Source organism: Cibotium barometz, chromosome 56 (assembly GCF_041138505.1).
Source record: "Cibotium barometz isolate CiBa-2024 chromosome 56, ASM4113850v1, whole genome shotgun sequence".
NCBI classification, from domain to species: domain Eukaryota; kingdom Viridiplantae; phylum Streptophyta; class Polypodiopsida; order Cyatheales; family Cibotiaceae; genus Cibotium; species Cibotium barometz.
This window is the reverse complement of record NC_141101.1, coordinates 28,067,256-28,139,344: the sequence shown is the minus strand read 5'-3', so window position 1 is coordinate 28,139,344 and position 72,089 is coordinate 28,067,256.

Below are 72,089 nucleotides of genomic sequence, written 5' to 3'. Positions count from 1 at the left end.
AATAAGTAATGTGGATTAATGAGGGATAATGTGGAAAAATGAGAGTTAATATAGAAATTGTATTTGTAAACTGTTTGTAAATGCTATTTATAAATGGCTGTTTTATGTCAAGAATGCTGGGGAAGCATTTTGACCGTCTTGTGATTAAGGTCGTGGAGACCTAACTGATAAAGTTGCAACTGCTGACGGAGAGTCAATGGAGGACGTCTCGCGTAGCAAGGTCGACCGAGGTCTTGACCAGCCTCGGTTCGATTAAAATGGTGAGCTTCCGGTACGGTGGATGAGGGACCAAGGAAGCGGCCTATGAGTGAAGCGCTAGGTCACCTGCGAAGGATCCTAGAGGGTGTTGACCATACGGTGCTCGGGCTCTGGGTCGCCTAGGATACCCACGCGTGCGTCGAGGAAGATATTGGAACAAGGAGTAAGAGTTGTTTTCTGAAACCGGGCATGGATCTGGTTGATTGACCTTGCTGGTCTTCAATGGATGAGTCCATGGCTCTTTTTATGGATCTGTTGGTTGATCTTGCTGATCTTCAACGAGAGTCCATCTTGATTTTTATAAGTGATTATATTGCCGAGTATTATGGGCTAGGAACTATTGAAAAGGCCCCTGAGTGGACAGGTGGTGAGCGTTCTAGTTGCCAATGATGCCATAGATACTCTGATGAAGGAATGATGGGAAATTATGAATCAACCGGATAAATTGGAAGATTGTGATCAGTGGTACTATGGTTTCATTAAAGGATTGTTTTAAAGTTAGCTGATGCTAAGAAAAAGGCAATTTCATATTGAGTGTGTAAGTAGTGTGGCTAGTTTTATGTTTGCATGAACTTCCAGCTAGGGGGCCTTGGAACTCTTTTCCTTGGTACCCGGGACAAAACCTAACCAAATTCCAAATTGGATCCCATCACTACAGTGGTTGGGCGGTTGGCTACTAACCCATGGGATTGGATGGGGTTAGGCTGGACTGATGGATCCGTAAATCGAGACTCAACTTTTGTTATTACGATAGATAAAGTAAATCCCGGACAGTAATTGTTCTATGGATAGGAATCAACGGCTGTGCCTCTTGAATGGGGAAAAAAGCGTTGATCCCAATGATCCAAGTGCAAGTTTCTTCCTTGATCCGACCAAATATCTTATAGATGCAATTGGATCAGTTTGATCAGAAATGATCTTGACTATGTTAGAGTAAAAAGTTATCCTGGTGGAATCGCCCGTGCTTTTCGGTAAAGGAAGTTTTTCCGGGTTCGGTTTTGGAACAACCGACGGATTAGTCTCTTATTCGGATATCCGTGGGTGAGGCCCCGAGTGGGACCCCTGTCTCGCGCGAGAAGTGCTACTTCCGCTGCTAGTACCCGAATTCGTTGCTCGATGGGAACATGGATCTCACAGTTGTTGGCTTAGGTGGAGTAGAGTAACGATGCATAAACACTATATATTTTTCAACAAGGAGTAGGCTTCTATTTATAGGAAAAATTGATCTCCTAACCAAACAAACTGATTCTAGAATTTTCCAAATCAGTTTGGTCAATTTTTGACCATTTTTAGGTCAGTTAAGCTAACTTTTTGGAACTAGACTTGAATGAGGAGAGAGGAGAGATGAAATATCTCAATTTTTATGAGTTTAAAACTCATTCAAGCATGTGAAATATGCACCTCCTTTAAAGAACTCCCCTTCCTTACATATGTGTCAAAATGGAATCATTATACCCAAATATCTCATATTTTTAATATTGCTCATAGTTTTTTACTAATAAACCTTGTACATTTTCAACTCTTCATCTTATGTGAAATATGCACCTCCTTTAAAGAACTCCTCTTCCTTACATATGTGTCATAGTTTTTTTTACTAATAAACCTTGTACATTTTCAACTCTTCATCTTATGTGAGCATTTACTCATTTTTGGATACCCAAAATATCTCATATTTTTAATATTGCTCATATTTTTTTACTAATAAACCTTGTACATTTTCAACTCTTCATCTTATGTGAGCATTTACTCATTTTTGGGTATCTTCTTTTACAAATTGGATTTATCTCCTCTCTACACATGGATTGATGCTATTGGCCCATAGGAACCTTAATTGGACCATAATCCAAAAATTTATGAAAATCTAGACCCTTAGGCTAAGGTCCTTTATACACATTTCCAATTAATTCCAATTGCACATTGGAAAATTCTTTTTGAATTTCTGTTTCAGGGAAATTCATCTTAATTATAAGAGATATTTTTCTATCGAAAAATATTCAAAATCTGAATATTCTCTCTCTAGAATATTTTCTCTCTCTAGGTTAAAATAGTTAGAAACAAGGTCTTTATATTTCTGAAGAGGGATTGATTACAGGGAAAGATACTAGACATCAAAAAGGGGGTGGGGGAGGAATCTTACATTCTACCCCACTTAAAAAACGCGAGATGTCCTCATCTCGCAAACTAGGGTAATTTCGCAAGATGCACGAATATGAGACTTAGAGAAAAATTTTAATCAAGATTAACCACCAAGAAAAGTCTCAAAGAGAGCAAGATAAGAACAAGATTTAAACTTTATTCATTCTCGGAACTTATACAGTAAAGATAGAAGAACTCTTTACACTTCCATAAGCCCGTCCATCATATGGTCACAAAAGCAGCACTCACAAGCTGCACAAGTATAAGGTAACTCATCTATGGGAATAATTCTGTTGGTTATTGTCGCACCTATCTCAGTGGTATGAGTTGATCTAACAAAAGGACCTCTGAGAGGCAAGCCAAAAACGGGGTAAAGGCATATCTTCTCATGAGGAAGAAAACACGCCAGTAAGAAGACCCGCTCAGAAAACCCAAGATGCCTTGATCTCATGACGTAGTAGTATCGGGGACCCAAACCCAAAGCTTCAATAACCATGGCTAATCGGACATTGTTACGAAAGTACTGCTGACCTCAGGGTGTTACCCTAGTTATGTCTTGATAGGTCCGCCATTTGGTCTGAGCTACAGAAGTTCCCAAGTGAGGGAAAAGTGAGCGCTCATACTGTTCTATCAAATCCTTCTTCACGGACTCACTTGCGTCTTGAAGGTGAGGAATCATTATGGATAAATATTCTTGTTGCCAAGCCATGAAGGAGATTAAGAAAGAAAGGAGATCGATGGGAGTAAGATTACTGTGAACGACAAGTAAATGTTACGACTTCTATAAAGGAAGGAGCTAGCGTAACTTAGAAGCCAACGGTAACTTGCCACTGAAGTTTTACCGTCTTTCCATGATTTGGGTTTGGCACATTTTTCTATAGAAGGCATTCAGAACTTTGAGATGAGGAGATAAAAGAAGTTCGTAAGCTAAATCACCTACTTTCTTTGGTCCACAATATCTGGGAGATAACTTCTTATACTTCCCAAGAGATAAAGAACTTCTTTTGGGCCGTACTTGAATGAAGACCAAAACCTTGATATCCAAAACATCGATTCTCACTTCTGAACTCATTGTTCTGAATCCTTAAAACAGGTGGGACTCTTGAGAAGTATTCAGGGAAAAGGTTCTTCCTTTTTTAAACAGAATCTTTCTTTTATTTTAGAGAGAGAATAATTATAAGATCAGAAAGGGAGATTCTTACTCCTGTATACCTCGAAGGCTGGGGGAGAATCTTACAATGAGCCACTGAACATGAGTAGAGATGTACCTAGATACATTGTAGTCTATGCTATTAGATCGTTGCGTGTTGGTGAGGAGTTGCTAGTGAATTATGGTTGGTGTAGGCGACCACCAGCTCCACATAGATAATAGATATATTTATAGAATTTTTACTGCACATGTCTTTTGTAATGGGCTTCAATCCATGACATTCTACTAGTATATTTATATTTTTCACTTATTATATCTTGTGGCACCAAAGGTCACTCTCGATTTGTTAGCAGAGTGTATGCAGATTCTTAGAGCACAGTATCCTAGTACTTTTCAAAGGTTGAGAGAGCAATACGTATGTCAAATAGAGCAACTTGACGATGTAGAGCATGATGCTGATGACATGACTAGATTTCATGATGATTGGTTTTAGAGTAATCGAGATTATAGTGATACTCATGAAAATATCTTCGAGAAGAAGCACTCACTAAGATATATGAGGGTTTTTCTATGACGAGATTATCTATGACCTTCCTTATCTTGAATCTCCAAGCTCGCTACTCCTGGAGCAATGTATCAATTTCAGCATTACTAACGTAACTGGATTATATACAATAATACATGGATGCTACGTGATAGGGTATATTTATTTTCCTAATAAACTATTGTTGTTGTCAAATTATTTTCTAGTAAGATTCTACCGCCCAATAACACCATCCCAAAAATAAGGAACAAGGCACGAAAGATGATGACGAGTCTTAGACTTGACTATGAAACGTATCCATGCATGCATCAATGATTTCATTTTATATCGAGGAGAGCATCAAAACTCCGTTATCTATCCCAAATGCGGTGCTTCATGTTTTACGAAGGGAGCAACATTTATCCCTCATAAGGTTCTAAGACGTTTTTCATCATCCCCATCAATAGAGTACCTATTTAGGATCCCAGAGTTGTCAAAGCTTATGGATTGGATGGCAAAGAATGTGAGCACAGATGGGATCCTATGCATTCCGTCTGACTGTGAAGCTTTCAAGAACATTGATAGAACATGGCCAAATTTAGTCAAGAACGCCGTCACTTAAACTTGGTGTTGGTCTTGATGAAATCAATCCATTTTTGCATAGATCAAGTAAGTGGTCAACTCGATCTGTGGTGCTGATAAATTACAACCTACCACCATTCATGTCCATAAAGAAGGAGAATCTAATATTGAGTTTACGAATTCCAAGTACATGCACAAGCAACATGGTCTGAAATTGTATGCACTTGATATGTTTATACTTCTTGAAAACTCTGACTTGATACAACACTTGAATGTAGGAAAACGATAAGTCAAAGACATTAGTGTGTACCTAGCACCACTTGTCAAAGATCTACAAATTTGGAAAGGGATAAAAGTGCTTGACATGTCCAAGCCTATAGGCGAATGATGCTTTGAGGTTCAAGGCATTCTAACATGGACTATTTATGACTATCCTACCTACGATTATTCTTCAGGTACATGATTGAAGTTACTTTAATTGGATTTGAAGTGATGTGGAATAACAATTACACTAAGACTTTGATTGTTCGTAGGTCTATGAACAAAGGGTTAAAAGGCATGTCCACCATGTAGAGATTGGCTTCAATCAAAATATAGCAAGAATCTCAACAAGAATATATATCTCTGAAGATTTTTATCTTGGAAGGACATATATTGCGATCAAAAGAACTGGCAAGACATTTCAATAGAAGTATCGAGAGTGGAACATGCCCTATATGAGTGACTCCTATGGACTGGCACAAAAAATGGACAATTGGACCTATTATAGATCCAGATGTAGAGCTCACAAGCGACGAGGAAGATGACGATTGTCAAAGAGACAAAGGGAAAAATTTGATGACACCTCAGATTTAAATATGGTATAGTTTGGAATATTGGAAAGAGTTGAAAATCACTCATATTCTTGACCCCATGCATATTTTTAAAAATGTTGGACACTCGCTTTGGAAACATCTTGTGGGTATCAAAGATACGGAGGCTGCGAGGGCGGATTTAAAGTAACAAAACTATAAACCATCTTTATGGCCTATAGTAAGTTTTAAAACAGGAAAAACAACTTATCGTCCGTGCGCACCATAGGTACCGACAAAGAACGAGATGAGCATGATCAATGATAGGATTAGATTGCTCTGTACACCTATAGGCTATGGTGCATCATTGCGAAACATGTTTACTATAATGGATGACAACAGTCTTTATGGATTAAAGACACATGATGGGCATAACTTTCTAAAGGTAGGCTATGGTTTTATCTTATTCTTAACATTTGTTAATTTGTATGGATACTCACATTAAAGGTGAACTATTTGCAATATATCTTTGCCACTTGTAAATTGATGTTTAAAACATATGTTCACCCCCCCTTGATGGTGACTTGACCTATCTTTGAGGCCTAGCGGCCATCTCTAAGAGTGAGGTCCCCCCTTGATAAAGGCTTAACCTATCTTTGAGGTCTAGAGGTCTCTTCTAAGAGTAGGGTTACAACAATCATTACCCCCCCTAGGTTCTCAACTGGCTGCTCTCAAGTGGACGAGTAGATACATATAACAAATGATTTTTGGCCTACTCATTTGGTGGTCTTTACAATGTTGTCTTGGGTAGTGAGTTGCTGGAGTTTTCCTCTTTGTTAACTTCATGCTTTTCTACATCTCTTTCTCCTTGAATTCTTTTCTTCTTTCTCATTTGGACATTTCTCCTCTATTGTGCCTTTGGTTCTTTTTCTTACGCACTCATGCGACATTGTGTCATGCAGCGGGTGGCCTTACCATGAGATTCTTGAGTCTCTATGGCAGTATATAAGACCCAATAAATGCGAACACAAATGCAATATTTTACGGGAAGGTCTTAGCTTGTATGGCCAATGTCTAATCCTAATGCAAAACATGGAAATAAAATATGTATCACTAGGACATGCAATATGCATGCGGATCGCACTTATTTTTTATGCAAAAGAATGCGTGATTACAAATTAAGTGCACAGGCACCAAAGCATGCCATCGTCTTCCTTCCTCTCTTCCATCCTTGGAGCATCATTATGAATGATGACGACCACCATTACTAAATCCTTGTAGCACATGTTGTATAATGCATTGGTGTGCTAGCCTTACAATTTTTTAACACCCATAAGATTTTGATTTCCTCCATAGGAACAGCCGCTTAGAAGAGAAAATGTATTTTTTAAAAAAATTCACCATATGGTTTTCCACCCTTGCCTATGCGCAATTTTATTGGAACCACAAGATGTTATCTGCACGCTGACTAATTTTTGGTGATGGAAGATGTTAGAAATGTGGATCTAGGGAGGCTCATAGCAAGTGATTAAGCCCATTATGAAAGACTAAGAAAAAGCTGATAATACGAGATTAAGATAAAGTTAATCAATGATACAATGATTAAGGCACAAACTCCATAATCCCATTATAATATTCAAGTTCTATACACCCATATTTATAGTCTTGGGAAGGACTCCAATCCATGCTTTTTGTGCACCCTAGTGCCAACCATGTGTTCATATTAGCTCACACTATATGTGCAACCTTGTGCTTTCCATGTGTTGTCATCTTTTGACCACCATTGACTTCACTTTTTACAAGTGAACATACAAATCAACCTTTGATATTAGACCCTTAGTCTCTTCTTTGTGCATGCTTCTTCTCTTGTTCATGTGACTCACTCCCTACCTCTTCCTTGAGCTCTTCGGCACCACGTATCTCAACAGAAGACCTTTTGTGGGTGGGAGACCTTTTCTTCGCTCGTCGACTGTAGATACTCTACTACAGACTGGAAATGGTGGAAATGTTGCTCACAGGATGGTCCCACGCTATTTTTCTTTGTTGATGATGGGCCACCAATTTGCAGCCTACTTTGTAGGGATATACTGGCCGTCGCCGGCTATTCCTACAGTGATAGCGATGATGCAAAAGATAAAGGCGTACTGCAAAGAATGCCCGGAGCCTGCTGCACTCACTCACTATCCCGCTACGCCTCTCTTCTCACCCTGGTTGTAGTCAGACGCCAGCTGCTTGACTGCTAGTGTGACTATCTTGTTTGTTGATGTTGCCTAGACGTTGCAGCCGCTTGACTGTTGCTAGTGGATTGTCTTGCTCGTTAGTGTTGCACCGGCCAGCCTTATGGCCTTGTAAGTTTTTACAGTGAGCCGCCTCAGCCTGCCGTGTAACGCTTTGATCCCTTATGCGTAGCACTTTGTGCAATGATTTACTTACTGCAAGCGTTGTTGCTCAACTATGATACACACCTTGACTGCCAAAAAGAAAAAATCTCTGCACACGCTAGATGATCAGCGATTAGTGTTCGCTGCTGAAGGCTATGGATATGTGTAGACGAGAGTGGATAAGAGAGGGTTCATGAGGCTAATGAAATGTGCTTATGCAAGAGAAAGGTGCATGAAAAAGGAAAACTAGTGCAACCCTAATCTCCCTCCACCTTAAACACCAACACTTCTATTTGGTGGCACCACTTTCCAAGAGTGGAAGAGAGAGAAGGCTAAGCTATGGTGATTCAAACACAATGCTAAGTTAAACCATGATTACTTATTCAAAAGGCAAGACGAAAAAAGATAGACAAATATGAACCAAATAGACTTACTTGATATTGATGCTTGAGTTGAGTTGATATGTTTACATTACTTGAAGGTGCCCCTTTTATATGAGGTGGCTACTAAGTTTCTTGAGAGATCATGTGGGATAAATTATCTTTGATGATGTAGCAACTTGCTAGATGACCTTGTACCTTACTCACTCTCAAACTTTACCTTTTGTTCTTTGGCACCACATTTCTCAATGCCAGAGCCCATGCACAGAGGCCACCATGATGACCAAGATGTGTACCTTCATCAACAAATATGATTAGGTCAACCCAGAAATCGTAGCCACAATTCGCTTCTTCAGCTTGATTATGACGCTTTGATAAAGAAACAACAATTACTAGAAAATTCACTGCATTAAGAATGAGGGCATCTGAGCAATTGTTAGAAATGACCAATAGATGCAAATGGCTCACCCCCACAAGATAGCCCCATCACAATTAGATGAGAGCTAAAAATATGACATAACAAAAATCAACACATAGAGACTAGCAGGTAATAATTATGACTATAAAGGAGACCTACCTTCCAGATTAACAATAATATAATATGTAAACCAATTGTGCCATACCTTGCTTGAGCAGATGTGCTTTTTGCCTTTGTATAACACTCGTTGTGCATTTCTTTTTTTAGAAATGGAAGTCCCTTGTGCTCAAGACATGCCCTCCACAACGTCAATGTCAGTTGGACCTGAGTCACAATTAAAATGTATTATGTAAACCAGCATGCCAATTAAAATGCATTATGTAAACCAACATGCCAATTAAACCTATATTATCTAAATCACATGCCAAATTATGTAAATAAGCATGCCAATTAAAATGTATTATCTAAAGTGCCTGCCTTCACAATCTACTACCCCTTCTGGAAGAGGAGCTCCATCACTTGAATCCTCGTTTAGGCAGCCTTGAGTATTTTGCTCAGAGCTTAGAAGCTCTTTTTGGTGGAGGGCTTTCCTTTTGCATTCATCTTCATTGTACGAGTCTCCCGCATCCTCCGTGGATTCCAAGCACAGGTTGCTTTGACCTCATTTCTCCTCCTCCCCACCATCTAGGTGGATGGCATCAAAGGTAGGTGGCACCATATGAATTGGATTCTCCCTCATGATGGCTTCAATATGGCAGATGGGCTTTGTGCAGCTTGCTAGATGAGCCTTGTGCAGACCCATGCACACCTATACTGGCATCTCCCTCATGTTGATTTGTGTGAATGCTTCTGGGTGTTTTATATTCAGCACGTTAGTACTATAGAACAATGACATATAGCACAGTTGGAAAGTGTATGCAAAGAGGACTAAATGCAAAGAGTACTAAAAGTATATGAAACTCTACTAATAAGAGAGTTACTACAATATTAGTAAATTAGTATTTTAAATAGTACTAAAGAGTACTAAAATTGTAATGAAATACTAGTATATTAAATTGGACCTCTGAGTTTTAACAGAGTAATATATCTAAAATGGTACCTAAGGAGTACTAAATAGTTCTTGAAAGTAGTTCGTAGTACTAATAGTTAGTAGTACTAATAGAAACAACAAAGTATTAAATAGTAAGCAGTACTAATCACTTATGAAACTGTACCAAAAGAGTTACTAAATAGTACTACACAATACTAAACTATACTGAGATAGTAGTATATTAAATTGGACCTCTGAGTTTTAAGAAATCACATACCTATAGAGGGTCTAAAACCCATTGCAGCCATCCAGTCATTGGAAATGCTTTCGTTGCATAACTGAACCACGCACTGTGTGGAATTGGAGAAGTGATGTGATGTGCACAACATATTGTATATGGGCATGCAAGGGGAAACAAAACGTCCAATGCCTCCAAGTTGAAGCCTAGGCCACAAAACCCACACCTAAATAGACAATGTACAAGAAGATCAATATAAGCTTCTTGGTACATAAGCACAAACAACATAAAACCCTAAACCTAATGCATATTACCATGAAATGTTAACAAGCAGGCTGGCCGGGGCTGAAGGATGCACAATTGGAGCAATATGAATTGCACTAAACCCCTAAGCATAAAGAGCATCAGGCATGCACATTATGTTCTGCACAAATTCATCCGTTCTTCAATACCAATACGAGTGCGCTTTGCAGACTCAAGCTCACTTCTAGCAGTATCTAGCTCTCCTTGCATCGTCTCTGCCTCTTTTTGTAACTCGGTTTTGAGCACCTCGCTCTGTGAATTTTGGATTTTGCTTAAAATCCAATCAGAAGTGGCTAGAACGGAGTTGCTTTTCTTCTCTGCTTCACTCTCCAAGATGGAGGCTTCCTAAAATTTGGCTTACAATGAATAGTTCATAAGTTTTATACGAGACTTGCATATGAACAATGCACTCAGGTGCCCATGAGTCAATATGTCTATTCCTAAACCACCACCTGACTCACTCTCAGCCTTGCATGGCGTTTCCTGTTTGATCTTAACAAATTTCAAAGGGTCTGGGTCCTCTAATTTGACGCATGTGTTGCTAGAAGTACCTCCCCTTTGAAAAGTACACCTGTGCTGAGCAAAATTATTATAATCAACATCAACGCCTCCTTGTTGATGAGGCAAAGGCATGAGCAAGGACAGTGCCAACTTCATTGTTGATGATGCTGTCAGCTTGGTAAATCCTCTTGTACAGCTTATGAAACTCGTCTTGCGAATCCTTGTTGAGGCCACTAATGTGGAAGCCTCTACATGTGCCAGAATGCGAGGAGCCCCATGTAGTTGACAACCACTTGTTCAACTCTGTGTAAGTTTCCGGCCTGGCTTGTACGAAGAAGTTCCACCCGAGCTTAACTCCTCTAGGAATCTCGAGTGAACTCGTATTCACCTTAGGCTCCTTGCTCTTTGCCTTTGTCTGAGTTCCCTTTCTGGTGTACTCTGCACCTTAGTCTCTTTGTTCTTCAAGGAAGACTTCTTCACACAAGCGATTTCTTCAAAGTATCCACATACAATTTCTTCATAGGGCTTCTTTTGGCAGTGGAGTTCTTCACCGCCTTCTTCATCGTTGATCGATGATGAGGACGAGAAGAAAATGACAGAGAGAGAGAGAGAGAGAGACGAGAGCGATAGAGCTCTAAGAGAGATGCAACAGGAGGGCTCTGAGAGAGATGATGGAAGCTTCAAGGGACGACATGAACGATAACGGGAATCCAAAATAAAAAATGTGTGTGTGTGTGTGTGTGTGTGAGAGAGAGAGAGAGAGAGAGAGAGAGAGAGAGAGTATCGTACGCATACCAAATCTTCAAAATGCACTAAACGTCTCTAATATTTTTCTTATGAAAAAGGCACTATATTACATATGCATAGTACTAAAGCATTTTGCCAATAGTATATACACCGTACCATGCAGTAGAACTATAGAACTGTTGAATTTGAGCCACATGTAACGACAAATAATTGTACTCGAGGCCAAATATTTAGCAATGCAAGCTGATGCTGATCTTTTGAAGAAGATATGGAAGACCTCGGATTCTGCGGAAGAACCTCACGAAGTTGTGGAGTGTAGGTCTGCATATAATTGTATTGCTCTGTGAGGAAAATTTAACGTGGACGATGATTTGATTTGACGTAGAGGCCGGATTTTGGAATAAAGCCGGACACAGTAAGAAGCGTCGCTGACCAAATGAGCCGGTTGGTGGGCGGGGCAGGAATAGTGGGCGTGGGCTTGCAGGCCGCCATGTTCATCACATCAGCAGTATTGCGGCCGCCTCCAACAACCAGGAGAAACGGAAGATTGTGCAGAAAGAGGCCAACAGGATAACAGATCAAGTACAGAAGCTGGCGGACAAATTGTCATCGTCAACTTCATCGTCAACCGAGTAGTTCGAGCACTTGAATGAGGCCGTGTGGTTAGCCTGTGCTGAGAAGCTTGCATTCTACAGAGCAGAATGACGACCGGTACGAGCATTCAGTTTTTATCTATCTTTCATGGGAATTTTGCAATTTTTGGTGGAGTTTTTTTATAGCATTTTTCTTTAAATTTTTTTGTAAAAGTCGTTCCAACTTTTACAAATGTAAACTCTTCTCTTTTTTCTTTTGTAATTTTGCTACAACAATTCTCTTATATTGTGTAGCCCTACAGTTGAGAAAATGACACAAAACCAAGGAAGGCATGCCACCTCCTCTAGAAACCTCCTTTGTTGAGCGTGCAAACCCCCTCTGTGTTCTATCTCTAAGAACATCCCTAACCTTTGTCAAGAGCAATGGTCTGCAAGAATTTGGAGAGAGAGAGAGAGAGAGAGAGAGAGAGAGAGAGAGAGAGAGATAGAACGAAAGATAGATGAAAAATGCTCCCTTTATGATGAGGCTTGAGCAAGGCGAAGCGGCATTTGATATTTACATAACTTATGTCTAGTAGGGCTGCTTTTAAAAAAAGGCTTGCTGAAAAATGTTGTTTATTTTTCCATTAACATCAGTCCGTATCTCTCTTATGTGTGTGTATGTGAGGGCAAAAGGACCAGACATACGAGAGATCAGAGCAAAACAATACAGCATGAAATAGGTGAGTGAGTCTATATATAATGGAGTGAACATATGTACAAGAGTCCTCTGATGTGAGGCGACTATGAGAAGAAAGACCAATGCAGAAGCAGAGATAACATCAGAGATGAAGCACGGTCGATGAGACAAAGGCTTGCGTCTATGTGAGGCAAAGCACTCCGAGAGGTAGTCAGTGTCAAAGGCTCACGTCGGTGGATGCAGAGGCACTCGAAGGTGGTAGTGGTAGCGAAAGATGAGGTGATGCAGCCTCAGGTGACCAAGGGTGCTCTACAGCACCTATGGTAGATGAAGAGTAGAGAGGGCTACCATCCTGAGTGGTGTAGTGGTGCAAGCTGCTCTGGTGACAAGGGTGCAGGCTCTAGTGACAAGGGTGCTGCGTACCTGAAGGGTGAAGAGCACAGAGGGCTACCGTCCCCCAGTTGTGCTGATAGTTAACGGGCGGGGCACCGTTGGTGGGTGTGGGCGTGAAAGCCGCCATGCACATCATCAGCAGTATTGCGACCACCTCCGACAACCGGGTGAAACGAAGCAAGGTGCAGAAAGGGGCCAACAGAATGAAAGATCAAGTACAGAAGCTGGCGGACAAATTGTCATCGCCATCTTCATCGTCAACCGAGTTCGAGCACTTGAATGAGGCCGTGGTTAGCCTGTGCTGCGAAGCTTCCATTCTGTAGAGCAAAATGACGACCGGTATGAGCATTTAGTTTTTATCTATCTTTCATGGGAATTTTACAATTTTTGGTGGAGTTTTTTTATAGCATTTTTCTTTAAGTTTTTTTGTAAAAGTCGTTCCAACTTTTACAAATGTAAACTCCTCTTTTTTCTTTTGTAATTTTACTACAACAATTCTCTTATATTGTGTAGCCCTACAATTGAGCAAATGACACAAAACCAAGGAAGGCATGCCACCTCCTCTAGAAACCTCCTTTGTTGAGCGTGCAAACCCCCTTTGTGTTCGACCTCTAAGAACATCCCTTCCCTTTGTCAAGAGAAATGGTCTGCAGGAATTTGGAGAGAGAGAGAGAGAGAGCATGATAGAACGAAAGACATATGAAAAATGCTCCCTTTATGATGCAGCTTGAGCGAGGCAAAGCGGCATTTGATATTTTCATAACTTATGTCTAGTAAGGCTGCTTTTAATGCTGAATTTTTATTTTATTTTTAAAGGTACCCCTTTTTGGGAGGAGGAGAGAGAGAGGAGACGGAGAAAGGTGTGACGTGTAGCGCATGCATGAAGTAGTGGGTTAGTGGCACATTAAATCGACATGAGAGATCGCATGACCCGTGTACATCGACGGGTGGTCGACTACGCATGCCTTGCATGGTGGAGCCAAGTAGTGGTTCGTGTCAAGGGGTGAGGAAAATGGAGTGAATGGATGGGGGGACTGGGATCTGAAGGCTGAGGAGGAGAGGAAGCGTCGAGGGGGATGACATTGAGGCGGAGTGCTCCAAGAGAAAATGTGTGCTAGATTGGCTGAATGAGAGACTCTGTGCACACGTGAAAATAAGGTATGTTTGAAGCTCAAGCAAGATTTTGTTAGAAGAAGCGAGATAGGTTTGTTTTCGATGTGTGCAGTGTATTCATCTAGTGTATTCATCTTTTGTCCGGATAAGCCTCTGTCTAAGGGTGAATTAGGAAGATGGCTTCATGAGAGTATTGTGCATGATTGTGCTGTTTTTAAGATTTTTTATTTGGGGAAAGACTTCTTCAATGTTCTCTTTATTAAGGGCCAATCAATCTCTGAATTGTTTGCTAAAGGGCCTCTGTTCTTTGGGCAATGTCTGGTGCATGTATTTTCCTTTGATCCGTTATTTGATGTTAATAAAAGCCTGCAGAATGCTTGTCCTCTGTGTGGGTAGAAGTGGTCGGTCTCCCCCCTAGATCAGGCCTGCGTTGCGTGATATAGCTCAAACTTTAGGTTCTGTGTTGTATGTCCCTAGTGATGATGTCGGAGGGAGGCATGGTAACAATGTGTGTATTACTTGGAACTCATCCATTGAAACCCCAAAATCAATTGACGTGGACCTAGGTCAATTGGGCACTCTGTAATTAGGCCTTAAATTTGGAGCTTTCCCTGGTGCACACTTCAGGTGTGGTACATTTGGTCAAATTGCCAAGGATTGTCCTGAATTGGTCGCCAATAGGGAGTAGGTAAAAGAGGATAATGTGGGAGGAATTGATAAAGATAAAACTTTCCAAGAAAACTTGAAGAAAGAGGAGAAAGGAAAAGAAGTAGAGAAGGAGTCTAGGAAAAATATGGTGGAAGGGGGATGGGTTAATGTAAAAGGAAAACCCAGTGTTAGGAAGGCTAAGGTGGCTGAGGCTAGGAAGGCTTAACCTAACATTGAAACTAAGAGTCAAAAGCTTGGGTCTAGTGGAAATCTGAGTTCTATTTATTGTTCGAATCATTTCAGTCCACTAAATGATAGAGATAGCCGTACCTCGTCAGAGCAAAGTTTTGATCTATTAGCGGGAGAAACTAGGAAAGGATTTCAAATTGATCAGAGTGGTTTGAAGAATGATGTGGAAGTAAAGATGGTTTTAGAAACTGTTTTATCATGAAAATTTCTCTAGATTTTACGGGGTGTACGTGGAACGTTAAGGGCATCAAGGACAAAAAGAAGAAAGCCTTATTTTGGGGATTAGTAAAATCTTGGAGCTTGTCAGTTTTTGCTATCCCAGGAGCACAATCTTTTTGGAAAAACTCCTAGATTAGATAGATTTAGCGAATGGGAAATATTTTAGGGTGGAGTTAATTTTGGGTTTAGTGTAGTTATGACTCTAGTAAGGAGAGACCTTAATCCCAACATTATTGCCAATCACCCTAAGGGAAGGATCTTGGTGGTTGAGATCTTAGTAGATGGGGAGAGAATATGGGTTATTAATGTATATGGGACTCACAATTATAAAGTTAGGAGCAATATATGGAATTGGATTGCCAACTTAAATGCACAAGTTCCTTGTATTGTTCTTGGAGATTTTAACATGGTTGTAAAGGTGGTTGATAGATGTGGTGGTAGCACTGTACTTATAGGGAAGGAAAAAGGGAAATGGGAAGAGCTTAGAAGGGGTTTGGGTCTCAAGGATAGTTGGTATCTAGGTGTCTGGAGAGACAAGCCAGGGCATACCTATTTCACTCTCCAATATCTTTCTTCTTCCTCCACAAATGATAGAGTCTTCTTTAGCCAGTAGGCCTCATGGGTGCCCCACACTCTGAGAGTCTTGGTTGATTGTAGTTTCACACTTTCTGATTACCTTCCTTTGAAGTGGACCTAGACTATTAATAATGGGGCTGACATAGACCTTTCTCATTACCCAACAAGGAGACTCAGAGTGGATAATTTTCTCCTGAAGGACCCACTCTTTGTGGAGTATACAGAAGAAGCAATTAGAAAACTTAAAAGGAGAAAGGGGGCTGATGGTTCTTGGAGGCAGTTTGCCAATGAAATGCACGGGATTATCAGAGTTGTGGGCAAATTGAGGGTTGAGGAAAGGAGAGGAGAGAGAAGGAAGTGGCTACCTTGTTAGAGAAACTTCTAGTGAAGAGAAAAACCATAGGTTTGGATGCTGATGATACAGGTTTGTATTTTAAGTGCTATGCTAGTATTAAGGAGGAGGAGGATAAATGTTATAGAGAACATGAGAATTGGGCTAAATGGAATCTATTCAATAACAAAAGAAAACCAGAAAATAGGCTCTTTAAACTCCCAAATAATAAGAGTGACAGTGAGATTGTGGGAAACATTCTGGATGAAGATGGGACCCCTTTGAATGATATGAACACTCTTGCTATGAAATGGGTTAAATTTATGGGGTCTACTATTAGTCTGAAGGAGGATTGTTCTTTGAGGAGGTTTCAAGCTAAATATAGGTTTTTGGGTCTAGTGAGACAAATGGTGGACTCAGATGAAGCTAGATGGTTAGAAAGAGACATTGAGGTGGATGAATGTTGGTGTGCCTTACTTACGTTGGGGAGGGAGAAAGCCCTGAGTTGGGATGGCTTATCCATAAAGTTCTTCATAGCCTTATGGCCTTCCTTAAAAGAGGTTGCGAGTGATATTTGTAAGAAAGCCTTCAACTCAAGGCTTTGGGATAAGATTTTTAAAGAAGGGCTTGTAAAGCTCATCCCAAAACAAACTGCTTGCAGCAGGTTTGGTCATTGGAGGCCCATTACCTTGCTAACAGTTATTTACAAAATTCTGGCTAAAGTGATTGCTCTTAGAATCACTCCAGTGCTGCAAGATGTTGTTTCCAAAAAACAACATGGTTTTATCAAAGGAAGGTCAATATATGATAACATTTTTTTGCTCTGTTGGGAAGAGATGAGGCTATTAAAACTTAGTAGAAACGCATCATGTTGCAATTGGATTTAGAGAAAGCATATGATAGGATTCAATGGTCATTTGTAACTGGGTTTTGAGACAAAAAATGGCAACATGCATTTACAGTCTATCTTGGGGAGGATATTCTAAAGTGTTGCTAAATGGAAGAGTGATAGGCGGTTTGAGATAAACATATCAATCAGACAAGGTTGTCCATTAGCACCCTTGCTGTTTGCTATTGCCTCTCATCCTCTGATAATCTCTCTAGAATCAGCATGCATTGAAGGGAATATTATGGGGCTAAAGCTCAAGTATAGTGAACAACTAGTTATAAAATGCTTTGCTAATGATTCTTTATTGTTCATAAGGGCTGAGAACAATAATGTGAGATTGGCTTGAGAGATAGTGCAAGAGTTTGCCAATGCTTCTCGCTCTAAATGCAACATTCTGAAATCCATAATTATCAGCTTGACTGAGGATAATGGCTGATATGCAAAGGTGGTGCAAAAGGGTCAGATTGTCAGACTGCTTGGTATACCATTTAGTGTTGGGGTTACTAATAAACAATTGGTAGTGTGGGCTATAAATAGGTTTTTGGAGAAATTGAAAAAATGGGAGGGCATCAGAGTCCCCTTCCAAAGCAGGGTTGATATTTGCAATATAGTACTAAATGCCTATTTTATGTTTTTTTTGCCCTATGTTGGATATTGGGAAGTGTCATTGTTGGAAGAAAATTATAGGACCTATTAGAGACTTTCTTTGGAGAAATGGTAATGGGAAAAAAAAGTCTCTGCTTGGCTTGCATGCGACAAACTATCAGCTCCTAAAAGAGAAAGGGACATTGGTATTATTCATATGCCTACTCACTGCATTGCAAGAAATGCTCTGATGATTCCTAGATGTTTATCTCAGAACATCGTTTGGGCACTAATGATGAGGAAACTGGTTGAGCTCTCTGATGTTATGGCTAAAGGTAAATGGGAGAATATGAATTGGAAGGATAAACTCTTTTCATCTACTCCTCTTAAGATTACCAGCTCAACACTTAGTAAAATGCTATGCAAATGTTGGAAGGACAGTTTGGGTATCATGATGTGGGATGAAGGTGGCAAAGTAATAGGCAACTCTATGCTCAGTTTGGGTATCTGGTGGACTCAGAAATTTAATCGCCGTTTGGCCCTACTTGATATCTCTACTCTACAAAGAGTCTCAACAACAAAGGAATTAGGTATTTGGTTGACTGTTAGGATAGGGATATGTTAGGGTGGAAAGATGTGGATCAGTTATCTTTTGAATATCAGTTAGCTAGAAGGGAAAGAGATCTGATGGTCATTACTGATACCTCAGTTTGGATTAAAGATTGGGCTTGGCTTAATGGTGTCAAACTAAAGGATGGAAAAACCAAAGATTTATACTCACTAATGAGAAATGGGGATGCTAATGTGTTGTATTGCAGTAAAATTTGCAATGTAAATTGGAGCCCTTCAAGTTGGAAAAAGAGATGGAATCTTCTTTGGGATTGCGAGATCCCTAAGAAATTTCAAGTTTTTTTGTGGAAGATATGCATGTGGGCATTACCTATTGGTTCCAAACTCCAAAAGAGAAATATATCTAGTGGCATTTGTCCCAGGTGCAGGTCATCACTTGAAGATGGTAAACATGTGTTTTGGGACTGCCCAACAATAAGGGATACTTGGTTCAAAATGTCTAAATGGATAGAGAAGAGCTTGGGTATGCAAACATGCTGGGGGGACTGGATGATATTGGGAAAATGGTCAGTTAATAGTAATGAGGATATTGGTATGGTTTTTAATATCATTAGAGCTTGCATTTTGTTGGAAATTTGGTCTAGCAAGAATGCAACTGTATTTATGAAGGCTGTATATACTGGTTTGCAAGAGTCATACTTCATGCATAAGTGTGTATACATGTGCTGGTCTGTGTGCAATGTGAATAAAATAAGATGTTTTGAGCTGGATATGTTGATTCAAAACCAAAGGAATATGATCTGAATTGTGTGGTCCCAGATCTTGGTGAGCTTCAAACATACTAGGAATAAACCCCTAACATTGGTGTGTATGTTGCAGGTGAGATGTTGGAAAGGGAAGAAAAGACCCCCCAAGTTTGGACCAAAAACTCTAAGATGGTACTGCAAAGAAAAACAAGTTGATCATACATTTGTTACCTTTATAGAAAACCCTGTGGAAACCAGACCCACTGTTAAAATTTGGTCCAATAAAGGAGGAATGTTGGAAAAACAGTCCCCTTGTGGATGCACTACAGAAGCTATAATGGAGGCTAGCATACTTTTGGGATATCAGATATCTTGGGAATAATCCTGCTTTTTGATGGAAGAAGAGAGATGTGAATTTTTGTGTAAAACTTTGAATGAAGTTGAGCAGTAGAAAATATGGATACTGTAGCTCTGACTTGGTTGTATTGCAATTTTTGAATAGTTTCAGTGAATAGTTTCAGTTAATATGTATATAATTATTATTGATCCCCAAAAAAAAGTTTTTTTTTCCATTAACATCAGTCTGTATCTCTCTTATGTGTGTGTATACATATATTTATGTATGTATATACATACATACGTATGTATATATGTATACATATATATATATGTATATGTGTGTGTATAATATGTATAGATATATGTATATGTATATATATATATACACACACATACAGGGCCAATGAGTGGAAGAGCTCCATAGTGTGCCTCAAATGACTCTCATGAGTGAATGATGAATGCAAGACCATGGGGTTCTATTTATAGGGTCTTGGTTGCCAACCCTAGTGCCAACTTGACTAAATTTGGTCCATGCCCATGGTAGCATGCCCACTGGCTAGCCCATGGCCCCCAAAACTAGTTCCACACACATATACAAGCTAGTGCCCATGTGCCCAAGCTAAGCCAATTTGCATAGGACCAAGCCCCACCTACTCAAGCATACAATTGACCATGAACTATCTTCGGACTATCTCCTACGAGAGCTCCTAACATGAAGATATCCATCACATCAAGCACTAAATCTAACGCTTTTATCCCCCATAAAAGTGAGTAACTGCAAAGGTTGTTTAAAGAGAAGAGAAATCCACATAAACCATAAAAGAAGATCCATTTTAAAATGGCTCTACTTCTTTAACACATGTATAACATCATAAAGCTCTTTCTTCTTACATGTTCAAAGTATACAAGTCTTGGCTGCTTCACTTAGACCTTGTGTGATTCCTCCCTGCATGGTACTTATATGATGGTGTACTTGTTAAAACAAAAGGATAAATTTGTATGTCTCTGAGTATACAAATTAGAAGAAAAGTTTAACAATGCTCATGAGGGAAAACTTTTTTTAAAGAAAAAGACTAGTGAGTTTTAAGCCCGACATTAATTACACGAATGACCAAGAACCTGCAGCATTGCACCACGAGCACAAGAGAGGGGATCTTCTTTTGTAAGCTCTAAATGTTAGTTGTTTGTTTTGGAGCCACATGATTACCGTTGTGGTTATGCTTTATACAATATTTTTGAAAATCCCAAAGCAAGACTTGACTAATTTATGATAAAATTTCCACACAGTTGATTGATGAGAGAATATAAAGTGACAAAACTATTTATGCTCTTTTTATTATGTATATCTCATACAAATAACTAATGTGGACTAATTGCTCATGAAATACCTAATTAACTAATGTAAATCTCAATGTAAATAATAATGTGGACTATGCTTAATTTATAATGTAAAACTCATACGAGGGGCCTTCTCAACAACAATTGATGACGTCAACTCAAAAAGAACCCCTCTCCTCCTTTTACAGTAGACCTATCTGTAGACCTAGCCCAAGGGTTTCTAAAGTAATGTGTCTAAAATTTCCTAATAAGGGAACGTTTACATGCCACAATTATATTATGGATATTCCAACTTGGCAAATGCACCAAAATTAAATGCATTAATGCATAAGTATGCACAATAGAGTTCATCGACATGAAGTCCAATATCATCATGTGCATTTGCAACATGCATCCATAATAATTACATCACCGATAGCATTAACATCACCAAAGCATTTGATCACATGTTTAATTTTTTATGCTGGATTCACTATGGCAAGAAAAGTGTGGGTTACCAATGATGTGATGGATGAAGTGAGGTAGATAAACTCATGGGCCAGATGGGTAGTATGCCACTTGTACATGTGACTACGATAGAAAAGCTTTGGAGTAAATGAGGTCAAGCTAGAAGATCAGGTCAAGGGCCTATATATTTTATGTACTTGGAGCTTGATTCAGAATGGATTTATAGTTTTAGATTATGATTATTATTGAGTCTCTCTAATAGTAATTAGTGCATTGCTGTTATCTTGATTAAGTATGGGGTTAATTTTATGCTTTGTCCCTCCTTATATCCAAACTTGTACCTCTCCTAAGAATAAGAGATTTTACGTAAGGTGTTCTACATAAATTCCTATGTATAGGACTTTATGTATAAGCCCTTATGCATAAGGACCTTTATTCATAGGGCTTAATGTGCATAGGGGGTTTTGCATAAGGCTCTTTGTGCATAAGGGCCTACGAATAAAGTAGAAAGCCCTATAGGGCTTTATGTGTAAGCCCTTATGCATAAGGACCTTTATTCATAGGGTTCAATGCATAAGGAATAAGTCCATGCATAAGGACCCTGATACAGTATCTTGTAGCTTTTTCTATCAACTAGTCTCATCAAGGTGCTTAGGAACAATGGCACTTAAATCATTTTTGAAAATAATGATGTTAATGCAGTCTAGTACGATTAATTTCACTTGAATCATAAAAGTTTACACAATCTACTAATATCTCACAAATCTAATCGTGTGTACAGGAAAGGATGGTGGGATACATTATGGGATTGCTTGACGTGCTTGTGCATGATGGCTCAGTCTACATCAGACAAGCTTGATCAGCTGATGAATAGATTGCATCACCTAAACCAGCAGCTAAGCAATGTGTTGCTGTCTGATATGGATGACAGGATTCCAAGGCATTGTATGGAACTCCCTGAGATGCCTGTATTACATAGAAGCTTACACAAGCACAAACAAGAGGTGATCAAATTCTTGACAGAGAAGTCAGGAGTGCGAGATGGTGCTGGGTGTTTGTGGGATGGGGGGCATAGGCAAAACAACATTGTTGCAAGCTGTGAGAGAGGAGATACTCAGTAAGAGGAAGCATGATATTGTATTTGTGGAGATAGGAGAGCACCTGAGCATGGTAATTCAAGTGGTGGCAACTGTATCACTTGAACACAGGGAACAAAGAAGGGTAATCCTGGAAGAAAGGCTCGTTCGAACTAAGACTGCCTTGTTGAACACTTTGTGCAAAGGCTTAGCTAGATGCTACCCATGCTTGAATCTATGCAATATTATGCATCCAGGGACCAAAGTTTCTTCATTATCTACTCATTTCTATTGATCCTCCTCCTCCTGCACCTTAGGGAGTAGGATCAATATATTGTCGTCAGAGTAACGAAACGTGAAACACAATATGTTATGCGTGCATAGACGAACTGGGTGGAAACTTCTGCAAGTCCATATTCACCACCTCGTCGATGAACCAGGTGATAGGGAATGGTCCAAAATTATCGAAGACTACTTAGGAGCCATGCTAGTGTTGCCTCATAGGCCCAATCACCGGCTTTATACTTGACATCCTTTCTATGCTGATGTACTTGGTGCTTGTAACTAGCTTGAGAGTCACTAATCCATTGCTTCAATGACTCTAAAACCTCTGCATAGTTCTCAGTTATCCGTTATATGCAGCATCCACTCTTTTGGAATTACGCGTGGACATAGACTACAACTCCCTACTACAAGCTACCTGTATTGTGGAGTATAGTATGTGTAGCTGACTAGAAGGTGTATCATTTGGACTACTGGGAGATACTTCTCCTCTCCCATAATTTGTTCTACGTCTGGTTGTGCGCATAGCACTTAAGAACAGTAGCATATGCCAACTGATTGAAAGTCCTAGTTTGAGGGTGAAATTCACTTGGAGAACCCTCGTTCAAAATGATCAAACAATGCTCTCCAGAACTGACCCGTGAACTCTCATCGTTGCAGTCTAAAACAATGGCTTTGGTGGGCATATGATCAGTTATAATTGGATACCAATTTTGCAAAAAGGAACGAGTTCTCTTTAGTTGTAAGATGACAAGCTTGCTCAGCATGTCCACAATGGTCAGGCACAGCTTGGTGTGAATCTGGTTACCTAGACTAGAAGGCAAATTTGTTCTGAAGTCCATGCTTAGTTATTTGATCAAAAGCAAGACCTCTCTTGGCTCTCATAAAGCCACAGGATGCCCATCAACTGCACTAATGGGGCATGATGGTTACTGGCATCACAAATTAACCTCAAAAGGTTAATGTGGTGGCCTCTTTCAACTTCCAAAACCTGTTGAGATCAGGAACTTCGACTTTTTTCGAGGCTTCAATCTCTTGAAAATGTTTAAAAGGAGAGCGCCGTGAATCAGAGGCTCACACACCTCCCTCTTAATTAGGGTCGAAGTGTGCCATACCTGTGAAAAAACTGAATGTGCGACATGCAGACGTAGTGGTGCAGTCGATCAATTTATGTCTTGAACTATGGCCAAAGTCTGTAGTGTTCCACCAGGGAATGCTCATGCTCCTACCAAAACTATAGCCTCGGTCTGCGTGGCATGTAATCTAGCTACCTTCACCACTCTGGGTTCAAGACGACTACTCTTGACTTGTGTCAACACTAATCATGTGTTGTATGGAATCAACATTACTGACATGTAGCTAAAACTCTACGGCTTTACTATTGTTCAAAAAAAGTTGAGGAGAGGCTGAGAGAGGTCGAGGGACTCCGAGGTCTATGAGCAGTAGGGTTCGCAGATCTGAGGTCTCATCTTCTTCATTTTCTCTCTTTAATTCGACAAACGTATCACAAGCTCTCTAACAGAGGCTCTTTCCCTTTCCCCCCTTCCCCAAAGGGGGAGGAGGAGTAGGCATGGCTTTGCAAGAGGTGCTGAGGGATGGTATTGTACACAGCATTCGGATCCCAAGTAGGTATGGCTTTGCAAGAGGCACTGAGGGATGGTATTGTACACAGCATTCAGATCCCAAGTTCTCCTCAGGGATTCAGCTCCATTGCCTCTGCTTCTTTTGCCCCCAAACCCCTGTTTCAGACTGTGCCCTTCCGTCAACATGACGCCCTGCTCAATGGTGGCCCTTTGCCAACAGCTATTCAACAAGGTGCTGCCATACAGAGGCCCATGCCTATGTCCTATACAACGATGGCCAGTCTCCCTCCGGCTAGTGTGGTGAGCACAGGGGGTTTCAAGGCGCTTATTGGGCCAAAAAGATGCCTGCCTGACATAATTAAGTCAATGTCCAAATGATGTTATCTCATAATGATGTTATCTCATGAGTTGGGCTTAACACAGTGTCCGGTAGTAGCCATATGAATAAAAGACATAACCTCTTTGCCCGCCGACAGCGAGCAAAGCAAAAGAACAAGTGCGTGATGACGATAAGCGAGATGATGATTTGGAGGCAAGTGCTATTAACCAATTAAAATTATTAATGTTTTTGCTATTGTTTTCTTCTCCTTTATATGTACATACGTATACATATGTATGTAATGATATACATACATATATATACATATATGTGTGTTGGATATTTCGGAGTTAGTCTGGAGTCTAGTCTTGTGTCCTTTGTGGTATGAACACACTAGGTGTGAGAACCCTCTTATTTAAGGTCAAAAGACATAGGCCTTGGTGCCTGTTGTTGAAAAACCAGCCTCTGCTGGTGGTAGAAACTAAAGTGCGGTAGACTAGCAGTCACCCAAACACAGTTGTAATCCAGCAAATAAGAGACATAAAAGAGAGCTAAAGTGCTCCTACACAAAAAGAACAGCGACACTTGTTCGCCCCAAAGCTTGGCGCCACTTTCGATATTTCTTTATTCACATTCAATGGAAGAGTTTAACCGAATACATCATGGCCACTTATTGCTTATACATATGCATGTCCAACCTTCCAATCCTCTCGATCTCTTATTAGCATAGAGGTTTCACACAGCCTTGTACCCCAAAACACCACACTATTATTCACCTCTAATCAGCCAAGATAGTACATCCATGAGGCCTTGAATTACGCATCAAACTGGCCCATGCACATAGCCAAAAACCAGCTATACATCAGCCTGTAAACTCTTCCCAAAAAGCATGTTAAATTTACTCTTGTTTGCCCTCTTAGGCTGCAAATCCCTCCTCTCACAAGGGACCAAGAGAGACACACTCTCGAACAACCCACGAGCCACAAGAAAGAGGAGTTTGAACCCATGTGCGTCTGACACCGCCCACAAGCCTGTAAAAAGAAAGAGAGAGAGAGACAATAGTAGTCGGCTATCTTTGTCCAGCAACACCCCTATTCACTGTTTCTCTTGCAACCTGTCACCCTCCACGAGAGAGAGAGAGGGAGAGAGAGAGGGAGAGGGAGAGAAGGCAGTTCTATTGGCCTGTAGTCTTGGCCATGTGCAGTCCAAAATTGCACTTCTATGCAGCCCAGCCAATCGCCTAGAGAGAGATGGAAGATGTGCATCTGTAATCCCTATGCACCGACCAATCCTCCCAAAGGAGGATAATTGCATGCTGTTCAGCCATGTGCACCACCAGTCAACTGCCCAACTAGTGTACAGTCCAGCCTGCTCTCTTTCCAACCTTCGTACAGTCCAGCCCGCCTATAATCAGGAGGAGAGAGAGAAAGCATAAAAACTGTTATAGTTGAGCAGACTTTTTCAAAAACATGAGAGCTCCCAAAAAGCACACGTATGTTGTAGCCCGATTTTCCCCAAGAGTAAACCTTCTCCAAAAATAACATAAACCCTCCAAAAAGGCCACCAATAACGTAAACCCTCTCGGTTCAAGACGACTGCTCTTGACTACTAACGATGAGTAATGCTAATAAGCAAAAACTCGGATTAACACTAATCAAGATGACACACTCACGGTAGAGAAGACCATAGACCTAAACTACTCCTACATTGGAACGAATGTTCTCAAATCTCAATATGATAAATATATGTGTAAATTGTCCTCCTCTATGTCTCAACAATGGAAAACACTCATATGGAGGCCCAACTCTGTTGATCCACATGTTAAGAGTGTGTGCACTTGGTCTTGGCTCTCTTGCCCTTGGTCTTGGACCTTGGTCTCTTTAGATTTGCTCTTGGTCTTGGATTTGCAACCTGTCCTTGAATGCTCATGCATGACCCTTGACCTACCTTCATATAGGGATTTAGCTAGGAAGTCATATTTAGGCCGGCTAGCTCTTTTTGAAGCCATATAGAGTCATTAAAAATGTCATAAAACATGTTTATATTGTGCCCAATACTTGTTCCAACCATTGGTGCATGTGATCTTAGGTGTAACAAATCTGCTGGAGGACTCACACATGACTACTAATTCGACTAAACACTTATTAAAATAAAGGTTCACACTTTATCCACTTCAAATAAGGCACATAATGTATCCACTTAAAGCCACATGGACACACCTGGATGTCCCCCCAAGCCCTCCCTCTCAAATTTATGTCATATTACTAAGGGCTATTTATATGTTACAAACTTTGCGGGTGCTTTCTATGTCTAGCGCACCAGGTTATCCGCGCTACATGGCAATGGCGCACAATTTATCCAATTAAAATAAAAGCACACAATTTATCTTATTAAAACCAAAGGCACACTTAAATACTACACACTACAATGAGAGTGGGATGGCACCTCAAACCCCCCCTCTCAAATTTATGTCATATTACTAATAAGAAGTATTGATGTGTTGCAAGATTTTGGGGGTGCTCCTTATGACTAGCACTAGGTTATTCAAAGTACAATAATAATATCTCGACGGATATCCACAAATCATAGATTTCTTGTAAACCCATGAGATTCATAAAAGCAAGGAATGCATGCCTTCAATCTCCACATCCGCACATGGTACTATCTCTAGGTATAGGCAACCATGAATATCTCCAAAGCTTCATTTGGAAAGCCAAGGTATTGTCGATGCACCTAGGAGAACATTAATTATAATAAGTATATTAGGTACAAGTGGTACTATTGATACACATGGTATCCTTGTTGGTTCTATCAACAAGTACAACCAATTAGTGTTTGAAACTAATCCATCCCATCAAGTATTGCTACCACGAGTTGGTATATCAAGTACATTCGGTAGGTACATAATCATTTACAATATGTAAAATATCGCGGTTCAAGTATGGCCAATAGGTGCCATGTCATTGGGTGGTAATGGACTGATGTCAGCAATATGGATTGGCATCATCACATGCACTGTTTGAAAAAAAAAACCCGAGTTTAGTGCAATTTTCACCTACATATTTTGAAAAATACCTTCAAATTTAAAACTGGAAGGTACAAATACCTCCAGATTTTGAGAAGTTATAGAACGAAAACCTTCAAATTTTAATATTTCCTTTATAAATATGAAGGTTTTTCACTTTTTGGGAAAATATTTTTTTTGAACACTGATCACGTGTAGATTGGAATCAACATTACTGACATGTATAGAATCACACAGTAGTAAGGACTGCACACACGTGTCAAGTTGCACACAGGAGAGAGACAAGTCGGCATTGATTATATGAGAATCCCCATGTGTACCTAAACTGCCATCAAATATGCATTTTCTTTTCATGCTTCTACTTTTAGGATTTTATTTACCCCAAGGCTAAGCTCCAATTCTATGATGCCTGAATGTCCAAGGTTTCTCAAGTGCCCACATAATAATAAGTGTGAATGCTTTTACTCACAAGGGTTCCAAAATATTAATTACCCAGTCTTTAATAATAAACTTATTCATTTTCATTAATAATGATGTGCACTTGTACATTTTAACTTGAGTTTCATACAAAAGTCATTCTAGTTAGTCCAACAAGTAGTCAAGCACACGCCGTCCATAATTCAAGACCTGAGTCTTATTCTTAGGCACCCACAGAAATGTCTAGGGTGTTCGGAACCTATAATTGGAAAACCTTCCATTCTCAAAGATTGTCCAAAAGTCCACGATTCCTCATGAATCAATAAAATATTAATAAATACGTGTGAATCTCATTAGGAATTTTTTGGACCCAAAAAGGGCCTCCTAAGGATTCTTAATTTTAAGAGATTAGAGCTTAAAACGCTAGGCTTAAGGGAGACAAAGGCTATGATGACCCTTATTTTTTGCCTTGCCACATCAGCCATACCTCCCTAGTTTCACTTTTTAAAGGAAATATTCTCATACTCTCTCTCTTAAGATAAATTTAGGAATTTTGGGAATTATTCGAGTCCTATTTCTTATAGGATTGGTTGGAAACTCGGTATTTTTGTGTAGTTTGAGCTAACATCTATTTGTTGGTGCACTCTTTGTGCCATTAGATTATATCTTGACACAACTATTTGGCGTATTTGTTTGTAGTTGTATAGATACATACGTCAATGCAACAATATTAGAAGGACAAGGAAAACATGACACTAAACTTAATTGAGATTATACAACACCTTTCATATGAAGAAGATAATGTTAAATACAATCTCCACTTTGAGACATTGAAGTAAAAACATGGGCTTTATTTAATTTGCCAAAAGAATTCTAAATATCATTTAAAAAGGAACCTTAAAAATGAGAGATCTCTAAAGGGTGTGGTGTTAGAAACAACAAAACAAAAAGTAAATCTCAATGACAGTAACAATGTGCTAAATTTACGATTGATCCATAGATAAAAACCCATCTTAGACACTATATCAAGATTATAAATCATAATATATATGCTCAAATTTGAGGGACATTGAAGTCAAAACATGGGATAATAATGCCAAAGAACACTTGGAAAAGGAACCTTAGAATTGAGGGATCTCCAAAGAGTGTGGTGTTTAGAAACACCAGAAGCAATCAAATTTCAATGAGATTGTTACATTCAAGTTTACAATTCATCTGAAGACAAAAACCCTTCGTAGACACTTTGTCAAGATAATAATTGAGTACAAATTGTATCTCAAACATAGCGTTTTCTCATGTATTGCTCCAATACATATAAAGTTTCTCTATCATAAGCTGCTTCATTTACTAAAGTGTTGCAAGTATACTCCCGTTTGTTCTTTGCATAAATCAAACCAAGTAACCATGCGCTGATTATTGTCTCCAAAAAACTTTGAAGCTCCTCTATATTTTGATTCCACATCTTTGAAAAAATCAAGTAGGTTCCGGGCAAATCGATATCCAATTAGAAGATCCGTCTTTTGACATGTTGCATGCCATGCTATGACCTTAAACTTTTGATGGTGCCGAGGAAAGCACAACTCAAGAATGCATCGAGTCCTTTGTAGTCTATTAGTACTCCAGATCCATACCTCAAACCTTTGCATACAAAAATCAAGGAAAGTGAATGCTTCTTTGCGAATCAAATGCCAAACACTTGTATTCTCTTCCACAAGATGCATATGTTTGGCCCAGTTTGGACATACATCACCATGTTGCATCTCAATGGTCTTAAGTAAAACACCATTGAGTTCAAGTATCAATACTCTTCTTTGTTTCCTTATTGTATCTGGGGGTGGTGGAACTCTTTTGCTTCTAGGTACATGAGTCACCAATGATTGGTGCCACCTTAATAGTAAGTTTTTTGTACACCTCAATAGTAAGTTTTTTGTACACTTGAAATCAAAGCTATATGCTTCAACATATCCTGTTGAAAACAAAATGTATGGTTAATGGATATTCAAATTTTAAATAAATATATTATGTGCCAACACCATAAATTCATCCATGATATGGATGGTCTTAAACCTTCATAGACAAACGCTCCAATACCTTAGAAGTTCAACCAAAAAAATAAAAGAGCGAGTATATTGTCAATGCTGAATTTCATCAAATTTATTGAATATGATGTATAAAAGATTTTCACTGTTGAGATAATTGAGTGTATCCAAATTAAATTATAATATTCATAGCCTTACACCTTGACAAGGCAATATCTTCAATAAAACACAAACACATCTTCATTGCATCTTCATTGCAATCGAAATTGCAAATATTGACAAAAGAGATAATCAAATGACAGTAAGTTTGGAGGCATTTGATTGCTTGATACAATAGTGTAAAGATTTGGCTCGTATAATCCAAAAATCAAACCCATCTAAGCACATTGTTTTGGCCAAAGCCTAAGTCTATCTTATGGGCTTTTAGTACAAAATGGCTCCAAACATTCTGCACCCAACAAGTCTTGATATTTGTGCAGATCCCATACTTCAAACTGCACGTTTAGACCTCAGAAATGGTTTCCTTCGACCTGCAGCAACAACTAGTATGGGTTAGGTTGGAATCTGATTATACTGTCACTCAATGTTTAATGAAACCAAATATTATCCTACCCATAAGCTTAAGTAAGCCTTTTGTAGCCTTGATATGTATGCTTTTGCTGCAACTCCACTTATGAGATGACCACGATCATATCCCAAGCAAGTAGCATAAGCAATAGCGTGTTGATCACTCAAAATCCTTCTTTTGTAACACACTTTTAACAAGCTTAGCTGGTCTTTGGATAGTAATGGTACTCCAGCTTTGGATGCCAACATTGCTAGATCCTTGCTTATGGATTCTACTTCTCTTTTTCCCCCCCTCTTGATTGGACATACTTTAGCTTATCACCATACAATGGTAAGTGTGAAGATGCACAAGATGAGTTTTCCACTTCATCTGAATATTCGTTGAGCTCTTCTCGCAAAAATTGGGAGGTGAATTGGAGCCATTCTTCCAGTACATCTTGAAAATCGATAAATAAATTATGACCATGTGTGATAGGATATTGACCTAGCCGATTAAGCAAAACAATAGACCTAATGTCATTTGTATTATTTAGATTTAAAAGGTAGGGTAGAAGGTCATTGTACAGTACGTAGTCGTGCCCTCCTTGAAAACTTTCAGGGAAGCGAAAATTGTCTTTTGGATTAACACATCCCTTGAAAGGACTATCATCAATAAGCAATGTATTCTTCTTATTGCAAATATCTTGGCACTGATTCCAAACCTTGAGTAAAGGTTTAAACATAGCCTTAATAGTAGGCTTATCTGGCCTATACACTTTTCGAAGATTATGGATATAACATTCTTCTTGTCCCCACACCATAAAGAAATGATATTTCTTATGTGCATACTGTTCAAGAGTGTTTACATAGGCACAAACATTCTTGTGTAGCATGGTGGACCAAATACCAACATGAAAGTACTGGCAAATTCATCCAAAAATTTAAAAAACCGGGGCGAATAACAACTGTGGTGCGACCAATATCAATTCGAATACAATTTGTTTGTGGATGCCTCTTCTCTTCCTTGTTGAGTAAAACTCCATTAAGATCAAGTATAAGTGCATGTTTCTTTATGGTGGTGATTGCACGAGGCATATTTTCTGCATACAATATAGAAGAATGATAACACTTTAATGTGTTTACATAACTTAACAATGTTAAAATAAGTGATCCTATATTATCAATGAGAGCTAATTACAACAAAACATCCACAAGTTTACTTTCGTTTCATGCTACCATACTCATCTATGACGATGGCTCCTAGACTTGATTGCATTTCCCTATTGATTGGTGAAGACTGAAATACTAATCTATCTCCATCTCTCTCAAAAGAATATAAACTGCCTAGAGGCCTACTCTTTTGTGTATCGGAACGTAGCTCCTCAACACGTTGCTCTATTTCTTGCGCACTTAACTTGTGATTGTTAGAAGCAGCTGTACCTGCAAAAACAACTCTTGCTGAGAAACATACTTTTTAACACACAAAATTACTGAATAAATCATCTTAAATAACATCCTATTGAAAAAGATCTACCTTTAGTTTTCTTGGCACCCTCTGCCCTGCAGAGTCCTTGATTTCAACTATTCTCTCTTTATTCATAGCATATGTAGCCTCGTCAATTTCTTCAACACCCTCCTCTGCCACAGAGTCCTTGATTTCAACTATTTTTCCTTTATTCGTAGCATATGTAGCCTCATCAATTTGTTCGACAATCTCTTTTTGTCTCTCCTTGGTTGCAAAAGTCTCTTGAAACTCTTCATTAACTTTATCTTTATTCTCACTAACCTCAACATTAACTTGCAAATCAGGAATGTCCTCAGTCTCTTTAGTCCTATCACTTGAAGGCCTTGAAGATGTTTGCAAAGCTGAATCATCGATGTGATCTACCTTCACTGTCTTCATTATTTCTAGCATTTCAATCATGAGAGTTGATCTCTCTTTCATGATGATGTTCTAGTTGAGCAATGTTATCTTCGTCTTTCCCTTCTTTGTATATATCTATAAGATTAAAATAAAATGCTATTACTTTTAGGATTTAAATAATACACAAAGGCTAATACAATACTAGTCATTTTTATATCTACACATATATTTTGTATCCAAACTTAGATTACTCAACATTGAGTGATGTACCATAATGAATTAGGAACCATATTACCTGCCAAGACTTTCACATAAGGGTCAAACTTGAGTTTGAGCCTCACTTACAAGGGCAAAGTAAAGATCGCTCAACTTGAGATTGTGCCTTGTGTTGGAAGACATTCCCAAGGTTGGACATAAGTAGAGGTACGGCTCAAACTTAAGTTTGAGCCTCACCACTACACTAGGATATGGAGTAAGTGTAATTTCTTAATAGTAAGTGTGCATCATCATTTGTATTAGGCTCTAACTTAATTTTGAGCCTCACTGCTACACTAGGATATGGAGTAATTTCTTAATAGTAAGTGTGCATCATCATTTGTACCAGACGGCATGAAATAAAGGATAATTAGAATAGAAATATTCACTTTAATAGAAAAATGTTAAAAGTGAATCCAAAAAAGCTAATGTATTAATCAAAAGACTAATAATTATTTCAACAAATCCACACTTTGAACAAGACCTATGTTAATATTAGTTGTTGATGATAAGCTCCTTTCAATGATCACCATTCATTGTACATTCATAAGCACTATCAATGCACTTTTCTACCTTTCTTTGGTTGAGAGCTTGATGGGCTATGAGCATGGAAAGCCTTGTTGACATCTGTATCCCCAATCTTCTCAACGGCCATAGCATCCCCAACATTTGAAGCTTCCATGGCTTTTGCAGTATCCAATATATCATCACCATTCCCACCTTCATCATCATTTTCATGCCTTCCAATATCTTCAAAATTGTCTTCGGCATCCTCATTGAATAGAGCATCATTCTCTTGGTCCTCTTCATTCCTTTGCCCTGCATCTTCAAAGTTTATAGCATCCCCAACTTCTTTATCATCATCTGTGTCATTTTTGTTGTCAATATCATCACCTTCGTCTTCCTCCTCTGTACTTGGTGGGTCATCAATGTGAAGATTTTGAAGGTTCTCTTTTTCTGCATCATCTAGTGTTTGCTTTTTTGTGCCGCCACTTGCACCACACCACTCTTGCAAGGACGGGTGACTGTCTAAAAGAGCAGAGCACTTTGATTCTAATGCCATCGCTTCCAAATCATCTTTGTGTAAAGCAATACATCGTCTCTTCTTTAGCAAGCTCTCCTCTAGCACAACTCCACCACAATATATCTCTACAACATAGCTGTGTTCAGGACAAAACCCTGTGATGAGACCGTCAGGACAAAACCCTGTGATGCTCTATATAGGTGATTCAGTAAAGCTACTACACTTTTTGGAAGTGAAGGATTTTTTTTGAATGATTGAGAGTGTCCCTAACAAAGGACTGGCTGTAGCTCCTCAATTGATTATACTCATACTCCCCTAGCTTATATGTCTCACACACCTATTCCCAAGTCATCTTTTCCCTTGTCAGATCAAAATAGAAGGCGGTTATTGCATCTTTGAGCACTTGATCTGTTTTTAGCTTCCAAGCCATCTCCTCCATATCCATTCTTTGATGGGTTTGCTTTCCCTTCTTTGATGGGTTTGCTTTCCCTTCTTAAGCAATATTCTCTTGTCAAGAGGTGTTGTTTGAATGTCCAAAACTTCACTCTTTTGAAGGCCTAAAATGCACCTAAACAACGTTGGGCCTAGCGTGACTGTTCCTAGTGCCTGCTGAATTTGCCCACTCTTCAAAGTTGGAAGTTTGGGATTTTAATCAAGACCTTTAGTTTGAGTTTCGCCCTTTGGATTTGGTAGCAAGCCTTTTTTGCATATAGCCTCATGATCTTAACCCAATTCTGCCATACATCATCATCACATAGAAGCAAGTGTAAATCATTTTTGACAAAATTCTTATGTAGTGTGTGCTCCGTGGTCTCCACAAAGGCCTGCAAAGTTGCAAAGTAAGAAGTTAGCCCCCTTACTATAGATATCACAAAATATTAGGAGGAATCATGCATCTATGGGTTTTCAATCATTTGGAGCTTATGCTCAAACTTGAGTTTGAGCTTCACTTGCCAGTGCTAAACTAGTATATAATGGTGATGCTCGATCTTAGGTTTGAGCGTCACCTCCGTATGCAAATCTAGCACTTGCAAGTGAGGCTCCAACTTAAGTTCGAGCCACAATTAGATATGCAAGTGCTACACCATCACAGAGAGGTGAGGCTTGAAGTTCAATTTCAAACCAAACTATTCAGTTTATGCAGTTTGAGAAGAAGCCTCACATGCATCTTTCTTATGCTACTGCTACACTTGAAACTATAGATCTGTAAAAGATATTATGAAAAGTAAAGAAGAAGTAATGTATGTCTATGATTTACCAAGATATAGCAAAGAATCAAAAGAGTACCTTCCAAGACTCGTCCATCTTGGGTTGATTGACACTAGGCAAAGGTTTACTAGGACGACTGTTTACATGCCATTGTGCTCGAGCTTCTAGAAGTTGATCGAGGAATGGCTCCTTTTGCATTGACTTTGCAACAGATATCCTTGGAAATGTCATGAGAAATCTTGGGTGGGCAATTTACAATTATCTTTGATCTCCTGAACCTAAATTGCTGACGCAGTTGAGGGGTCATTTAGCCATATTTAGAGCCTGCAAGCTTTTTGCAGCACTAATGGAGTGTTGACCAAAGATAATCCAATATTCAACTTTATGAATATCTTCTTTTGCGAGTTTATCAAGGGGTTGTTTCGTAGCACGATTACAGGGCATCAAAATTGCAAGTATCTCCTCTTGCTTTGGGTCCTCAATAAAGTCTTGGGTCAAAATACAAACCCAATCCTTATTTAACCTTATATACACATAGGAGCAGGATAACATTTCATCACATCAATGCTAAAGACCTCATTTAGACCAAACGGATAATATCCCTTCTTTATTTCTAATAAGATCATTGCTTTGCTGCCCTTGTTTGGAGTCTCAACCTCCATTAGCTTGTCATCAGACGCATCTATCTCCTTTGAACCACTTTTGCTGGTTTTGTCCTTTGCCTCTTTGAAGAGTTTTCTTGAACCTTTGTAGAGTGCTTTGCCTTTCTCTTCTTTGCAAGTTCTTGCTCCTCTTCTTGCACCTGAGAGCCTGCCATGTCTTCAGCTGCTATTATGCTTACATTAAGGACTTTTGTTTTGTCACCCTCCTTTTTATGTTTTGAAGAAGTTGCACCAGCATTTCTAGATGCTTCAAGTGCACTCTTCACTATGGCCCTGCCTTTTTTCTCCATAATTTTCCTAACTTGAGTGGTTGTTGTCTCCTTTTCAGATATGGACTTTTTTCGTGAATCCAAATCCTTCTTTGCATGCCTCACCACTTTCACCACGTCCCCCACATTATCCACCCCTGAGTCTTCTTGATTGGAAAAGTCAGTGATCTTCAATCCTAGCTTTACAATAGAATTGTTCTTTCTTAGTTTACTGCCAGTCATGTCTGGTGGGTGAAAAGTGTCCAATGATAAGCAAAACTTATTTGCAATACATTGCATGTGAAGCATGGGTTTACTCTTGCATCCACATCATCCTTAGCACCTACCACAATCCCCATATCTCCATATAATGTATCACCTTGAGACAGAAACAAATGGAGGACTCTTTTGAAGTTTGCACTTGCATCGTAGCTATCCACAAACCATTTTACTCCTTCTTTGTTACTCAATTCGAAGGTTTTATCCACCTTAATTCTAGGAGTGACACTTTTAGCTTGAGTTGTTGTTTCGAGAGCATCCAGAGTAAAGATTGGTGCACCATGTGGTTGCGAGGTAGCGGGCACTGTGCTAACTTCCATTCCTGTGAAGCACAAAAAAAGTTTTAGAATCTTAGAAAAAAATGGATTTAAATGCTACATATCAAATCAAAACCTATCAAACTTAAGAAACTTAATGCATGCTACAATTATTGATGCTTCACTTAGTTTTCTTGAATAGCGGGGGCCTCACTTGCATTTACTTAATCCATACAGAAGCTCGACTTAAGCTGGAGCCTAGATCCAAGTTGTGCACTCATATGCTAGGGGTACGCTAGCATAGAGAGGCAAGGCTCAAACTCAAGTTTAAGCCTTAAGGCGAAGTTCCATGTATGGGAGGCTTGAACTTAAGCTGGAGTCTAGATCCAAGTTGTGCACTCATATGCTAGGGGTACACTAGAATATTGGAGCCTTAAGGCCAAGTTCCATATAGGGGAAACCCGAGCTTAAGCTAGAGCCTAGATTCAAGTTGTGCACTCATATGACAGGGGTACACCAGCATATAGAGACAAGGCTCAAGTTCAAGTTCGAGCCTTAAGGCCAAGTTTTATGTAGGAGAGGCTCGATAAGTTGTGCACTCATATGCTAGGGATACGCTAGCATAGATAGGCAAGGCTCGAACTCAAGTTGGAGCCTTAAGGCCAAGTTCCATGTAAAGTTAAGCATGGAGAATGAGCCTTAACACATAAGTTCCATGTAGGGGAGGTTCGATCTTAAGGTGGGGTCTATATCCAAGTTGTGCACTCAGATGCTAGGGGTGCACTAGCATGGAGAGCAAAGGCTCAAACTCAAGTTCGAGCCTTGAGGCCGGAGTACACTAGCATGGAGAACAAAGGCTCAATCTGAAGTTCGAGCCTTAAGGCCGGTGTACACTAGCATAGAGAACAAAGGCTCAATCTGAAGGTCGAGCCTTAACACCGGGGCGTACTAGCATGGAGAGCAAAGGCTCAAACTCAAGTTCGAGCCTTAAGGCCAGGGTACACTAGCATGGAGAACGAAGGCTCAATCTGAAGATCGAGCCTTAAGACCGGGGTGCACTAGCATGGAGAGCAAAGGCTCGATCTGAAGTTCGAGCCTTAAGGCCAGGGTACACTATAGCATGGAGAACGAAGGCTCGATATGAAGTTCGAGCCTTAAGGCCGGGGTGCACTACCATGGAGAGCAAAGGCTCAAACTCAAGTTCGAGCCTTAAGGCCGGGGTACACTAGCATGGAGAATGAAGGCTCAATCTAAAGTTCTAACCTTAAGGCCGGGGTGCACTAGCATGGAGAGCAAAGGCTCGATCTGAAGTTCGAGCCTTAAGGCCAGGGTACACTAGCATGGAGAACGAAGGCTCGATCTGAAGTTCGAGCCTTAAGGCCGGGGTGCACTAGCATGGAGAGCAAAGGCTCAAACTCAAGTTCGAGCCTTAAGACCAGGGTACACTAGCATGGAGAACGAAGGCTCAATCTGAAGTTCGAGCCTTAAGGCCGGGGTGCACTAGCATGGAGAGCAAAGGCTCAAACTCAAGTTCAAGCCTTAAGGCCGGGGTGCACTAGCATGGAGAGCAAAGGCTCAAACTCAAGTTCGAGCCTTAAGGCCGGGGTGCACTAGCATGGAGAGCAAAGGCTCAAACTCAAGTTCGAGCCTTAAGGCTGGGGTACACTAGCATGGAGAGCAAAGGCTCAATCTGAAGTTGGAGCCTTAAGGTTGGGGTACACTAGCATGGAGAACGAAGACTCAACCTGAAGTTCGAGCCTTAAGGCCGGGGTACACTAGCATGGAGAGCAAAGGCTCAAACTCAAGTTTGAGCCTTAAGGCCGGGGTACACTAGCATGGAGAGCAAAGGCTCAATCTGAAGTTTGAGCCTTAAGGCCAGGGTGCACTAGCATGGAGAGCAAAGGAGCAAAGGCTCAAACTCAAGTTCGAGCCTTAAGGCCAGGGTGCACTAGCATGGAGAGCAAAGGCTCAAACTCAAGTTCAAGCCTTAAGGCCGAGGTACACTAACACGGCGAACAAAGACTCAATCTAGGTCGAGCGTTAACACATAAGTTCTATGTAGGGGAGGCTCGAACTTAAGGTGGAGTCTATATCCAAGTTGTGCACTCAGATATGTGACACATATACCATGTTTATATAGGGAACCCTTGTCATTTAGATTATATAATGTGCACAAAGATCCGTTTTACAAGTTCTCGACATATGTGAAGATATAAAAGAGAGTAGCAAGAAGTGTAAACAATCTACAACGAGCAATGATTGACAAATGGCACACTTAGCGTGCAATCAAGTAAGCATTTATATTTATTACTGTAATCAACTAAAGAAGGACTTACTTGTTGCGTAAAGTATTTAATTAGATGAGGGAACACACGAAACGCAGATGGGCGCACGAAAGTCTCCGATGTCGCACAGATGTGACGGATGCTTGAAGTCTCCGATGACGTGTGGGCGTGATGGTTTTGCAGGAAACAGAGGTAGTAGCTTTTCCTACTTTGATACCGATAATGGGACTTCTTCTAAATTTCTGCCAATTGTTTGGCTTAGATAAAGGTTCTTTTTCTCGATGACTATTTCCATATTCTTTCTCAATTTCTCAAATGAATTTTATTCAATATTCCTCTTTTGAATAAAAGAATTCATGGGATTTACAAAAATCAATTCTACCCATATTTTCACTTTTGATGAATATTCATAAATTGAATTATACTAAAAATTCATCTTTTTCCCATTTAATTTCTTGGATCTCAAATATCATGGGAATTCCTCTTTTTACATTTAATTGCTTGAATTCTAAATATCATGGGAATTTCTCTTTTATCATCAAATAAATTGATCTAAAATTTCTCTTTTCTTTAATAAAAATATCCATTAATTCAATATGCCAAGAATTTCACTTTTACTATTTAAATGATTGAATTCTAAATGTCATGGGAATTCCTCTTTTATCATTTAAATATTTCTCATAAAATAAATTTATCTAAAATAAAATATCCATTAATTCCAATATGCAAAGAATTTCACTTTTACTATTTAAATGATTGAATTTCAAATGTCATTGAAATTTCTCTTTTATCATTTAAATATTTATCATGCATAAAATAAATTTATCTAAAATTTCTCTTTGAATTTAAATAAAATATCCATTAATTCCAATATGCTAAGAATTTCACTCTTCCTATTTAAATGATTGAAATCCAAATGTCATGGGAATTCCTCTTTTATCATTTAAATAAAATTACTATAATTTTCTCTTTTCTTAATTATTTAATTATATATAAACTTTAAAAATTAGTTTTCCATTGAATGTGATGAAAACCATTCTTTTAGCCTAGGATATTCAATCCTAGGCTAAAAAAATTTAGTTTTTTTAGCCTAGGATTATATAAACTTTAAAAATTAGTTTTCCTTTGAATGTGATGAAAACCATTCTTTTAGCCTAGGATATTCAATCCTAGGCTAAAATAATGTGATGAAAACCATTCTTTTAGCCTAGGATATTCAATCCTAGAATATGATAGGAATTTCTCTTTTCATGTTATGCATAAGAATGAATTATGTATCAATTTCTTAAAAATTTTACCATAGCTCTGCTACTATTACTGATGATTTTCAATATTTTTGAAAAGAATAAACTTTGTAATATAATTATGATAGTATAACTATATTTTAACCTTAAATCTAATTTATGGATTTAATCATAAGATTACCATAATTTACTAGCATATAAGTATAAAAAACCATTATCATAAGATTACCATAATTTACTAGCATATAAGTATAAAAAACCATTATCTTAACCTCTAGCTTCACAAGCCTAGAGTTTGATTTGTGAATTGAGAATTTCTCCATGAGAAGCATCAATTGAATAGAGAATTGGTCATAGGAATGACAGTTCTTTAGGGGAGAGAGAGAGATAAACATAAAAAGCATCCTAATTAAGCGTAAATGTAAACTTTTCTTAATTATTCATTACAACTCTTAAGAAAAGCTTGATTTGCATTCTAAACACCTAATTTAGAAACTTCTCAAGTTTGAGAAGTGAAAACATTGAGAATAGTAGAGAAAAACCATAAAATTACACTTTACCTCTTATTTTTGCTTGCTTCTCTATCTTAGAAGAAGCCCCCAACCAATCAATTGGTTAGTGTGTTGACAGGAAAGCTCCAAGGATGGTTGAAGGGAGAGAGAGGCTCCACTCTCTGCAAAAGAAGAGGAAATAAAAAATATCATTATTTTAATGTAATACTGGCATGGTATAGTTCACAGATTTTTTTACAAAAGACTAAGGATCTATTTATAGGTCAGGGAGGCCTCTAACCAAGTCCAACTAGGTTCTAGAATTTTCCAGGTTCAATTTGGCTGAATTTGGACAAGATTTAGACCTAGTTTGGCTCCCTTTTAATTTGGTTTGATCCAGGAGAGAGGAGAGATAAAAATATCACAATTTTTTTGAGTTAAAAACTCCACCACATGTGTGAAATAGGCACCTCCTTGAAGTCTCCCCCCTCCTTACCAAGGTGTCAAAAATGTATCATTATACCAAAATATCTCATTTTTTTAGTAATATCTCATAGTTTTTAACTAATAAACCTTGTACTCAGTCAACTCTTCATCTTATGTGGGCATTTACTCATTTTTGGGTATTTTCTTTTATTCATTATATTTATCTCCTCCCCACACTTGGATTGATCCTATTGGCCCATAGGAACCTTAATTGGACCATAATCCAAAAATTTCTGAAAATCTAGAGCCTTAGGCTAAGGTCCTTTTTACACATTTTCAATTAATTCCAATTGCACATTGGAAAGTGTTTTTTTTGAATTTCTATTTCAGGGAAAACCATTTTAGACACTAGGAGAATTTTTATATCCAAAAATATCTCAATTTTGGATTACCTCTCTCTAGATATTTTCTCTCTCCATGCCAAAACAGGGTAAAACATGATCTTTCTTCTATTTCAGGAAGGGAAATAATTACAAGATCAAAAGGGGAGGTTCTTACTCCTTTACACCTCAAAAGTTGGAGGGAGGAATCTTACATCCTACCCCACTTAAAAAACGTGAGATGTCCTCATCTCGCAACAACTGGGAGGACAACTCTTTCCCTTAAGATCCAACTGATTCTGGGATTCCTTATAGTTTGGTCAACCCAACAGAATCCTAGGATAAAGATCCCTTCTACAAGAAGAACATATAGAACTCAGTACCAGATAACAATTCATTCAGAATATATCATTCATATTCTTAACATAATAATGGTCCATTAGATCAAAAATTCCATCGGAACATTCCTCCATGGGAATTTTAGTTATGCAAGTTTTTAATTTGTCATCCCTTAACTTGATCTGGGTTAAGTGTTAACAGCAGCAATTTGTGAGCACAAGCCACTAATCTCATAGGGATTTGCTGAAGTAAGAATCATCATTCTAGTTATTATCATCAACACTGGGATTTGTCCCATTCATCCTCAGTGTGGCTTTGTTTAACTTATCTTCTTTCAACTAGAATTTAAGAATCATTATCTTTTAATCAGAATCCAAATCAACTCATCAATTCTCAACCAGAATTTTAAAATCATATCAACTAACATTCGAATTCATCGTTTGGATGGCATTTTTGCTTATAATTATAAGGTCTTAGATTTACTCGTATATACTGCCAGCAAAGAGCTGCAGTTATACCCGGTACTCACGGTCCTTGGAATTATAAGGTAAATACCATCATGTCTAGGCCTCAAGCAAGTCAAGGATTCCATACAATTGTGGTACTTCCATCTGAAGACCCAATTACAAATTTATGAATCTTCATTCTGAATATCAATTTGTATGAATTTCATCACACAATTACAACCTTTTACTGCTACTTCATAAATTTTTAGAATTTCTAGCTTCTCGGTTGATCCACTTTAGCCAGTTCGTTGTGATACTAGCTCAAAGATCCCTGCCCCCTCCGCGCAACGAATTTGGGGGTGCTAGCAGCGGAAGTAGCACTTGTTGCGCGAGATAGAGCCTCTAACTCGGGGCCTCGCCCACCATGGATATCCAAACTGATCCGACCGAACCCGTAAGTCACATGGTCAGGTCAAGGAAAAGACTTGCACTTGGATCATAGAGACCAATGTTTTTTTCCTCATCGAGAACACAGCCGTTGATTCTTTTTCATAGAACAAGGACTGTCCGAGATTTACTTCATCTCTCGTACCATACAGAATTGAGTCTTATTTTAGGGATCCATCAGTCTAGCCTAGTCCCATGGGTTAGCCAACCGCCCAGCCACTGTAGTGATAGAATCCGTTTAGAAATTTGGTTAAGTTTTGTCCCGGTACCAAGGAAAAGAGTTCCCAGGCCCCCTAGCCGGCACTTTATGCAAACCTTAAGATAGTCACACCACTTACACACCCAATATGAAATTGCCTGTTTCACAAATTCAGCTAGATTTAAAATAATCTTTAAATGAAGTCATAGTATCACTGATCATAATCCTCTAAAATATTCGGTTGAATTCCAGTTTTCAATCATTCCTTCATCGGTGTACCTATGGCATCATTGGCAACCAGAACGCTCACCACCTGTCCACTCAGGGGTCTTTTCAATAGTTCCTAGCTCATAGTACCCGGAAATATATTCACTTCAAAAATCCAGATGGACTCTTCGTTGAAGATCAGCAAGATCAACAAACACATCCATATAAAAGAGCCATGGACTCATCTATTGAGGACCAGCAAGGTCAATCAACCTAATCCATACTCGAATTAAGAAAACAACCCTTACTCCTTATTCCAAAATCTTCCTTGATGCACGCGTGGGTGTCTCCGGCTGGTCAAGACCTTGGTCGACCGTGCGACGCGAGACATCCTCCATTGACTCTCTATCTCAGCAGAGCTGTTGCAACTTTATCACTTAGGACTCCACGGCCTCATTCACAAGACGGTCAAAAGGCTTTCCCACCAGCATTCTTGATATAAAACAGTCATTTAAAAACAGGTCATAAATACAGTTTCTATAACAAGCTCTTGTCTTTCCACATTGTTCCACATCAATCCACATTACTTAATCAAAGTCCAATCATATGTATTCCCATCATCCTTCATCCATTCTCATCTAATCACATCATTTTTCATCTGATCACATCTTTTCCATCTGATCACATCTTTCCACATTTATACTCATCACATCTCATCCACTTGCATCTACCCATATCCACATCTCATCACATTACATTCATTCACATCTCATTCATTCATATCTACCCCGATCCATATCACATCACATCCATTTCACCTCACATCTCATTCATTCACATCTATCTCAATTCACATCCCATCACATCTCATTTATTCACATCTATCTCGATTCACATTACATCACATCTCAAACCAAATCAAAAGGGAGCCAAAAACCTTGTCCAAATTCAGCCAAACTGAACCTAGTTGGACTTGGTTAGAGGCCTCCCTGACCTATAAATAGATCCTTAGTCTTTTGTAAAGAAATCTGTGAACTATACCATGCCAGTATCACATTAAAATAATCATATTTTTTATTTCCTCTACTTTTGCGGAGAGTGGAGCCTCTCTCTCCCTTGAACCATGGAATTCTCATGATATTTGAGATCCAAGAAATTAAATGGAAAAAAGAGAAGTTTTTAGTATAATTCAATTTATGAATATTTATCAAAAGTGGAAATATGGGTAGAATTGATTTTTGTAAATCCTATATGAATTCTTTTATTTAAAAGAGGGATATTGAATATAATTCATTTGAGAAATTGAGAAAAAATATGGCAATAGTCATGCAGGCGAGCCTATGGTGGCCGACAGTGTGATGAAGGATGCATGGAATCATGCCAAACAATGTGATGTGTGTCAGAGGCTGGGTCAGCCCACTACTGCAGATAGAATGCCTCACCAGCCCATACTCCCACTAGAACCTTTCCAAAAGTCGGGGTTAGACTTTGTCAGACCATTCAAACCCCCTGCCAAGCAGACCAAGGGAACAAGGACATCCTGGTGGCAACAGACTATTGCACAAAATGGGTGGAGACCAAAGCTTTAAGGGACAATTCAGCACAATCAGTAACCAAATTTTTGTATGAAAACATCATGATGAGGTTTGGGTGTCCATGGAGCTAGTCAGCGATCAGGGCAGACACTTCATCAATGATGTGATACAACAACTGACTCAGCACCACATGATCATGCACAAGAAGTCCACTGTGTACTACCCACCGCCGCAAGCAAATGGTCAGGCAGAATCAACCAATCATGTACTCCAGCGGCGGCGGATACTGAGAAGAAGATTGTCCAAGAGAGAGGAGAGATAAAAATATCTCATTTTTTGAATTAAAAAATCCAAGTAATGATGATAAAAAAGGCGCCTACTTGATGGGGCTCTCCCTCCTTACTGAGGTGCCAAAAATTTATCATTTTAATTTTTAACTAACAAACCTTGCACTCAATGAACTCTTGATCTTATGTGAGCATTTACTCATTTTTTGGGTATTTTCTTTTATTCTTTACATTTTTGGCATCCCAACACTTGGATTAATCCTATTGGCCCTTTGGAACCTTATTTGGACTTTCATCCAAAAATTTCTGAAAATGTGGACCATTAGGCTAAGGCCTTTACACATATTCAATTAATTCCTAATGCACATTGGAAAATTCTTTTCGAACTTCTATTTGAGGGGAATTCATCTTAGATATTAGGAGAAACTTTGTATCCAGAAATATCTCAATTCTGAATTACCTCTCTCTAGAATATTTCCTCTCTCTAAGCCAAAAAACAAGGGAAAATAATATTTTCTTGCATTCTGAAATAGGGGATGATTACAAGGGATTGAGGTGAGAGCTTATACATCTTTTAGGGCTGAGGAGGAATCTTACATCCTCTCCCACTTGAAAAAGTCCTCATCTCGCAAAGTGGGGGTAGTCCTTTACTACCGGCTCTTCTTCTTTCTCCCAAGTGGCGTCCTCTAAAGGGTAGAACTTCCACTTGACCAAAAATTCTCTGAGGACTCTGCTCCTGAGAACCTTTCCGAATGTCAAGGATTTCTTCAGGTTGTAGTACCATCTGGCCTTGAGTCGGAGAAATCAACTGTTCATCTCATTAAGCACGTGACTCGGGCTGGGTACATACTTTTTAAGTAAACTGACATAGAATACATTATGTACCTTGATATGGGGAGGTAGAAGAAGTTCATAAGCTAGATCTCCTATTTTCTTAGTGACGGCACATGGCCCACAGTATCTTGGAGATAGCTTTTTGTACTTCCCTAGAGATAAAGAACTTCTCTTGGGTCGTACACGAATGAAAACCATATCTCCTTCTTCAAACACTCTCTCCGATATCTTCTTGTCAGCATACTGCTTTTGTCTATCCTGGAAAGCCTTAATATCTTTGTGGATTGCGTGCATTTGTTGCTCCATATTATCAAGCATATGTCTGGACATCTTGACCTTGATCAATGGGTTGGACCATCTTAATGGCGTGATGCAATCTTGTCCGTACAGAGCTTTGAATGGACTCATCTCGATACTTCGGTGATAAGAGGCATTGTAAGCAAACTCCACTAAATGTAAGTAGCTTAGCCACTTTTTGGGCTCTCTGCTGCTTTTGTCTATCCTAGGAAGCCTTAATATCTTTGTGGATTGCGTGCATTTGTTGCTCCATATCATCAAGCATATGTCTAGAAATCTCAACCTTGATCAATGGGTTGGACCATCTTAATGGCGTGATGCAATCTTGTCCGTACAGAGCTTTGAATGGACTCATCTCGATACTTTGGTGATAAGAGGCATTGTAAGCAAACTCCACTAGATGTAAGTAGCTTAGCCATTTTTTGGGCTCTCTGCCGCCGCAAGTATGACCGAAGAATATCTTCAATTACTTAGTTTACTCTTTCAGTCTGACCATCTATCTCTGGATGATAAGCTATATTGAGATCTAAGGAAGTTTCTATTACTTCGAAGAATGCAGTCCAGAACCTTGATGTGAACTTAGAATCTCTGTCGCTCACTATTCTTCTGGGTAAGCCATGAAGTCTGAAAATCTCCTTGAGGAAGACTCTGGAAACATCCACTGTAGAGTAGGCCCTCTTTTACAGGAATTAGATGGGCAACCTTGGTCAATCTGTCAACTACCACAAAAATGGAGTTGGAACCTGATTGCACTGACGGTAATCCAGTAACAAAATCCATACTGATACATTCCCACTTTATCTGTGGAATGTCCAAGGGATGCAGCTTACCTAGCATTTTAACCCTTTTTGCCTTGACTCTTTGACATGTTAAGCAGCACTGACGTACATGATTAAGTACATCCCTTTTGAGTCCTGGCCAGAAGAATCTTTTCTTTACAAACATGCAGGTCTTTATGAACCCTGGATGTCCAGCTATTGGGCTATCATAGGCTTCCTTTAGAATTTTTCCCTTTGTTTCCTCATCATTAGGAATGCATAGCTGATTGTTGTAATACATGCATCCTTCATCCATTTTGTACCCAAGAACTCGACTCATTTCCTAAGGAGTCTTGCTTTCCTGCACCATTAGGGTAGCAATGGGGGCAAATAATTTGTCCTACATGGTTTTCTCTCTTGCTTCACTGATCAATGGATTCGACACCAATGTAATTGCAAGCAAGGAGACTTTTCTACTGAGCGCATCGGCTACCACATTTTCTTTCCCTGGCCGGTAATTTATCTCAAAGTCAAATTCTTGTAGGGTTTGCATCCACCTTCTTTGACGCATGTTGAGATCCCTTTGGGTGAAGATCCACTTCAGACTTTGATGATCTGTCATCAAGGTGAATCTCTGTCCCAAGAGATAATGTCTCCACAAGTTCAGAGCATAAACTACTGAGAGTAACTCCAAGTCATGGTGGACATCATAATTTCTCTCATGCGTTCTGAGCTTTCTGGATTCATAGGCTACTGCATGACCTTCCTGCATAAGAGCACCTCCTAGGGCAAAGCCACTGGCATCTGTCACTACCTCAAAGGGTAAGGAAAAATATAGAAATTTTAGGACAGGGTTGGTTACTAAGGCTTGTCTTCAGCTTGTCAAAAGCACTCTGACACATAGCAATCCACTGAAATAGGGTGCTCTTCTTAAGAAGGTTAGTCAAAGGGGATTCTATCTGAGCATACCTGGGTATAAAGATTCTATACCATCCGGTTAGTCCCAAGAATCCTCTGACTTCTTTCACTGTTTTGGGCTTTGACCAATCCACAACTGCTTGGATTTTAGCGGGGTTAAGAGAAATCCCGTCTTTAGATACTATGAATCCCAAGTATTCTACATGGTCAACAAAGAAAGTGCACTTGCTCTTCTTTGCAAAGAGTTGGTGCTTCCTTAAGATCTCCAGGACCTTTTGCACATGATCTTCATGATTTGTTGCATTCTTGGAGTATACTAGGATGTCATCAAAGAAGACAAGAACAAACTCATCCAAGTATTCTCTAAGAATGTCCTGCATGAGGCAATTAAATGTCACTTAGGAATTAGTTAATCCGAATGGCACGACTATGAATTCATAATGCCCATATAGAGAGTATTGAAAGCTGTCTTTGGGATATCTTGTTCCTTGATTTTGATATGGTAATACTCGAATTTGAGATCTATCTTTGTGAACATTTGGGTTCCACTTAACCGATCTAGAAGTTCATCGATCCTAGGAATAGGATACTTATTTTTAATTGTTAACTGATTTAATCCTCTATAATCAGTACAGAGTCTTAACGTTCCATCTTTCTTTTTCTGAAAGAAAATGGGCGCACCCCAAGGTGAAACACTAGGTCTTACGAATCCTTGCTCTAGCAGTTGCCTTCATTGCTCCTTAAGTTCTATGGCTTCTAGAATTGGCATTTTGTATGCACGTTGGGCTACCAGCTGAGCTCTAGGGGCTAGCTCTATCTCATGATCTACTTCACGAGTTGGAGGCATCTCAGTCAACTCTTCTTGGAATACATCATCATACTCACTTAGCCATTCTGGTTCCGTAGCCTTGCATTTTCTATCTACTGGATTCATTTTAACAACATAGACAACTTGCCTCTTTCTGAGTCCCTTTAACAATTTAGAAGCTTTGAATAATTACAGCACTGGGGATCCGAAAATTCCAGTTCCTTGGACTCGATTCCTGTGTAGGTCGAGGAAAGAAATGGTTCCATTGTGACAGTGAATGTTAGCCTGATTCTTATGGAGCCAATCCATTCCAAGGATTCCATCATAGATTCCCAAGGGTAGGACTCTGAACTGACAACAACAACAATTTATTAGAAAAATAAACATACCTTATCACTTAGCATTCATCTATTATTAGGAAAACCCAATTACAAATTTATGAATCTTCATTCTGAATATTAATTTGTATGAATTTCATCACACAATTACAACCTTTTACTGCTACATAAATTTTTGACATTTCTGGCTTCTCAGTTGATCCACTTTAGCCGATTTGCTCTAATACGAGCTAAAAGATCCCTGCCTGTCCGGGATTTTTTTCATCTATCGTACCATACAGAATTGAGTCTTATTTTAGGGATCCATCAGTCCAGCCTAACCCCATCCAGTAGTCCCATGGGTTAGCCAACCGCCCAACCACTGTACTGATAGAATCTGTTTAGGAAATTGGTTATGTTTTGTCCCGGGTACCAGGGAAAAGAGTTCCCAGGCCCCCTAGTCGGCGCTTCATGCAAACTTCAAGAGAGTCACACCACTTACACACTCAATATGAAATTGGCTGTTTCACAGATTTAGCTAACTTTAAAACAGTCTTTTAATGAAATCATAGTATCACTGATCATAATCCTCCAGAATATCCAGTTGAATTCTAGTTTCCAATCATTTCTTCATCGGTGTACCTATGGTATCATTGGCAACCAAAACACTTGCCACCTGTCCACTCAGGGGCCTTTTCAATAGTTCATAGTTTATAGTACCCGGAAATATATTCACTTATAAAAATCTAGATGGACTCTCCGTTGGAAATCAGCAAGATCAACCAGCAGATCCATATAAAAGAGCCATGGACTCATCCATTGAGAACCAGCAAGGTCAATCAACCAGATTTATACCCGAATTCACAAAACAACTCTTACTCCTTATTCCAATATCTTCCTCGACGCGTGGGTATCTTCGGTGACCTAGAGCCCGACACCGTATGGTAAGCACTCTCTAGGATCCTTCACAGGTCACCTAGCGCTTCACTCACATAGGCCGCTTCCTTGGTCCCTCATCCACCGTACCAGAAGCTTACCAATTAAATCGAACTGAGGCTGGTCAAGACCTTAGCCAACGACCGTGCTACGTGAGATATCCTCCGTTGACTCTCCCTCAGCTATTGCAACTTTATCACTTAGGTCTCCACGGCCTCATTCACAAGATGGTCAAAATGCTTCCCTAGCATTCTTGACATAAAACAGTCATTTAAAAACAGGTCATAAATACAGTTTTTATAACAAACTCTCGTCTTTCCACATTGTTCCACATCAATCCACATTACTTAATCCAAGTCCAATCATATGTATTCCCATCGTCCTTCATCCATTCTCATCCAATCACATCATTTTTTATCTGATCACATCTTTCCACGTTTATACTCATCATCACATCTCATCCACTCGCATCTACCCATATCCACATCTCATCACATCACATTCATTCACATCTCATCCATTCATATCTACCCCGATCCACACCACATCACATCACATCCATTTCACCTCGCATCTCATTCATTCACATCTATCCCGATTCACATCCCATCACATCTCATCCATTCACATCACATCTCATTCATTCACATCACATCTCATTCACATCTATCCCGATTCATATCACATCTATTCAAATCACATATCATCCATTCATATCTATCCCAGTTTACATCATCTCACATCACATCCATATTTCACATCACATCTCATTCATTCACATCTATCCCGATTCACATCACATCACATCCATTCACATCACATATCATCCATTCACATCTATCCCAATTTACATCATATCACATCACATCTCACCCATTCACACTTATCCCGACTCACATCACATCACATCCATTCACATTCATCACATTCATTGTATCCCCATTCCATCACATACATTCTATCCACATTACATCACGTCCACATCTTTCCACATCATATCTCATTAATTCCATCCACTTTACTTCACATCCACATCATATCTCATTCATACACATCCCATCTCATTCATCCACATCCATCTAATCATTCACATGCACGACTATCCACATCTATCCATACATTCACATCTATCACTTCACATCCACATATATTCACATCACATCACATTTCATCCACATCTCTTTACATCACATCACATCTCATCCACATCCATATCTCTTTACATTACATCACAACTCATCCACATCCACATCACATTCACATCCACATCTCTTTTTAGCACATCACATCTCATCCACATCCACATCACTTTCACATCCAAATCCCATTACATTACATTCTTTCACATACACATCCACATCCATTTACATCATATTCTTTCACATACACATCCACATCCATTTTTATCACATTCTTTCACATACACATCCACATCCATTTACATCACATTCTTTCACATACACATCCACATCCATTTACATCACATTCTTTCACAGACATATCCACATCCATTTACATTACATTCTTTCACATACACATCCACATTCATTTACTTCCCATCTCACCCTTTCACATATCCTCTCATCTCATTTTCATCTCATCATTCACATCCACATCTATTTACTTCACATCTCATCCACATTAATTTTCATTACACCACATCCTATCACATTCCATTCACATCTTATCACGTCTATTCACATCCTCACATCCATTCACATCCTATCGCATCCCATTTACATCGTATCACATCCTATCACATCCCATTTACATCTTATTCCCATTTAGTAGCTTTTCCTACTTCGATACCGATAATGAAACTTTTTCTAAATTTCTACCAATTGTTTGCCAATTCTTGATGACTATTTTCATATTCTTTCTCAATTTCTCAAATGAGTTATATTCAATATTCCTCTTTTGAATAAAAGAACTCATGGGATTTACAAAAATCAATTCTACCCATATTTCCACTTTTGATAAATATTCATAAATTGAATTATACTAAAAATTTCTTTTTTTCCCATTTGATTTGTTGGATCTCAAATATCATGGGAATTCCTCTTTTTACATTTAATTGCTTGAATTCTAAATGTCATGGAAATTCCTCTTTTATCATCAAATAAATTTATCTAAAATTTCTCTTTTCTTTAATAAAAATATCTATTAATTCAATCTGCCAAGAATTTCACTTTTACTATTTAAATGATTGAATTCCAAATATCATGGGAATTCCTATTTTATCATTTAAATATTTCTCATAAAATAAATTTATCTAAAATAAAATATCCATTAATTCCAATATGCTAAGAATTTCACTTTTACTATTTAAATGATTGAATTTCAAATGTCATGGGAATTCCTCTTTTATCATTTAAATATTTCTCATGCATAAAATAAATTTATCTAAAATTTCTCTTTGTATTTAAATAAAATATCCATTAATTCCAATATGCTAAGAATTCCACTCTTTCTGTTTAAATGATTGAATTCCAAAGGTCATGGGAATTCCTCTTTTGTCATTTAAATAAAATTACCATAATTTTCTCTTTTCTTAATTATTTAATTATATATAAACCTTAAAAATTAGTTTTCCATTGAATGTGATGAAAATCATTCTTTTAGCCTAGGATATTCAATCCTAGAATATGGTAGGAATTTCTCTTTTCATGTTATGCATAAGAATGAATTATGTATCAATTTCTTAAAAATTTTACCATAGCTCCGCTACTATTACTGATAGTTTTTAATATTTTTGGAAAGAATAAACTTAGTAATATAATTATGATAGTATAACTATCTTTTAACCTTAAATCTAATTTATGGATTTAACTCATAAGATTACCATAATTTACTAGCATATAAGTATAAAAAACCATTTTTCTAACCTCTAGCTTCACAAGCCTAGAGTTTGATTTGTAAATTGAGAATTTCTCCCATGAGAAGCATCAATTGAATATTTATCAAAAGTGGTCATAAATATAGTTTCTATAACGAACTCTCGTCTTTCCACATTGTTCCACATCAATCCACATTACTTAATCCAAGTCCAATCATATGTATTCTCGTCGTCCTTCATCCATTCTTATCCAATCACATCATTTTCCATATGATCACATCTTTCCACATTTATACTCATCACATCTCATCCACTTGCATCTACCCATATCCACATCTCATCACATCACATTCATTCACATCTCATCCATTCATATCTACCCCAATCCACATCACATCACATCCATTTCACCTCACATCTCATTCATTCACATCTATCCCGATTCACATCCCATCACATCTCATCCATTCACATCACATCTCATTCATTCACATCTATCCCGATTCACATCACATCACATCACATATCGTCCATTCACATCACATCACATCACATATCGTTCATTCACATCACATCCATTCACATCACATATCATCCATGCAAATTAATCACATTCATTGTATCCCCATTCCATCACATACATTCTATCCACATTACATCACGTCCACATCTATCCACATCATATCTCATTCATTCCATCCACTTTACATCACATCCACATCATATCTTATTCATACACATCCCATCTCATTCATCCACATCCATCGAATCATTCACAGGTAGTAGGACTATCCACATCTATCCTTACATTCACATTTATCACTTCCTTCACCACATATATTCACATCACATCACATTTCATCCACATCCACATCTCTTTACATCACATCACATCTCATCCACATCCACATCACATTCACATTCACATCTCTTTACATTACATCACAACTCATCCACATCCATATCACATTCACATCCACGTCTCTTTTCGGCACATCACATCTCATCCACATCCTCATCACTTTCACATCCACATCCCTTTATATTACATTCTTTCACATACACATCCATATCCATTTACATCACATTCTTTCACATGCACTTCCACATCCATTCACATCACATTCTTTCACATACACATCCACATCCATTTACATCACATTGTTTCACATACACATCCACATTCATTTACTTCTCATCTCACCCTTTCACATATCCTCTCATCTCATTCTCATCTCATCATTCACATCCACATTCACATCCATTTACTTCACATCTCATCCACATTCATTTTCATTACACCACATCCTGTTTGGCTTAGATAAAGGTTATTTTTCTCGATGACTATTTTCATATTCTTTCTCAATTTCTCAAATGAATTATATTCAATATTCCTCTTTTGAATAAAAGAATTCATGGGATTTGCAAAAATCAATTCTACCCATATTTTCACTTTTGATAAATATTCATAAATTGAATTATACTAAAAAAATTTCTTTTTTTCATTTAATTTCTTGGATCTCAAATATTATGGGAATTCCTCTTTTTACATTGAAATGCTTGAATTCTAAATGTCATGGGAATTCCTCTTTTATCATCAAATAAATTGATCTAGAATTCCTTTTTTCTTTAATAAAAATATCCATTAATTCAATATGCCAAGAATTTCACTTTTACTATTTAAATGATTGAATTCCAAATGTCATGGGAATTCCTATTTTATCATTTAAATATTTCTCATAAAATAAATTTATCTAAAATAAAATATCCATTAATTCCAATATGCTAAGAATCTCAATTTTACTATTTAAATGATTGAATTCCAAATGTCATGGGAATTCCTCTTTTATCATTTAAATATTTCTCAGGCATAAAATAAATTTATCTAAAATTTCTCTTTGAATTTAAATAAAATATCCATTAATTTCAATATGCTAAGAGTTCCACTCTTCCTATTTAAATGATTGAATTCCAAGTGTCATGGAAATTCCTCTTTTATCATTTAAATGATTGAATTCCAAGTGTCATGGGAATTTCTCTTTTATCATTTAAATAAAATTACCATAATTTTATCTTTTCTTAATTTTTTAACTATACATAAACCTTAAAAAATAGTTTTCCATTACATGTGATGAAAACCATTCTTTTAGCCTAGGATATTCAATCCTAGAATATGGTAGGAATTTCTCTTTTCATGTTATGCATAAGAATGAATTATGTTTCAATTTCTTAAAAATTTTACCATAGCTCCGCTATTATTACTGATAATTTTTAATATTTTTGAAAAGAATAAACTTAGTAATATAATTATGATTGTATAACTATCTTGAAACCTTAAATCTAATTTATGGATTTAATCATAAGATTACCATAATTTACTAGCATATAAGTATAAAAAACCATTTTCTTAACCTCTAGCATCACAAGCCTAGAGTTTGATTTGTGAATTGAGAATTTCTCCATGAGAAGCATCAATCGAATAGAGAATTGGTCATAGGAATGACCATTCTTTGGGGGAGAGAAAGATAAACATAAAAAGCATCCTAATTAAGCGTAAATGTAAACTTTTCTTAATTATCATTATAACTCTTAAGAAAAGCTTGATTTGCATTATAAACACTTAATTTAGAAACTTCTCAAGCTTGAGAGGAGAAGTGAAAACATTGAGAATAGTAGAGAAAAACCATAAAATTATACTTTACCTCTTATTTTTGCTTGCTTCTCTATCTTAGAAGAAGCCCCCAACCAATCAATTGGTTAGTGTGTTGAAACGAAAGCTCCAAGGATGGTTGAAGGGAGAGAGAGGCTCCACTCTCTCCAAAAGTAGAGGAAATAAAAAATATGATTATTTTAATGTAATACTGGCATGGTATAGTTCACAGATTTTTTTACAAAAGACTAAGGATCTATTTATAGGTCAGGGAGACCTCTAACCAAGTCCAACTAGGTTCTAGAAATTTCTAGGTTCAGTTTGGCTGAATTTGGACAAGATTTAGACCTAGTTTGTCTCCCTTTTGATTTGGTTTGATCCAGGAGAGAGGAGAGATAAAAATATCAAAAAAAAATTGAGTTAAAAACTCCAACACATGTGTGAAATAGGCGCCTCCTTGAAGTCTCCCCCCTCCTTACCAAGGTGTCAAAAATGTATCATTATATCAAAATATCTCATTTTTTTAGTAATATCTCATAGTTTTTAACTAATAAACCTTGTACTCAGTCAACTCTTCATCTTATGTGGGCATAAAGTCATTATTGGGTATTTTCTTTTATTCATTGGATTTATATCCTCCCCACACTTGGATTGATCCTATTGGCCCAAAGGAACTTTAATTGGACCATAATCCAAATTTTTTTGAAAATCTAGACCCTTAGGCTAAGGTCCTTTATACACATTTTCAATTAATTCCAATTGCACATTGGAAAGTGTTTTTTTTTTGAATTTTTATTTTAGGGGAAACCATTTTAGACACTAGGAGGATTTTTATATCCAAAAATATCTCAATTTTAGATTACCTCTCTCTAGACATTTTCTCTCTCCAGGCCAAAATAGGGTAAAATGGAATCTTTCTTCTATTTTCTCTCTCTAGGCCAAAACAGGGTAAAACGAGATCTTTCTTCTATTTCAGGGAGGGGAATAATTACAAGATCAGAAGGGAAGATTCTTACTCCTTTACACCTCAAAAGCTAGAGGGAGGAATGTTACATCCTACCCCACTTAAAAACCGCAAGATATCCTCATCTCGTAGTTGGAGGACAACTCTTTCCCTTAAGATCCAATTGATTCTAGGGTTCCTTATAGTTTGGTCAACCCAACAAAATCCTAGGATAAAGATCCTATCTACAAGAAGAACATATAGAACTCATTATCAGATAACAATTCATTCTGAATATATCATTCATATCCTTAACACAATAATGGTCTATTAGACCAAAAATTTCATCTAAACATTCCTCCATGGAAATTTCAGTTATGCAGGTTTTTAATTTGTCATCTGTTAACTTGATCCACTTGGTCAAGTGTTAACTTGATCCACTGGGTCAAGTGTTAACAGCAGCAATCTATCAGCACAATCCACTAATCTCATAGAGATTTGCTGAAGTCACAATCATCATTCTAGTTATTATCATCACTGGGATTCGTCCCATTCATCCTCATTGTGGCTTTGTTTAGCTTATCTTCTTTCAACTAGAATTCAGGAATCATTATCTTTCAATCAGAATCCAAATCAACTCATCATATCAAGCAGCATTCGAATTCATCATTTGGATGGCATTTTTGCTTATAATTTCAAGGTCTTAGATTTACTCATATATATTGCTAGTAAAGAGCTGCCCTCAGTATATACGGGTAGTCAAGGTCCCTGGAATTATAAGGTAAATACCACCATGTCTAGGTCTCAAGCAAGTCAAAGATTCTGTACAATTGTGGTACTTCCATTTGAAGACCCAATTACAAATTTATGAATCTTCATTTTGAATATCAATTTGTGTGAATTTCATCACACAAGTACAACCTTTTAGTGCTACTTCATAAATTTTTGACATTTCGAACCCGAAAAAACTTCACTCGCCCAGAAAGCACGGGTGATTCCTCCAAGATTTTTTTATTCTAACGTAGTCAAGGTCATCACTAACCAAACTGATCCGATCGAACCCGTAAGTCACATGGTCAAATCAAGGAAAAGATTGCACTTGGATCATAGAGACCAATGCTTTTTTCCTCATCGAGAGGCATAGCCGTTGATTCTTTTCCATAGAACAATTTAAGACTATCTGGGATTTACTTCATCTATCATACCATACAGAATTGAGTCTCATTTTAGGGATCCATCAGTCCAGCCTGTCCCATGGGTTAGCCAACCACCCAACCACTGTAGTGATAGAATTCGTTTAGGAATTTGGTTATGTTTTGTCCCACGTACTAGGGAAAAGTGTTCCCAGGCCCCCTAGCCGGTGCTTCATGCAAAATTCAAGAGAGTCACACCACTTACACACCCAATATGAAATTGGCTGTTTCACAGATTTAGCTAGCTTTAAAACAATCTTTTAATGAAATCATAGTAACACTGATCATATTCCTCCAAAATATCTGGTTGAATTCTAGTTTCCAATCATTCCTTCATCGGTGTACCTATGGCATCATTGGCAACCAGAACGCTCCACCACGTGTCCACTTAGGGGCCTTTTCAATAGTTCCTAGCTCATAGTACCTGGAAATATATTCACTTATAAAAATCCAGATGGACTCTCCGTTGAAGATTAGCAAGATCAACCAATATATCCATATAAAAGAGCCATGGACTCATCCATTGAAGACCAGCAAGGTCAATCAACCATATCCATACCCGAATTTAGAAAACAACTCTTACTCCTTGTTCCAATATCTTCCTGGACGCACGCGTGGGTATCTTTGGCGACCCAGAGCCCGAGCACTGTATGGTCAGCACCCTCTAGGATCCTTCGCAGGTCACCTAGCACTTCACTCTTAGGCTGCTTTCTTGGTCCCTCATCCACCGTATCAGAAGCTCACCATTTAAATCAAACCGAGGCTGGTCAAGACCTCGACCGAGATCGTGCTATGCGAGACATCCTTCGTTGACTCTCCGTCAGCTGTTGCAACTTTATCACACTTAGGTCTCCACGACCTCATTCACAAGACGCTCAAAATGCTTCCCCAACATTCTTGACATAAAACAATCATTTAAAAATAGGTCATAAATACAGTTTCTATAACGAACTCTCGTCTTTCCATATCAATCCACATTACTTAATCCAAGTCCAATCATATGTATTCGCGTCGTCCTTCATCCATTCTTATCCAATCACATCATTTTCCATCTGATCACATCTTTCCACATTTATACTCATCACATCTCATCCACTCGCATCTACCCATATCCACATCTCATCACATCACATTCATTCACATCTCATCCATTCATATCTACCCCGATCCACTTCACATCACATCGATTTCACCTCACATCTCATTCATTCACATCTATCCCGATTCACATCCCATCACATCTCATCCATTCACATCACATCTCATTCATTCACATCTATCCCGATTCACATCCATTCACATCACATATCATCCATTCACATCTATCCCAATTTACATCGTATCACATCGCATCCATTTCACATCACATCTCATTCATTCACATCTATCCCGATTCACATCACATCACATATCATCCCTTCACATCTATCCCAATTTACATCATATCACATCACATCCATTTCATATCACATCTCACCCATTCACACTTATCCCGACTCACATCACGTCACATCCATTCACATTCATTGTATCCCCATTCCATCACATCCATTCTACCCACATTACATCACATCCACATCTATCCACATCAGATCTCATTCATTCCATCCACTTTACATCACATCCACATCATATCTCATTCATACACATCCCATCTCATTCATCCACATCCATCGAATCATTCACATGTAGTAGGACTATCCACATCTATCTTACATTCATATTTATCACTTTACATCCACATATATTCACATCACATCACATTTCATCCACATCTCTTTACATCACATCACATCTCATCCACATCCACATCACATTCACATTCACATCTCTTTACATTACATCACAACTCATCCACATCCACATCACATTCACATCCATGTCTCTTTTCAGCACATCACATCTCATCCACATCCTCATCACTTTCACATCCACATCCCTTTACATTACATTCTTTCACATACACATCCACATCCATTTACATCACATTCTTTCACATACACATCCACATCCATTCACATCACATTCTTTCACATACACATACACATCCATTCACATCACATTCTTTCACATACACATCCACATCCATTTACATCACATTCTTACCACTTCTCCTCTGTCTGTTGCATCAGCACACTACCTATTTCAGTGTATCGGACGCATCCACAAACACGTGGAAGGCTTTATCCCATTTTGGTGGTTGGATTACTGGAGCGCTTGCAAGCATTTTCCTTAGGTCCTGGAATGCTTTTTGTTGTTCTTTAGTCCATCTGTACTCTGCCCCCTTCTTGGTGAGAGCATAGAGTGGGTGTGCAATGTCTGTAAGGTAGCAGAGGAACCTATTGTGCTATTTGATCTGACCCAAAAATCTACTGAGCTCTTTCAGATTGTGAGGTGGATGCAGCTTCTGGATCATGCTGACCTTGGAGGGATCCACGGAAATGCCATCTTTCGACACGATGTATCCTAACAGGACTCCACTAGTGACTGCAAAAGCACACTTGGCAGGATTCAGTTTCAGTTGTGTCTACCAGCACCTTTCCAAACATAACAGCAAGTGGTGCAAATGCTCCATCTTTTTGCCAAAAACACTAAAGTTGTCCACAAATACACGCATGAAGCACCAGAGGTAATCATAAAAGATTTCTTGGATCATGCGCTGAAAGGTTGCAGGTGCATTGCGGAGTCTGAATGTCATCACATTTGAAGCGAAGGCTCCCCATTCTGTGATGAATGCTGTTTTTTCCTTGTCCTCTAGTGCCATTCTGACACCTGGTTATACCCACTGAAGCCATCTAAGAAGGAATACATTTCATGTCCGGCCACTGCATTTAACATTGAGTCTGTGAAAAAGGCAACGGAAATGGGTCCAGTATAGTTGCAGCGTTCAGTTTTCTATAATCTACACAAACTCTTAGCTTCCCATTTTTCTTGGGCACGATCACAATCGGACTTAGCTAGTGAGCCTTCTCAATTGGATATATGAACCCCACTGCCAAATAACTTATCTATCTCTTCCTTTACTTGCTTGGCATAATTAGGGTTCATTCTGTACCTCTGCTGTCTAATCAGAACGGCATCCTCCCTCAAATTTATCTTGTGCTTATAGAATCTTGGGTCTATGCCTGGCATATCTATGTAGCTCCATGCAAAGACATGCTTATATCTACATAACAACTCTTGGAGTTCAGTCTTCATCTGTCCTTCCAGCTTAGCAGCACTGACCTTGACAATTTTGGGTTGCTCCGCATTGCCGAAGTTGAGCTTTGTCAGTTTATCTTCCTGTACCCTAATGCATTTTTGTTGTTCCATGTCCTTACATCTTAAGGCTTCCATCCATTCCTTCAACCCTTGTTCTGACTGTTTATCCTCCTCACGTGTTTGTTCACTAACCTCTTGTCGAGTTTCTGTTATTCAGGTTGTTTTCTCCTTGGGGTCCACAGCCTCATCTGGCTTTTGTGCTGTTGTCTGCACATTGAAAGTATCTACTTTATATTTTGTCATTATTCCCTCCACATCCAGCTGAAATAATGAAATCAGCTCTGGATTTTCTCTGATTATTCTTTCCTCCTCATCCTCTTCTATTCCATCTAGCAAGTTCAACCCTTCCGTATGCAATGGTCTGACTGCCGGATCTATGTCCACCTTAGCTAGTGTGCTGACTCTGATCTTCTTCTTTTCCCTCCTGATGGTAATGCTTTCTTTCAACCAGTCATGTTTGATTTTTCCATGTCTTATCCATGGTCTAAACAACATGGGATATGATTCCGAGTTTCCCTCCATTCAGAGTACCAAGAACACAATGGGGAAGTTACATCCAGCTACAGTGATCTGTTCTCCTCGAACAAGTCCGAGCGGCCTCACTCTGCTCTGATTGGCCATGCGCACCAAGAATGGAGCTGGGTGGAACTCGGTGATTCCTAATTCCCTAGTTGTTGATTTCGGAAGTATATTCACTCCTGACCCACCATCTACAATGGCTCCTCTAATTTATTTTACCCTCAGATGTATTGTTATTTGGGGCACCACTATATCTACTTTTGGAACATCCTCTGTCTCCACTGCTTGACATTCTGCTTCTTCTGTTGATTTAGCCTCACTCTATGAGATGAGTGATCAGAGCCTTCCGTTCATCCCTTGGGACTCAATATCTTCTTGATGAGCTACTTCCTATAGTTAGGCACTAGAGTGATAGCAGTTGATCGAGGGTTATGTACAGTTTCATGGTTTTGAGGTCTTCCCATAGGTCATACTGCTCCTCATTGTTTAGTTTGCTGCCTCGTTGGGCACTTTTCCTTTCTTTCCTCTTTCTTCCTTCAGATTTTTTTGAGGACTCCGCCTCTTCTGAGTGTTGGTGTGCTGGTTCAGTCCCTCTTGGAGAGACTCCCTTCCCTTGTTCCCTAATTTGTTCGAACATTTGTGTCCCGCGAGGATCATCTTCTCGCATCGCATTTTTCTATCTGAATGCTTCATCCGAGGTGCCCCTGGTCTTCATCTGATCCTGACCGGGTTGTGCGGTGTCTCTTTCTTGCCCTTGGCTTGTGCATCTTGCATTTCTCTGACTACTTGATCCCTGACCTTCCTTTGTTCCTCCCAATTTAGGGGGGGTTTTCTTCTATCCCACCACTTTAGGTGTCAGATGCTATGTTGCATCTGTATTTTCCTTTCCCTTTTGGCTTTTGGTGACAACAGCCACCATCAAAGCTGACTCGTCATCCAAATGTTTAATTTCCACCATGTTCACGGGCAGGTGCTGCCGTTCTGTTGAATCTCCAGAGCTTCCCTGAAGCTCTTGCTGATGTTTTAAGTACAACGGACATTCAATTTTCCTATCTGACTTCCGGCAATAGTAGCACTGGAATGCATTCTGCTGTTGTCCACCGCCCCTTCCTCCGTCGAACCCTCGGCCATAGTAGGACCTCTGTGGTGTTAGCACAGCAGCCATTGGATCTGCTCCATCAACTGCATTTACCGCTGCCTGCTGCCCGATTTCTTTCGTTATATCTGTAATTCTCTGTCAGATTGTGAAAGTATGGGGTCGGAGAGTTTAAAAGATTACAAGGCGGACCTCTTGGGATCTAGTAAATAAAGTTAACTTGTTAGAGCATTCATTCATCAACTCTCATAACATGTATTTGGTGTTATGTAAATGAAGACTATTGTCCCATTGTGGTGAACCCCCTGCACTTAGTTTTGAGCTCAAATGTTGATCACCTCTGTCTCTCGCTTATGGGAAAGCAAAAACAGAGGTATGATCTCTCAGGCATGCAAGTGACTCTCTCCATTCATCATAATTATAGCGTTTGCACTCCCCTTACATGTTTTGTTGTTCCAGGAATCTTGTAGTATTGCAACGCTACAAGATTCCTGGAGAGAGTCACTTGCACGCCTGAGAGATCGTACTTGTGTTTTTGCTTTCCCATAAGCGAGAGACAGAATTCATCGTCATTATAGCATTTGCACTCCCCTTACATGTTTTGTTGCTCCAGGAATCTTGTAGTATTGTAACGATTCATGGGATCTTTGACGAGGTGATGCCTTTGATAGCCTTGGAGGCATGCGTTGGGCTGATTTTCCTATAGATACGTGTCTCCACAAGGATGATTTAGTGGTTCCTCGATGTGCTTGCTCTGCAGAGTTCCTACAGGCCGATGGCACTATGGTGTGCACTCTACATGCGGAGGAGCACCTGGGGGTTACTGTGCGGGAGGCAGGAACTTAAAACTTCACATTGTGAAGTACTTTGTTCTTGTGTGTCCCGTGATATCTGTATATCATGTCAGAAGATGGTCAAGAAGAGGTGAGTGCAAGATTCTTTGGTTTTTATCAAAGTGAAGCTCAATGATATCCCTCCCTAACGTACTTACTAGTGTGTGCAAGTAGGTGTCTACATTGGTCATCACTATCTTCATGCACCCCACTGAGAGTACGTCTAGTCATCCAAAGTATGATAGGTGGGGAGGCAAGGTAGCTGCAGATTGTGGAGGTTTTGAGGTGGGTGATGATATCTTCTTCGAGCCGAAAGCGCAGAAGGAAACCTCCCCACACAAGTTGGATGCAGACAGGGATCCCATCCGATATACTATTGAACGTAGCGAGCCTTTCACAAGGTAAGCATGTGCATGATTCGAGTAGTGAAATCATTATATAATTAATGTCTTAGACATTGTCTTCCATTTGTACATATGGTAATTGTGAGCTTCTACTATGGCAGGTGGTTACTCAGGATGTACGGATCACGAGGATGTAGCCCTAGATTGCTTTACTAGTATTGGGTCCATGGCTAGATCATACAGACATTGCAACGACATTGCATCAGTATGGAGAGCAACGAGCTGTGCTTTAGTTCATGTCTATGACCACTTGCCGCTGTGCACGATGATTTGGGTAACCAGTTTTTCAGGGGTGAGGTTAGTGAGATTGTTCGAGGAGAGTAGCAGATGGATGTGGAGACACCATATCCTCTAGTCCTCCCAGTACCCATGAGCCCAACACAACCTAGGGCTTCATCATGGCGGCCACCTAGTGTTCCAATGGAGCCCCAATATCGACATGTCATGCCACATACATCCCCCATAGGTTCATTTACAGTTCCCTCATGGGCACCACAGCCTAATCTTGCAAGACCACTTTTTCCACCTGCACTTGCACCATTTGGTAGAGGTCCCTATCCCATACCACCTTCCTTCTTCCACCGGGGAGTGCGACATTCGTACTGATGTATTTCACTAGCTTGTAATGGCCGAAATATATTGGTTTTAGACATTATTGTTGTTCACTTATATTATGACAATGTCTTTGTTTTTTGCTTCTTCCATGGCATAGATTTTTGAGAGATGTTGCAATTGGAGTGAGATCTCAACAACACGAGAGAGAGAGAGAGAGAGAGAGAGAGAGAGAGAGAGAGAGAGAGAGAGAGAGTATGATTGAGACATTAAAATAATAACAATTGTGCTTAAAGTAGTTTTTCTTATGCTTAAAATAAGAAAGTAATTTTTTATTCCTTTTAAAGTTATAAAAATAGTAGAGATTGCCATGTTCCAACACTCTTCTTCTAGACACATCCCACACCACTCTCCCTTATATCTTCATATTGCAAAAACAACAGAGTCCTTGTGAACTCTATGGTTATGGCTTCATAGTAATCCCTCGAATACTACTACATTTGCAACCATCTTAAGTAAAGATCTTCAATATTTCATGCAACTCAAAGAAAAGGAACCTAGATCGGATGCCATTTTGGAGGCATGGACAACAACGTCTGAAGTACATGAGCTCTACAAGAAGCTCAAAACATGCCAAGCGGTAAACCTTATAGACAAGAACATGCTAGAGGTGAAAGCAGCTTCAGCCACCATTAGGATATGGAGAGCTTTCAGCATCATTGAAGAAGCAAAGGAGGATCCTCTAAGAGTTGAAGTTGCCACCTTCATTCGCAAGTAAGGGTAGATGGAAAAGGCGAATATGATAGTTGAGGGCCAAAATGCTTTCATATGGTGTCTTTGTAAAGAAGTAGAAATGATCGTGTCATGTCGTAGGTGTTTGTCATGTAATGTTGTGGCCTTGTAAGTTTGCTAGGGAATATAAAATGGAAGTTTAAGATCATAATATGGTGACTTTATAAACGAGTTGCATGGTAGTTGTAACTTGATATGCATTGATAGTTGTAAATGAGTTGCAATGTGTATAGTGCTCTTGTATCCATCCACTCCTCTCCTCTACTGTCACCATGAGTCGCAATGTGAGAGAGAATAGATGGAAGGAAGTGTAGAGAGAGAAACCGCTCGCCTAAACACCAAAAAGCACTCGCTCAAAAATGCTCGCCCAAAAAAATATACCCAACACAAGCTATGGAAATCTTGAACATAGTGTAGATAAAAACCAAAAACCAAGATATGGAAAAGCTTTGCTCTGATACACTATTAGTTCACACAAAACATGAAGTCAAACTCACACACACAAACAAGGACACAAGGGTTTAGAGTATGAGAGAGATTGGCCCGGATACGATGTTTTGATTGGCTTTAGGCCCCTAAGCATTGCTCATTTTTGTTTAACATTATTTCCCATATAGAAATCTATCCAAACCTTGATAGGCTTTTCAAAAGGAACCATGTACATTTCAGTTTCACCTTTGGGTTCAGTTTCCCATTCACTTTGAGATGATGAATGTATGTAATCCTCATTCTCCAATTCATTCCTGAAAATTTGTTCTAAAGAAAAGTATTTCTCGTTTTGACTCTCAACATTCTCAAGGTTACCTAATGTTGTGCTCAGTGTGAATAATGGAACTGAAGGACCCCTTATCATGTTTACTGGTGGGAATTGTTCAGAAGCATGTGAAGACCTTGGAAGTTCACATGATGTATTGGAATACCACTTGATTCTATCAACCTCATCCTCAGTCAAATACCGACTTGCGGTATTGTTTGTAGATTCTTCTTCTAATTTGTCCTCATCATGGCTCAATGGATTGGTTTTGGTACATAATTTCTCTTTCTTTTGAAAATGGAATCGCTATAACTCTTCCTATTAGTTTGGGGAATCCTTTTAGGTGTAACAAAATGCGGTTCAATGTCGACTGGAGACCTATTCAACACTTTAACAATGTGGAGCATGGTCTTTTGAACGTGTTGTTTGTTCTCATCATCTTATAATTCTTGAATCACTAGTAGTAGGTCCTAATTATTCTTTCCCCCATGCAATGAGAGCAAATTGACTATTGGGCATAGGAAGTGTCGCATATGGTTTTTCATGCCGAAAGTTTTTCAACTTTTGGGTTCAAATCACTCCCAATGTAGTCCAGTCTAAATCATACAACCACCTTACCAATCTCAAATTTTGATATTTTTTGGACTTGCAAAACTCGAGATAATCACATATGTGAAAAACTCTGGTTTTTCACATCCGTCAAAAACTTAGTTTTTCACACCAAAAAGTTTTCAAAATTTTGGGCTCAAAAATCACTTCTAGAGAACTTCAACAGTTAATCCCTATCATTAATCACCCTTCAACTGCCAATTTTGAATTTTGCGACGTGCATTTTTCAAAAAAAATCACAACCTTGAAAAACCAGACTAGCTTTTTTCCCTAAATTTAAGGATGAGATTTTCGCCTTGTATATAAGTCACTTTCTCTCATAATACAACATGGCATTGCTCTCCCATTGTGCAATTGAGTCCTACTCTTGTGCTAATCCTCTCTCTAAGCTTCTTCTCTAATGCATGTTAGTGAGTGTGTGTGAGTGTTGTGAGGTGAGTGTGTGTGAGTGTGTGTGAGTGTTGTGAGGTGAGAGGAGGGACGAGGAACCATAGTTCAACGCGATTGTGTGACAACGCTCACATGAGAGACGATGATAGAAACTACTCCCTAAAGAGGTGTGGAGCTTGGAGACCTTGAGGGTTTTGAGCTCGATCATTGAAAAAATCCCCACGATGGTTGTAGCTGCTAAGGTAATCTCTTATGATTGTGTTTCTAGGAGAGGCTGAAGTGAGCAATAACATTTTTGGTATCATTATTGGGGAATAATTTATCTTTTTCTGTTAGGATTGTATTTCTAGGAGAGGCTAAAGTGAGCAATAACATTTTTGGCATCATTAATGGGGAATAATCTCTTATGATTGTGTTTCTAGGAGAGGCTGAAGTGAGCAATAACATTTTTGGCACCATTACTGGGGATTAATTTATCTTTTTCTATTATGATCTCTAAATCTCTGCATAACCCATTACCCATACTCTCTGGTAGTGGATTCCCACAAGAAAGAGTTGGTTATATGGAGAATGATGGTGATGTTGGTTGTTTTTTTGCTCTCTTTTTTTTGGTTTTGAAAAGAATGCGTTTTAGCTTAATTTTTGGCATAACTTATTGTTTTTACTGTGTTTAGATTGATTCAAATAGTCCATTTAACATTTACATAGGTTTATGTAAGCTTAGAATGCATCAATTGCACTACATTAAGCATTAGGAAGAAATTTAGTGAAAGTTTTGCTCTCTTTTATATTTTTTACATAGACTTTAGATGCTAATTTGTGCACATCCAATGAGTTTTCTTAATGTATGTAAGTATATAAGAGTGTTAGTATCTATTTTAGTAAGCTTAATCATCAAAGAAAAACAAAAAAAAAGCCATAAAGAACTCTTAATTTTCACTAATTTTGCTAATTGGATTGGTTTTTTACATTAAGAAAGTGATTAGTGAAGAGAAAGAGTACAAAAAACTAGAGATTTTAGTGGTTGTTGGGTTAATAGGAAAAGAGATTAGGAGTGCATAGAGTGCATTTTGATGCATCCTTGCACCAAATCAACATAAAAAAACTCACAAAATTAAGGATCCTAGCTCTCTTTTGCATAAGAGAAGAGCCCATGATTTGGAGCTTAATTAATCATTCATTATTTGTTAATTCACACATTAGGAATGCAAGTGCCTTAATAAATCATTTCTCAATCCAAAGTTATGCTTAATTGTGTGAGTTATTAGTGATTAGTGGTTAATTAGTGATTAGTGGTTAATTAAGGCTCCTTAATCAATCCAAAAGAGGGAAAAAATAGTGAAAGGGTTTATATTAGATTAATTATTAATCACTTTTTTCTACAACTCATTAATGGCTAGTGAGAACTCAATGTGAAGATACCTTGTGAGTTGGCTAGAATCCACTTTTGGGAATATTTATGACGTGTAAGAGGGTGCCATTAAAATGCGTTTTTTTGTCTCCAACTTGCCTTTTTGGGAAAAACCTCTTACATCCCCTAATTGGAATTGTAAAAACCACCTTCTCCACACAAACCAGATCCCAAAAAGCACTGTAAAACCTTAAATTTAAAAAACAAAAAAGGGGGGGGGGAAAAAAAGAGAATCATGCTAGCATGCAAAACCAGAGATTTTCATGTGTTTTTCTCAACCATGGAAAACTCTCCAAATTTTTTTTGAGATATTCACCGGTGACCCCCTGGCATGAAAAACTAGAGAACATCATGCTAGAAAAAAGTTATGAAAATCACTCAATGATCTGAGACACACACTTAAATTGTGGCTGACCAGAAGCCCAAGTCTCATAAGTGGTCGATTTCTTGTATAATGCTTAATCTCATATTACATGCATAAAGTACATTCACAGGGAATTCATTACAACTTGTTGCTACACACTCTTGGAGCAGGATCGTTATAAGTATTATGTAGGACCATTTTTGGGTGCTCATCCAAGTTGTATATTTGGACACCATTGTGCTTCTTAGATTGGTCATAAATGCTTGTGGTGTCTCTATCTTTTCCATTCAATGTAGAATTATAGTAGCAACTCATGTTAATCCCAAGATGGGTTAACACATGGTTGGAGTTCACTCAAGATAATTGTGTGCTATGGTGGGCTAGACTAAGGTTTAACAATTGCATGAGCACCCTGTGCACTAAAGTGAACTAATGCATGTATACATGACATCCCATCATATTTGGATAAAACACTTACTAATTACCACCGTTGTTTTCAACCTGATGACACCCAATTTTGGTACCAATTTGGCATCAACAAAGCATTTCTACATCGACAAAACATTATCTTTTGTGCAATTACCTTGGCATTTATGTCTATTTTTAGTACTTTACTCAATGTAATATCTTTTATCAAGTTGTAAGTGTCGGCATAAAATAGAGGATCCGCAAAATGTTAAATCCCGATCACAAAATGTTTAAAAGCTTTAGTTCTAGGTTCCATTTAAATAAGGCCTATCTCAAAGGTTTTAAAGAGAAATGTAATATAAAATTTTAAAAATCAATAAAAACGGGGGTGGTTGGGGGATTCGAAGGAGGTTACAACCCCTTCTTTTTCTCTCTCTCTCACGGTGTCTCCACGATTTCCCATTCTTGATAGCCAATGAGAGTCTCTTTTTTCATGTGGCTGAAGCATTCTCATACCCTTCTACTGGCTTTCTTGGGTGGAATTGCCATTGTTTTTAAGTATCCACAACTAGTCTACACAACCCAAGGTTTTGTATTTATCACTTCCCATTTTCTACCTTGGTCTTTCCACTAATACCATGGTTTTTGGAACCTTAATCAATTTAACCTTTTCCCCATTTAATTATTTATGTGCACCTTACTCTAGGTGATTTTGATTTTTTACCAAGGAGGATACCCATTAGCCAAACACCTATTCTGGGGTAATATTGGCACATGCTAGGCTTATTTTTCAGTTCATTCCCTCGTCTATAATCTATTTCCTAATATTGTCGTGGTTGCACACACATGTGCACATGGGCCCCCCACAAGGCTCTATTTAACTTTTCTAGGCTTAAAAATCTTGTTGCATCTACTTACAATTAATTTTTGTATGTTAAATAATTTACTTGTAAATCTTTAAGAAGAATTTACATCTCTACTACCGTAAAATACAACTTTTTTTTATTTTCTCTCTCTACAACAACACGTAGTTTAATGATTTTTTACATTAATAGAGTACAAGGTAAGAATCTTGCAAATACAAAGTGTCATATTTGGCATCTTCAATAGTTGAACCACATAAGAAGGATGACCTAGTGCTTGATAAGCTCAGTTTGCATATATTTCTCTCGATCAAAATTGAAAGTTGTGAGTTCAAATTTGGAATTGCCTTTATTTTCGAGGGAAAAATTCATACATTCTAGCTACAATCAGGGCACTATTTGGAAAACCCCTTTTAGGAAATATTCACACTTTGTCTTCATTGTTCCCCAAGGTGGAAATTTGAAGAAAGTAGCCATACTTTTAAAAAATTTACACTATTATGGCATTTTTTCAATGAGCTCAATTCCTTTTATATAAGACGACCTCAACCAGCCATTTTGATTATTTAATTAGCCCACGTTAAGGTAAGGCACACCTTTTTTGAAAAATGAACCATGATAGTTTTTAGTATGAAATCTTGGTTACTTCAAGCATTACCTTTATTTTGATTGGTTACTTCAAGCATTACCTTTATTTTGATTAGTTACTTTAAGCATTACCTTTATTTTGATTGGTTTGAAACTAGAGGTAGGCAAGCATGTAACTTGAAATTGAAATAAAAAACATTAATAATAGTGAAGGAGCCATGGTAGGGGTAGGGATGTGGGGTTTTGTAGGTAGGGGGAATCACACTAGTCTTTTCGTTTGGTGGCAAGAGTTCCAACTCTTCAAAAACATCAATGTCCATGACCTACCTCCCTAAATTTTAGTCCCACAATGTATGTAAATATTATAGTGCTAATGGCTACCTTCATGGAGTGCATTTTGTGGACTTTGATACATGTCTCCCTATTCACAACAATAACATCAACATTGCTATGCACATTGTTTATTCATGACATGGAGAGCTAAATCATTGAGTTATTTCTTTTGACTATTAGAGGTTTTTCTTTTTTATTTGCAGTAGCCTGGTTAGCCTAGCTATTTAGTATTTAGTTTAATTTAGTAGGCCAAACATTGGATGGTTTTATCATGTTCACTACTATGATGTTGTTCTCTTTTTTTTGGTAAACTTAGAATCGTATACCTTTGCTATCATGTTTACTATGCTTCCTTGTAAGATCATCTTTGTTTTTTACAAACCTTATGTGATTATTTCTAGTTGTTGATATTTAACTATATTAATATGTGGACATGTGTACATAATCAAGAACTTTAAACTAGATACTTACTAAATACATTTTTATACATAAGCAAATATGTATAAGAAACTGTGTTCTTGAAAAATTTGTGTTCTTAGGAACCTAATGATGACTCATGATGCATGCGGTCAAAAGGGTTGATTAATGAATCTAGTGTGATGAGAGTGGAGTAAAAAAAAAGTTACTTGACACTTTTTACTTATTGCTATTTATTACATGTGTGTATGCTCTCCAGTTTCATCAAAGGTGTTTCGAAGGAGAATACAGAGTGTCATATTTGGTCTCTTCATATTTAGTCGAGCCACATGATAAGTGTTCATCTTAAGAACCTTCTGGCTCTCTAGCAAGGAACCATAGTGTTAGTGGTTAAACTTCCTATCTGGGATTGTGGAAGTCCCAATTGGAGAGGCAACTGAGGCCAAGAGATGTGTCAATCCCTCTTGTTTGATCCCTTCCTCTACTCTCAATCTCCTAAGTAATCCTAATTAGAGAGACAAAAGATGCCAAGAGGTATGTCAAGCCCGTCCTCTACTCTCAATCTCCTAAGTAATCCTTTCAAAATACAATGGTTAATCTAGAAAGCTTGAACCACTCTCCTCTCCACTCTTGCTCAATCACACTCTCACTCAAGCTAGCAAATATTCACACTTAACACATTCTATCCACGCACACAAGTATGCATCCTATAACCTGTAATATGAAGGGGAACATATCAATTAACCATGGGCGCTCGGACATGTAAATAAATAATGGACCATAAGTTCATGTGAACGCACCATGGGCCTATATAAGTGAATTAGGAGAGATGGATAATAACCTTTTTTTAAAAAATTAATACAAATCTTGAGCCCACTTGGCTATTATGGTGGTACTCCCATTAAGTGCATATGTATGGTACTCCATTTGAGTGCATCTTTCCTCCTAAGCCTAATATCTTTCTTGCATTGGTATCAGAGCCTAGCCTTTGGTCCATCTTCTTCTTCCTTTCATTAAATGTTCAAAGCTTTAAATTTTACAAGCCTATAAGCTTTAAAAAGAGCTTTACATTAAAATTTCTAAAAAAAGCTTTACAATAAAAAGTTCTAAAAAAACCTCTAAAGATTTATACCTTTTCTCTCCAAAAGCCATAAAAGCTTACAAATTTTATACCTTCAAAGCATACAAATGGGGTACAACCAAAGTGCTAAACCTCTAGCAAATTGAACCTCAAATATTACAAGCAAGAGAAGAATTTCAAAGGAATTATCAAAGGTTTCTTTGGAGATTATATCAAGAGTTCAAGGGAAATTTGAGCATCAAAGTTCTCCACCTTTTCGGCTTCTTCGACATCTTAACAAGAAGGGTGATGATGCAGTCCATGAAGGATAACGACCTCTCTCTCAATCAAGAGTGTAATTCCAAACATGAGAATATTTTCGATCATCCAAGTATGCCTAAACCTATTATAAAGAAAGGAG